The 62,705-nt window shown below is 42.1% G+C and overlaps 1 protein-coding gene across 1 annotated transcript; it reads right to left on the bottom strand.

The window, feature by feature from the left end:
• Nucleotides 1-2,477: 2,477 nt before the first annotated feature.
• Nucleotides 2,478-32,803, bottom strand: GPR139 (G protein-coupled receptor 139). The gene is made up of 2 exons (XM_060786406.2): nt 32,493-32,803; nt 2,478-9,547 (listed from the first exon to the last, which is right to left on the bottom strand). The coding sequence occupies exons 1-2, from the start codon at nt 32,614-32,616 to the stop codon at nt 8,613-8,615; spliced, it is 1,059 nt and encodes a 352-aa protein (XP_060642389.1). The 5' UTR covers nt 32,617-32,803; the 3' UTR covers nt 2,478-8,612.
• Between the last annotated feature and the right edge of the window lie 29,902 nt (nt 32,804-62,705).

The following is a 62,705-nucleotide window of genomic DNA, read 5'->3' as shown; positions in this document are numbered from 1 at the left end:
GTGTCTTTTCTTCTTTGTATCTCATGGTGTTGTATGTTTTCTTTTCTTTCTTTCTGAAAACCAATTTTAAAAAAGGAAGTATTGCTCTTGTTAGCAGCTGTTTTGGGCATCACCTCATTGATGGGATTGGAAAGTACTGGGTTGCGATATTTGAAATTACTATCCATGGTAAGACTATGCAGTTTTGCAAATCAGGCTTCCAAAAAGGTTTCCAGTATAAACACATGCCCCCCCCCCCCCAACTGACTGCATGTAAATCCATTCCCATTGTCTTTGCGTGGCATAGGTCTGGAGTGTCTTGGGCTCTTTGTTGTGTCTGGAAAGTGTTGCATGCGCTTAGATTAATTGCATGCTGCCATAATGGCTGAGCCATCAATTCCAGCCTTGGAGAGGTAATTGCATGATTATTATTTAACAATCTGAGTCTGCCAAGGCGGCTCTTATTTGCTCTGCTCAGTGGGGCTGAGAGTGCTTTTTCTCTCTCTGAAAGAAGACTAAGGAGAAATGAGAAAGCTAAAAAGGAAAAGTCAGCAGGAGTTCAGCAATAAGTGGTTTGGACATAGCTACCCCTCATATCTGCTGTGCTAAACAGCTGCTTTGAAAGGCACGTTGGATGAGCGTTGGATGACAACAGCTAAAGGGTTTATAAGCTTGCTTTGCATCTGACTTTGGACCGGTAAGTAAGGTCCTCTTCACATGGTCAAACAATCACCCACCCTTCCTGCTGAGCAGTGTTCCCCAAACTTTGGTCCTCTAGCTATTTTGGACTTCAGCTCCCAGAAGTCACAATGAACTTGGCCAATGGTCAGGAATTTTGGAAGTCCAAAATGGATGATCAGAGTTTGGGAATACACTGCTGTAGAGGCTCGAAGTCCCAATGAGTCAAAACCCTAACATGGAATGGTCTGTTCATGTCAATGAAACTACAGGACTGTCTTCCATGCCCATACCTCCATCATCCCTCCCAGCATAGAAAACTAGAGTGTGTCCTTGCTGCATAGGTGATGCCAGACAGTTCCAGGAAGACATGGAATGATGGCCTACTCCTGACGGAGCAGTCTCACCATGGATATTGAAGTTCCCTAGGACAACAAGTTGCAGGAACCTCAACACCAAGACCAGCTCAATCATCTCAGGAAGGGAGACTTGAGCAGTAAGGTAGGTGGTAAACTAAAGGAACCCATCACAATTTTACAGTCAAATTCAGCAAGCTGACCAAAGTGGAATGGAAGATGGAATCATCATTGACTTCTGCAACTCCATCTTGTTCCTGGCTGCTATACAGAGAACTTGGGCCCCATCTTTATTGCCATGTAAAATTCAGATTATCTACTTTGAACTGGATTATATGGCAGTGTAGATTCATATAATCCGGTTCAAAGCAGATCATGTGGATTATCTGCTTTGATAATCTGTATTATATGGCAGGATAGAAGGGGCTTCAGTTGGACAAAGCCGGGGCAGAATATGGAGAACTCTGTTCCCAGAGTTAAAGTCTACCATCACGCTGCAGAGTTATAGCAATACGGGCCCATCCAGACAGGCCCAAAAGCCGGACCTGTCTTGGTTTTACCAGGGGCATCCAAATAATGCCTCCGGTAAAACCAAATTATGTTTGGTGTAATCAGGTATGGCCCATGTGTGGATTGGACCTCGAGACCGTGTCATGTGATTCCCAGGCCCAGTCCACACAGCTTTTTTAGGCTTCAAGTGGGCACCCACCCCTCTGCGCAAACCTCAAATTTCCCTCTAACAAGTAAAAACAAAAACCATACATATAACATTCTTCCTCAATCATCCATCCCCTCCCCCAACCAGGTCTCCTGGCATGTCATTTCCTCATGCCAGGAGGACATGAGGAGGAACGTTATGGTGTCCCAGTAAGTTTTTTAGTTTTTAGGGTGAAATTGGGGGGCTTTGGGGTGGCTGCATGCAATCTTGATAGTAATCTGAGTGGCATGTAGCCATCTCCTCCCCTCCTTCCCCCGGAAAGCCAGGGCTTTTGGTTGGCAGTGGGGACAGAAATCCACGCTAAAGCAGATTTTTAACACCCGCTTTGGCATGGATTTCTGGGCTGTCTGGAAGAGTCCTTAGATTCCACTATAATTGTCATAATTCCTTCCTGGCAAATGTTGGCACTGGTAGATCAGGGAGGACATTAGGAATTCAGAGGACTCTTCCACACAGCCTTATAACCCAGAATATCAAGGCAGATAATCCACAATATCTGGGGCCTCTTTTATTGTTATGTCCATGCAGCATTGAATTTTCCAGTTTGTAAGTCACCTTGAGTCCCCTGCGGGGTGGAAAAGGTGGGGATAAAAATGAAGCAAATAAATCAGCCTACTCATTCAGGGTCAATTTTTCCCCAAATTTTTTTTGAAATTATTTGTGTTAGTTTTCTGCAGCACTATTTTTAAAGTGGAAAAGCAAATTAAAACTTAGCCAAAAAGAGATACAGTCACTGTGTTGGAGAATTTTATTCAGATACAAACAGATATTGCCAAACATATTTATGAAAATATCAGTAGTTACAGTTTCAATAGGTAGTAAATTACATTAATAGAATAGTCTGTAGTCAATATTTTGTCTTTGTTCATAATATTTTGTCTTGAAATGAGGAAAAGGCTGAAACTGAAAGTACCTATATACAAACTTCATTGTATGGTCCAAATGTAACAGGTTTCCCCCATCTCCTCTTCCTCACCCTCCTACAACAATAAACACTTGAAATACATGTGAAATACAAGGCCCATTCTACACTGCCATATAATCCAGATGATCAAAGCAGATAATCCACTTTATCTGCTTTGAACTGGATTAAATGAGTTTACACTGCCATATAATCCAGTTCAAAGAGGAATAATCTAGATTTTATGACAGTGTGGAAGGGGCCCAAAGAAATATGCGCCTGCCTTCTAGCAAGGCTTAATTCCCACAATTCCCCAGTCCAAATGATCAAATGCTTCTGGGGAATTGTCTTAATCTTCTTTCCTGTGAAGTTTAGGCTAGCCAAAAGCTTCTGTTGTCCTTTGAACTGAAGGTATAAAATATTGCTGAATGCAGGTACTAAGAATTCCTGGTTTTGGATTGCTTTGAACTGAGATTTCCAGACAATGTCCCAAGCCTCTAGTGACTGTAAAAAAAAAGAGGAGTACAGCAAGAAGCTCTGTACAGGGAAATGGAATAGACCTACTAACATTCGCCTCTGGGGGGTGTTTTTATGATCCACTTAAAAATGAATACAAAGGAAGGTAACTATACTATTGGGAAAGGCTATGAACAGGGGGAACTGAAGCAGAGGAGAGGAGAAGATAGAACCAAGACTTCAAACCACATAAGCTCTAGCTTCTGATACAGAACAAATGTCATCCAGTAGTCGCCATCTGCTCACCCACAAAAAACCATATTTAATAAGCCTTGGCACCATAAGAGGGTTTTGTTAGACCAGTTGCTCTTGTTGCAACGGTGTAGTAACGGTGAGGTCGTGGACCATATTTTAGTTTTTGCAAAACACTGGTGGTCCATGGACCACAGGTTGGGAACCACTGCACTAAAGCAAGTCTACAAAATAGGGCTTTTGAAGAGTGAGATAAAAATGGAGTTTGATAGGCTTCCGAGCATTGGGTGAGTTTTGATTTTAAGTTTTTGCATGGGCAGCCCCCCCCCCTGTGTTTTTAAATATCTGTTCATATATACAAAACTACACATTACACATGACGTACAATTTTAAAATGAAGATTTGCACACCTCTAATATACAGTATGACCCCTGTATCTGAGGGGGACACATTCTTGAAATTTTTTAGATTTGTGACCTAACTTAGCACACAGAACCCCCATGACCAACAAAAAATAATTGAGGGCTTTGGGGGGGGGGGATTCAACTTAATTTGCGGGGAGTTGTAGTTCACCTACATCCAGAGAGCACCATGATCCCAAACTATGATGCACACATGCCTGATATGCCCAAATTTGAGTACTGGAAGGGTTTGGGTTTGGGAGGGATTGAGCTTGGAGTTGTAGTTTACATATAACCAGAGAAAATGTGAACCGCACTGACGATGGACCTGAATCAAACTTGGCACATGGAACCACCATGGCCAACTGAAAATACTGGAGGGTTTTTTTGGGGGATGGGACACGGGACACGGGACAGACCTTCATTTCTGGAAGTTATAGTTCACTTACATCCAGAGACACTGTGACCACCACTGATGAGGGATCTGGACCAAACTTGGCAAACAGAACCCCTATGACCAACTGAACCTACTGGAGGGATTTGAGGGGACTGACCCACCAGCCAGAGACCACACTGAACCCCACTGATGATGCTTCTAGAGCAACCTTCTCCAACATGACAAACTTTAATTACTGCTGAAGTTTCAGGGGATTAACCTGGCCTGATGTGAGTTGTAGTTTACCTAACCTTATGCATTTTGTAAAAAAAATATGACATTTTCAAATAACCCATGCAATGGCGGGCACTCATGCTAGTTCAGATATAAAATACATTTGTCAATCTTATATATATATATATTGTGTATATATATGCACTTTGATGTATACAATCATGTAATTCCTCCATCTAGCCTTCCGGCAAGCACATTTCAGAGGAACAATGATATGTGATCATCCAAACTCAAGAACACAGAACATTTCAAAGGTTAATAAAATAAAGGTACAAAAGGAAAAGGACTAAGAAGTGGAGGATTGGAACATATGGTTTATGTTCCAGAACATTCAAGCTTGTAGTAAAGCACTGGATATTTGTGCATTATTTTGTCATTGTTATGGCCATTAACATTTTTCACTGACTTCTTATTGCAGTAAATGTTCTTAGTATATACAATCATTGCATGTGGTTTAACCAGACCTCAAAAATTGTAACTACAGTAGCTGCAATCCCCCAGTTGGCAGAGGTAATGATGTCTGGGGATTCTGGGGGTTGTAGCCAAAAGGTAACATTCCTTTGATCAGGACCCAACGCAGAATAAAACTCTGCTAAAAATGACTTTAAGTTTTTGGGACCCTTTTCCAGATTCTTAGTACATGAAATGTGCTGCATATTCCTGCATGCAAATACTTTTGAGGGCTACAAAAGGTTGCCTAGTTTTCAATCCCTCCAGCAAGGCAAAGGCTTCATTAAAATTTCCAATTGAACATGGCCATACAGCCCAAAAAACTCATAGCAACCAAGCCATAAAAGCTTCCGACAACACATAATGTGGATGATCTGCTTCGATAATCTGGATTATATGGCAGTGTTCTTCTAACCAAAGTAAAAGAATAAAGTGCAAAAGCTGGGTTGCAGTTAAACATAAAAATACCCCAATATTATGACAAAGACTGATTGATAACTTGCAAACAGAGGGAGAAAACGTGGAGGCAATGACAGACTTTGTATTTCTAGGCGGGAAGTTTACTGCAGACGTGGACTGCAGCTAGGAAATCAGAAGATGTTTGGAGGAGAGCAATGGCCAATCTCGATAAAATAGTGGAGACATCACAATGGCAACGAAGATCCACACAATTAAAGCAATGGTATTCCCCATAGTAACCTATGGATGTGAGAGCTGGACCATAAGGAAGGCTGAGCGAAGGAAGATAGACGCTTTTGAACTGTGGTGTTGGTGGAAAATTCTGAGAGTTCCTTGGACCATGAGAAGATCCAACCAGTTCATACTTCAGGAAATAAAGCCCGGGTGCTCACAGGAGGAAAGTATATTAGAGGCAAAGATGAAATACTTTGGCCACATAGAGAAGACAGGAAAGTTTGGAGAAGACAATGATGCTGGGGAAAATGGAAGAAAAAAGGAAGAGGGGCCGACCAATGGCAAGATGGATGGATGTTATCCTTGAAGTGACTTGCTTGACTTTGAAAGAACTGGGGGTGGTGACGGCTAACAGGGAACTCTAGCATGGCCTGGCCCATGAGGCCACGAAGAGTCGGAAGCGACTAAATGAATAAACAACAAATGGCAGTGTAGAAGGAGACCTAGTTAAGCAAAGTTCCAGAATGTTGGAGTAGATTCAATTTCAAAAAACTATAGTAGGGCCCCTGTATCCACAGGGGATATGTTCCTGGGCTTCACATGGAGATGCGAAACCTCCGATAATAGCAAATCCTATTGAAATAAATGTCTTCTGACTCAAGAATACCAGAGAATCATGGCTAGAGGAAAGATATTTGGATCCTGCATGATTGTACCTATGCTTCCCTACTATTCTATGGGGAGAAGAAACCCAATGAATATAGAGCATGGACATATTATGTTAGACTGTTAGATAGAAAATGCATTGACTGAGACCCCATTGTGCATTACTTATTGGAAAATACAGTTCTAATGAACATCTAGTCACATACCCACTGAAGGGTTAAGTAAATGGTAATGTGGAACTTGAAGGACATACAAAGAAGCTTGAGTCATGACCATGTGACAGGCATGACAAGAATTACACCATTTCCATTTTGTCCCGGTTTGATCATGAGAAGCAATGGGTTTAAAAGTGGGTAGTAAGCATGTACCTTCTCTCTTGCTATGATTCTCACTTCTTGCTGTACATCTCTTGCTGATATCTGTTGTAAGTATATCATTGTATATACTGATACGATATGATGCGATCCTGATGTGTTTATATAATTGTACATAAAAGCAATATGTCAAGATTAAAAGCCTCTGAAAACCAGAGTGAAAGTGTTTCATTAAACAGTGAATGGCACAAGGTCAGGCTGTGCAGTAAAAACTCTACTGTCTACTGATAAAGAACTCTGCAATGTTTGGGTTGATTTTTATAGCTTGCCTCTAAGACAATCAGTTCAGTGCGCAGCATAGGGAGGGCATGATTGAGAAAGGAGAAAACTATAAATCACGCAACCATCCTGCCGTTTTTTTCCTAACATATTAAACTTTCAAGCCTTGTCCCCTATGAAGCTGCTAAGCAAAGCTGACCCAACCTTGCAATTTTCCTGCCAAATGAATGTAATACTCACTTAATTGTCAGCAGTAGTATCTATTCACTACCATAAGTATGAAAAGGAACTATAAACGCATTAATCTAGTTTAACTACAGTCAACATGGTATTTGGCTACATGGTATCTGAGGCCCCATCTACACTGCCATATAAACTTGTTTCTGAATCCAGATTATCTGTTTTGAACTGGATTATATGGCAGTGTAGATCTGGCCTGCCTTTCCAGAATCCTACCTTTAGATCTTTTTAATGGGTTTGAGACCATTTCTACTGAAAAAAAGTGTGGAGCAGAATTTGGCTCACATTTAATAAAGTGACTGGAAAGCATATAGAAACAGTCCACTCATGTGTCAAAATCCCACAAATGAACAAGATTGTATGGGTTATATACCGTTTCGTATTATTTAAGGCGAGCATGCACTGAAACAATTACTCAACAAGAAATAGTAAACAATGTCCATTTCCTTTGCTTCATTTGCTACTTGTGGCTTCATCTGCCGGTGACATCTGTAATATATTTAGTAGATTGTGAAGATGGTTCTTTTGAAGAAACCTTTGCTTCTTTTAAACATGCGGTCCAAACAACATGGTGGAAAATCTCGAGGTTGATGGTATGTGACTTCCACAAGCATCTCTCTCTCATCCCAATAACATTTAAGCATGGATGAGGAAATGCTGGAATTTATAGGTACAAAGGGCCCCTATGTTTCCTACAATCTTACCCTCCTCCATATATGCAAACAAGAGCTTCGCCAGGAAAAGTCTTACAATGTCCTTAGGCTCCGATGGGTATTATAGACTCCATTAAAATGCAAAGGAATATAGATAAACAAAGCACCTTGCAAGGCGTGGGCATGGAACCTTTAAAGGTCATGATTCCAAAAGGGATGCCCAAGTGTTGTGTGTTTTGATTGTTGTTGGTATTATTATTATTATTATTATTATTCTTGAGATAACATTCTTCTCCTTTTCATTAACAATTTTGGATATGGTGTCAGACTCAGCATTCAAGATGATGGCTGCAAGTGCTTCCGCATTGCTTGGCATGCTATGGCTGAAAGGTGACTCCCATTTCTGTCCCAGAGAGTCCTCAAAGTTGAGCATAGGCTTCCTACAAATACTTTGTGGGTGGCTCACTTTGTTTCTGTGCTGTCTGTAGAAAATCTGTGCAGTAGGATTCCATGCCAGATATAAAATGCAACAGAAAAGAAAAGGAAACCAAATAATCGAGGGCAAGTAAGGCAACAACCCTCATCCATAGATAGATAGATAGATAGATAGATAAATAAATAGATAGATAGATATGTATAGATAGATAGATTATTCAGTGTGGATGTATTTTGATCAACCCAGTTCATTCAAAGTAATACGTCTGCACTGGAATAGTTTTTCACCAAGAACATTTCGTGGCACTCTTGTTTCAAGGTTACACCATGTGCTTAAAGGAGGTGAAGCTGATTTGCTTTCTCCTTGTTTTTCTCCTGTTTATTCCAGTTCTACCCTAACGATCTTCTGAATCTCAGGGAGACATGAAATCCAACGGCTGCTCTTTGCAGTTGACGATTTGGGCCATAACATCCCACGAACGTAACAACTTCAACATATCTTGCACCCGGAGGGAACCATCTGCATCACAATCAGGGCGATATTTTTATAGGCTTCCCATTCTTATCGTATTGGTAAACGAGCATTTTAACACAGTGAGAGTTGGCTGGAGATATCCATGGGCTGCTGGTGATTGAAAAGTTATGGTTTGTATAGAACTGAACAGGTTGCTTCTGGCATTTAAAGAAGGCCTTAAGCGTTGCAGCGGCCATTGTGCGGAATCGCTTGCTAATAAAACAGTACAGGAAAAAGTTGATGGCGGTGTTCAACAGGGCTAGCATGTTGGCGACATCTGAGACAATGTGGACCGACCAGCTGTTGTTTATTGGGGAGACATACAGGTGATATAGTATCATGATAATCCTCGGTGCCCAAAGGATGGCAAAAATGGAGGTGATTGTAAACAAGATGGCGGTGGTTTTCCCTGTAGAATACCCTCTCAGTCGGAAATTGCACTTCTGACGAAGCTTGTACACAATGATTGAATTCAGGATGAAGAAAATAGAGCAAGGGACTAAGTAGACAGTAAAGCAGTGGATCCAAATGAGGATGTGATGAATCACCGTACTTGTGTAGTCTTCCTTCCAAATATTGGGCCACCAATAGTATGGAATGCTGGTCAGGAAACAAATGATGTAAACACTTAAAATGACTTTTCGAGTGCGAGCCGGGTAAGAAACCATGTGGTATTTGAGCGGATGGCAGACTGCTATGTACCGGTCAATAGTTAATGGCACAGTAATCCAAATGGACGTGTGAATAGAAGAAAATTCCAAGACCTCAATAATTTTGTCCAGGATCTCGGGCATTTGTTTCTTCAGGATGAAGTCTTCCAACAGAAAGTCAACAAAGACAATGAAGAAGAGTACCAGTAAGTCAGCAGCTGCTAGAGCTAAAAGGTAATTGTAGGAGGACTTTTGTCTGCGCGCCACCAACTGCGACAGGATGATGACTGTCAAAATGTTCGCTGCAGCAAGAGGGAGAGAGAGGGAGAAAGAGAGGAAAGAGTTGCATTAATTTTACAGGAAGTGGAATGACAATCAATATTTGAATACTCAGACAAATTATGTTTCCTGCCCACTGCATTTTAGCTTGCAGAACTATTTTTGTTTATTTATACAAAAATTATTTTCTTTCCTTCCAGAGTTGACACACCACTCAGGCAGCTGATGATAGTAGCACAGTGGGTTAAACTCCTAGCTGCAGGAAATCTGCTGACCGGAAGGTTGACAGTTCGAAGCCACGAGTCGGGGTGAGCTCCCGACTGTCAACACTAGTTCCTGCCAACCTAGCAGTTCGAAAGCATGCAATGTGAGTAGATCAATAGGTACCACCTTGACAGGAAGGTAAAAGAGTACCCCATGCAGATATGTAGATATGCCGGCAAGACAGTTGGAGATGCCTATGGACAACAGGCTACTCGGCATGGAAAAATGGAACAAGAGAACCTCCTCATGGCTGGAGTTGAGCATTGCTTCCACATGCCAGAGATAGAAAAAAGCGGAAGGTCTTTACCTTTCTCTGTGTTGCATATTGTTATTCACTGTGTAGAAAAGGCATAGAATGTTTGCCTCATATGTGTATTGTAATCTGCTCTGAGGGCTGTTCCATACAGCCCTATAACCCAGAATATCAAGGCAGAAAATCCCACAATGTCAGCTTTGAACTGGAGTATGTGACAATGTGGACTCAAATAAACCAGTTCAAAGCAGATATTGTGGGATTTTCTGCCTTGATATTTGGGTTATATGGCTATGTTAAAAAGGGCCCTAAGTCCCTCCGGGGAGATAAAGCGCAATGTCAATTGTGTCATTATTATTAATCATAAAATGCTATGCAATTCTACATAACATTATGATGGCACCAGTTAGGCCCCCTCTATGATGCCATATAATCCAGATTATCAAAGTCGATAATCCACATTATCTGCTTTGAACTGGATTATATGAGTTTACATTTTGTAAAGGTCTTCATTTTGTAGCAAAACTCTTTAAAAGAAGCCACCAAGCTGTCCTCTGAAGGCCAGGAATGTCTATATTTTAAGTGCTATTACTCAGAAGTACTTTTCTTCTTTTTTATGGGTTGTGTCTCTGCTTTGCTGTGACATGGAGAATAAGGCCCCTGCTTTGAACTGGGTTATAAAATCAGGAGGGCAGATATCTGTTTTCGCTCTGGGATGCTGAAAGATCTGTTTTCTATCGGCCCATAATTTTTCGGGGGGGGGGGGGTTCCAGGCATTTCAGTGGTTTACTCTAAAGGAGGTGCTCAGCTGCAGGCAGGCACACGTGCTTTCTAGGCCTAAACACTACACACACACACACACTTCCCAAGGCAGGGAGGCATGGATCACTACATGCTCACGAAAAGCAGTCGAGGAGCTGGGATCAGCTCCCGCTTGCTTTTGTATCAAGCTGATTTTCCTACCGGGAGGGGGCTTCCCGTTACATGCTCCCAAAGGTAATGAAAGTAACAAAAGAACGAATGAAACAAAGGAAAATGGTTCTGCGCACAACTCTAGTACAGTCAACCTTGCAACGCCCATTTGGGTAGAATAGTGAATTAGCACCAGGTTTTTATCTGAACTTTAGTAGTAATATCCAAGGCTTTGAACCTTTTGTCCAAAATGGATGCAACAACTTGGAAAGCTCTCTAAAGCTTAGACTAAACCCCACTAACATTGGAACTACCAGCTGCCCCTGAACCTAAATCAAATGGGGAGACTTCTGAACTGGTCTGAGCCAAACTGGGCTCTTTCCTGAATCACTGAATAAGGTCTACGTGTGGTGGTCAATGCACAACCCTGTTAAAAACTTTTCAGTGCATTTGCCAGACCAGAACAGGGTCTAGGCCAAATGAAGGCCCTTGAAATGTTCCAATGGTGAGGTATGATTTGAAAGCACATGATGTGGCAACTTCGCTGAGCTCAGAAAGCCAGGGCCTAGACGAGAGAGATCAGGCTTTTCATAATATGGTTCAACATTTTCTCTTTTCAAATGGGCTCTGATTTAATCCCACTTTCACCATAAAATATGAGAGATCAATCTCTTCAGAATAATCTCACCACCCACTCTTGCTCCATCAACACATTTAATTAGTTCACGAACAAAGCATAGAGCTTCATTTACTAACGGTGTGTGTTGCCAAGTATTGACATTTTCATATGCGTTTAGTAATTACTCCTCTGGCAGAGCTAATGCTCCACATTTAATGTTTAACTCTGGATCATGCTGATTGTCTTTTCAAGGCCAATCAAGAATAATTATGTGAATTTCTCCAAATAAAAATGGAAAAAAAAGAGTGGAATAAAACAAAATATCCTTATATACTTCCCTCAAGTAAACCATGAATGTGTATTATTTGCGACTTGTAGACCAACGTTTACTGTAACCCTCTTAGATTAATGCAAGCTAATTTTAAGCTTGATTGCCTGCAGTGGGGAGGCACGTGTAAATGTTTAAGTAATGGGATGGACAGGGTGAAGAATAGGTGACCTATAAGCCACAACCTTTCTGATTTGCCATTTTGTTGGAACCCTCAAGTTATTTCATACAAAGGGACAACGAGGAAGACAGAAATGCACTTCTATCAGCATAATTAAGGTTTTAAGATTAGTTGGAATGTCTTTCTAAAATGTTTTCCTTATCACTAGTGCACTATGCAACAGGGTGTTGTACTCCTGGCCCAGAAAGCCCTCAGACTTTAAACACCACACAGGTGAGTAAAAATGAAAGCAATTTATTGAAGATACTTAAAAAGCAGTAGCAGTAAAAAAAAAAAAACACTCCATAAAAATAGGTAAATCAAAGTAGGTAGAAAGATAAGCAGAAACAAATAGTCCAAAAAATAAGTCCATCAGAGTTCATGGAAAACAAATACAGAAACTTCCAAGGTAAAACTCCAAAACTTGACTCATGAAGTCAAACAAAGCACAAAATACATGAATCTATCTAAGGCAAGGCTTCCAAGGACCAGAAAAGATGTCTTAACTCAATTCCAATGTTGCTTCATCTGACTGTAGATTATGTACTTGGCACTTTTATCCCCTAATCTACTCTATGTCCCAAGCGGCCAGGAATGGATTTTGTTTAATCCTTGACTCTGATATCAATCTCTCTCACAGTCTGGCAGAGCACCAGAAAGATTGGTTTGTTTGCCTATGCTGACTGAAAATATGCCTTCTATCTACAGGCTCATTAATTTCTGCAGCTGGCCCAGGTGCTGAGCTTTTCTCAGGCTCAAAATCCTGGGAATTATCTGGTAGCAATTCAGGCCCTCTTCCAGGGGCCATACCATCATCCCCAAACCCTTCAGGAGCATTCTCATCAGAAAAGACACTTTGAACAGGAATCCCATTGTCATTCTCTGCATCTAGGGCAATCTCATCATTAGAAACATCAACAGGTACATGACCCTCAGAAACATCATTGTCATTCCCAACATCCAGAGTAAGTACCCTGATCATTAGCCACAATCACAGGATGAACTCCAACACAGGGCAGGGCTTTCATAGGACAGTAGAACGTTTATATAAGAATGTCCCAACAAAACTTACAAATCCTCACTTGGCCTCGAGTGACATTTTGACACCTCAACGGGGTTTTGACCTATAAACAGTACAAAAGAGGCCTCTTTGCCCCCTAAACCAGTTCTAACAGCAAGACAGAGAGAAACAAAACCTAGACTGGATTCCTAGCTGGAACATCTCTGGCTCTTCCTAAGCTGCTCCAGCTCTGTGTGATTGCTTCCCCTGAATGTTCTGGGAGGAGTCCAATCCAGAGACTCCACTCCAGAGATTTCAGTGCACCCTGGTGTAGTAGAACCTCGGTCTAATGCAAAAGTACAGGGCTTGCAGCAGACTGGAGCAACCATTGTACCTCATAGCTCAGTGCCTCGGCCTGCGTGCCTTTGCCTGCTTGCCACATGCTCCTCTCTGCTTTGAGAGGTTGTTGTCCACAGCAGAAGTTTGGTTTAGTTCACTTGTGTGCTTTTTATTCCTGGTACTGTTATGTTTTGCTTCAAAAAAAAGAGAGAGGGAGGGCGAGAGCAAGAGGGAGGCTGGAATTAGTACTGTACATATCGCACAGCATGATGAAAATGATGCTGTCTTGCCTTGCTGTTATACTGGCCAACACACATTTTGTTACCTCAAATCTGATTTCTTGCCACAACGGCTGGATGCACCAAGCATTGCCTATTTCTGAAAATTTTATACAATATTTGTTATTGGTAAAATACATTTTCCAATTTAAAAATACATAACAAAAATGGGGTGGTTTTCAGACCCCTCGGGAGCAGATTAATAGCATTTCAATGGGAAAATTGTTTTGAGATGAGAATGTTTTGACTTAAGAACAATCACAGAACAAATTAAATTCTGGTCAAGATATCACTGTATTGGCACCTTGATTGTAGGTTCACTTGTTGCTTATGTTGTTTTCTTTTTTTCTGCTGCTAGTTGGAAAAAATGTCCAGTAATTCTGAAATGCTTTGAACCAGAGACCCAGACTGAATACAGTGAGGGTACTGATTTTGACTTGTAAGAAAAAAGACCCATTGAACACAGAAAAACTCACTTCTCAGTAAACATGTATATGGTTAGATTCTTAGCAAGTTATTCATAATGGTGATTTTGTGTTATATAAAGAGGACAGTTCACACAATGCTTTAGAATCAGACCTTTGTGTTTGAAAATACTGGAACACGATTTGTCAATAAAACTCCACAAGGCTTAGTGGTCGAGAACTGCAGGCATGCTAAACCAGCAGCTTGGCAATAGTGGCTTCCTAAGGTGTAATCCATCTTTAGCACTAAATTTTAATGGGGGAGGGGGGGGGGAAATCAGACCGATTATCTCCCTGGCCTAATGACTGCTTGCTATGACTGAGCACCCAATATATTGATGGGGGAAGGAAAATTAGGCTGCATATGGTGAAATACGTATTTCTGAAGACAAGACCCACATGAAAGTATTAGTGTTTGTGCATATGTGTGCATATACTACTAATACTACTAATAAGAATGATGATGATAATGATGATGATGATGATGATGATGATAATAATAATAGGTTCTTGTGGGGTTTTTTCGGGCTATAGGGCCATGTTCTAGAGGCATTTCTCCTGACATTTCGCCTGCATCTATGGCAAGCATCCTCAGAGGTAGTGAAGTCTGTTGGAATTAGGACAATGGGTTTATATATCTGTGGAATGGCTGGGGTGGGGCAAAGAGCTCTTCTCTGCTGGAGCTAGGTGTGAATGTTTCAACTGACCACCTTCATTAGCATTTGAAGGCCTGGCTGAGCCTGGGAAAATCTTTTGTTGAAAGGTGTTAATCTGTGCCTGGTTGTTTCCTCTCTGCTGTTTTGCTGTTGTAATTTTAGAGTTTTTTAATACTGGTAGCCAGATTTTGTTCATTTTCATGGTCTCTTCCTTTCTGTTGAAATTGTCCACATGCTTGTGGATTTCAATAGCTTCTCTGTGTAGTCTGACATGGTGGTTGTTGGTGTGGTCCAGCATTTCTGTGTTCTCAAATAATGTGCTGTGTCCAGGCTGGTTCATCAGGTGCTCTGCTATGGCTGACTTCTCTGGTTGAAGTAGTCTGCAGTGCCTTTCATGTTCCTTGATTCGTGTCTGGGCGCTGCGTTTGGTGGTCCCTATGTAGACTTGTCCACAGCTGCATGGTATACGGTAGACTCCTGCAGAGGTGAGAGGATCCCTCTTGTCCTTTGCTGAACGTAGCATTTGTTGGATTTTCTTGGTGGGTTTGTAGATTGTTTGTATGTTGTGTTTCCTCATCAGCTTCCCTATGCGGTCAGTGGTTCCCTTGATGTATGGCAAAAACACTTTTCCTCTGGGTGGATCTTCATCTTGACTCTCGTGGCTTGTTCTTGGTCTTGCAGCTCTTCTGATGTCTGAGGTAGAGTCTCCATTGGCCTGGAGAGCCCAGTTGAGGTGGTTCAGTTCATCTTGGAGAAGGTGGGGTTCGCAGATTCTTTTTGCACGGTCTGCCAAGGCTTTAATGGTGCTTCTTTTTTGACTTGGGTGATGATTCGAGTTTTTATGTAGATATCTATCTGTGTGTGTGGGTTTTCTGTAGACGGTGTGACCCAATTGTTGATCTGGTTTGCGGATAACTAGGACATCTAGAAAAGGCAGTCTTCCTTCATTTTCTTTTTCCATTATGAATTGGATTTTTGGGTGGATGCTGTTAAGATGGTCCAGAAACCTGTTGAGTTCTTCTCCATGGCTCCAAATGGTGAAGGTGTCATCCACATATCTGAACCATGTCGTGGGCTTTTTTGTTGCTGTTTCCAGGGCTTGTTTTTCAAAGTGTTCCATGTAGAAGTTAGCTATGACCAGGCTGAGAGGGCTCCCCATAGCTACTCCATCTTTCTGTTAGTAGAATTCATTGTCCCACTGAAAGTAACTGGTGGTGAGGCAATGGTGAAATAGAGCCGTGATGTCTTCTGGGAACCTCTGGTTGATGAGTGCCATGGTGTCTGCTACCGGGACCATGGTGAATAGAGATACGACATCGAAGCTGATCAGTTTGTCGTTGGTATTTAGCTTGAGATTGCTGATTTTTTCTATGAAGTGGGCTGAGTCCTTGATGTAGTGTGTAGTGAGCCCAATATGGCTTTGTAACTGTGCAGCAAGAAATTTTGCTAGGTCGTATGTGGGGGATCCAATGGCACTCACGATGGGTCTGAGTGGGGTGGAGTCCTTATGGATTTTTGGGAGTCCATAAAGCCTGGGTGGAAGGGCTTCCGATTTACATAGCTGTTGTCGTATGTCAAAGTTGATTGAGGAGTTCTTAATCAGAGTGTTGGTTTTCCTGGTTATTTTGGAAGTTGGGTCTTGCTTGAGTTTTTTGTATATAGTAGGGTCCAGGAGTTTTCTGATCTTCTCCTTGTATTGTTCTGTATGCATGATTACTGTGGCATTCCCCTTGTCTGCTGGCATAATGAGGCTATCAGGATCTGAATTGAGGTCTCTGATGGCTTGTCTTTCCTTCCTTGTAATGTTACTGGAGGGGAGTTTTGCCTTTTTGGGTGTGGTCTAACCAAGGCAGAACTTGCAAGACCTAGTGATTCCAGCCATGAAAGCCTTCGAGAATACAATAATAATAATAATAATACACCTTATTTATATTCTGCCCTTCTCAAGCTTGGAGACTCAGAGCAGATTACAGCATTTTACATACATAGGCAAACATTCAGCCTTTACAATTATATATGAGACACACAAACAAAGACTAAGGCTTCTCCTTTCATTTCTGGTTTCTGGAGACAGTGCTCATCTCTGGCCCTGGGGAGGTGCTTTCTCCATTTTCAAGCCGAGGAACCTGTGCTGTCACCATCCTGGTTGTGTGGCCAACAAGATTGCTTTGAGCGTCTCTTAGCTTTTCCCCATTAGAATCATAGAATCATAGAGTTGGAAGAGACCTCATGGGCCATCCAGTCCAACCCCCTGCCAAGAAGCAGGAATATTGCATTCAAAGCACCCCTGACAGATGGCCATCCAGCTTCTGTTTAAAAGCTCCCAAAGAAGGATCCTCCACCACACTCCAGGGCAGAGAGTTCCACTGCTGAACTGCTCTCACAGTCAGGAAGTTCTTCCTAATGTTCAGATGGAATCTCCTTTCTTGTAGTTTGAAGCCATTGTTCCGTGTCCTAAATCTCCAGGGCAGCAGAAAAAAAGCTTGCTCCCTCCTCCCTGTGTCTTCCTCTCACATATTTATGCATGGCTATCATGTCTCCTCTCAGCCTTCTCTTCTTCAGGCTAAACATGCCCAGCTCCTTAAGCCGCTCCTCATAGACTTGTTCTCCAGACCCCTGATCATTTTAGTTGCCCTCCTCTGGATACTTTCCAGCTTGTCAATATCTCTCTTCAATTGTGGTGCCCAGAATTGGACACAATATTCCAAGTGTGGTCTAACCAAGGCAGAATAGAGGGGTAGCATGACTTCCCTAGATCTAGACACCATGTTCCTATTGATGCAGGGCAAAATCCCATTGGCTTTTTTTTTTTTTTTTTTGCTGCCACATCACATTGTTGGCTCATGTTTAACTTGTCCACAAGGACCCCAAGATCTTTTTCACATGTACTGGTCTCGAACCAGGCGTCCCCCATTCTGTATCTTTGCATTTCATTTTTTCTGCCTAAGTGGAATATCTTGCATTTGTCACTGTTGAACTTCATTTTGTTAGTTTTGGCCCATCTCTCTAATCTGTCAAGATCGTTTTGAATCCTGCTCCTGTCCTCTGTATTGGCTATCCCTCCCAATTTGGTGTCGTCTGCAAACTTGATGATCATGCCTTCTAACCCTTCATCTAAGTCATTAATAAAGATGTTGAACAGGACCAGGCCCAGGACGGAACCCTGCAGCACTCCGCTCGTCACTTCTTTCCAGGATGAAGAGGAAGCATTGGTGAGCACTCTCTGGGTTCGTCCACTTAACCAATTACAGATCCACCTAACCATAGTTTTGCCTAGCCCACAATTGACTAGTTTGTTTGCCAGAAGGTCATGGGGACCTTATCAAAGGTCTTACTGAAATTCAGGTACGCTACATCCACAGCATTTCCCGCGTCTACCCAGCTTGTAACTCTATCAAAAAAAGAGATCAGATTAGTTTGGTATGACTTGTTTTTGATAAATCCATGTTGGCTATTAGCAATGACCGCATTTGTTTCTAAGTGTTTGCAGACCACTTCCTTAATAATCTTTTCCAGAATCTTGCCTGGTATCGACGTGAGGCTGACCGTACGGTAATTGTTTGCGTCATCCTTTTTTCCCTTCTTGAAGATTGGGACCACATTGGCCCTCCTCCAGTCTGCTGGAACTTCTCCCGTTCTCCAAGAACTCTCAAAGATGATTGCCAGTGGTTCCGAGATGACTTCCACTAGTTCCTTCAATACTCTTGGGTATAGTTGATCTGGCCCTGGGGACTTGAACTCGTTTAGAGTGGCCAGGTATTTCTGGATGTCTTGCTTCCCAATTTGGGGTTGGGTGTCCTCTAATCCCTCATCCACTCCATCTTGGTGAGGTTGAAGATGACTTTCTTTTTGTGAGAAGACAGAGGAAAAGAAGGCATTAAGTAGTTCTACCTTTTCCCTATCCCCTGTCAGCATTCCCCATCTTCTCCTTGAAGAGGCCCTATCACCTCCTTGTTCTTCCTTTTTTCTACTGACATAAAAAATAAGCCCTTTTTATTGTTTTTAATGTCCCTAGTAAACCTGAGCTCATTTTGTGCTTTAGCCTTGCTGACCTTTTCCCTACAGGAGTTGGCTATTTGTTTGAATTCTTCTTTGGTGATTTCTCCCTTTTTCCACTTCTTGTGCATGTCTCTTTTGAGTCTTAGCACAGTTAGAAGTTCTTTGGACATCCATTCTGGCTTCTTTGCACTTGTCCTATTTTTTCTCTTTGTTGGCACTGTTTGCAATTGCACCTTGAGTATTTCACTCTTGAAAAACTCCCATCCATCCATAACTCCCTTGTCTTTTAGTATCTGTGTCCATGGAATGCTGCTCAGTGTTTCCTTCATTTTTCAGAAATCAGCTCTCCTAAAGTCCAAAATGCGGGTTTGACTTGTCTTAGTTTCAGCCTTCCTTTATACCTCAAATTGCAGGAGCACATGGTCACTTGCCCCTAAGGATCTGACCACTTCAACCACATTAAAGCAGTACCTTAGTTGTTGTAGGTTTTTTGGGCTATATGGCCATATTCTAGAAGGATTCCCTCCTGATGTTTCATCTGCATCTATGGCAAGCATCCTCAGAGGTAGTGACCTCACTACCTCTGAGGATGCTTGTCATAGATGCAGGTGAAAAATCAGGAGAGAATGTTTCTGGAACATGGCAATATAGCCCGAAAAATCTACAACAACCCAGTGATTCTGGCCATGAATGCCTTTGACAATACATTAAAGCAGTACCTATTTATCTACTTACATTTTCATGTTTTCAAACTGTTAGGTTGACAGGAACTGGAGCTGACAGACAGGAGCTCACCCTGTATCGTGGATTCGAACTGCCAACCTTCAGGTCAGCAGTTCAGTAGCACAAGGGTTTAACCCATTGCGCCACCATGGCTCGTATGTACCATCACATATGACAACTTACGGCAACTCCTTAAATTTCATATGGTTTTCTTAGGCAAATACTATTTAAGAGGTGCGTTTGCCAGTTCCATCCTCTGATGATTATCTAGTACAAAGTCTTGTAACGTGTGTATCTTACAAACTTCATCTACCAAGTGATATCACATATGTGTTGCACTACACCTCCTATGATTCCCAACCATGGGCTATCCTGATGGGAGTTGTAGTCCAAAATGTCCAAATAGCACTAGCTATAGGGATGTCTTTTTTCACAGATCTTTCCTCTCCCAAAATCTTAAGGGAGAGATATATATTTGTCTGGGATCCAAAGTACTGATAAATATCCACACTGACTCTTTCCCATTAACTCTGCAGCTCCACTTTAGCCCATTCTGGTTCTGCAGATAGGATGAAAACATTTTTATATAGGCAAGCATTGCATCGGATCCAAATGACAGAAAATGTTATATTCTGCTATATTTAGCAGGACCATATTGGTCATTGTTTTCTATTCCATTTTACAGTAAGTCGTTGTGGGTTTCTTTGAAAAATTAGCTGGACAAACAAAAACCAGCCAATGAATAAATAAGTATATGAAACCGCAAAGTAAATGGGCGTTTGTTGTTTTCAATCCTTGTTCCATCACTTCACATCCAAGTGCTTCTGCACGCACTACATTTAGCAGCAGGGCAATTTAGTTTCACTTTACAGTTGTTGAGCTCTGCATCCCATTACATTACACCACTATTCTCTAGCTAGCAATTGCCCAAGTTAGATGGGCACATACCTCTAGTAGACAATCTGAAGCCTTTGCTAAGAGGATAGGCTAGGCATAGTTTGGGGCTACTTTACTGGGGTTGTGAGAGTAGTATATATTGTGATAATAGCTTCATTAGGCCAACTAGAAGAAGCAACATTCATTGTATTAGCTTTCAGTGCTACTAGCTTTGTGAGAGTCATGTGTGTGCATCTCACTTGCTTGTATGTCATGGAAAGAGAGTCATCGAAGGCAGAGTGTCTTGAAGGGTGAGAAGGCATGGCTTGCGCTTTCACTGAGGACAGAAAGCGCAAGCCATGCCTTTCCACTCTCCAAGACGATGGAATGACTGTGAACAAAAGCAGGAAAAGAGGCAAGATGGGCCCACATCCTGTTAGTGACATACACAGGCATACTTCCATCTTACTGTTGAGTATGCACTTTTGGGGGACATTGTGGAGATTGGTCTTCCTGTCCTTCCTCTGCAATGACCAAAGTGCCCCTCTCCCCAATATTTTAATGTGTTGTTCTCATTGTTGCTGTTGTTGTGTTCTCTGTGAATTATTGTCCAGAACAGTGGTTCTCAAAGTGTGCTCGATGGGGCCCTTGGGGCTCCCTAAAGACTACCCAACATTTCTTGGGGCTCCATGAGAAACTTTTGCTTCAAAAAGGGCTCAATGGCTGAAAAGATTTGAGAACCCCTGGTCTGGAGCAAGGGGATGGAGCTTTTTCTGAAGCTTGTCAAACAAAGACTGGATGGGCATCTACTGAAAGTGCTTTGATTGGGTGTTCCCACATGGCAAAATGGGTCTTCTATTCTTTGCCAGCTGTATGATTCCTTTTCCTTCCTCTGAGGCTGAGAAAGACTTGGTCACTGGATTTCCATTACAAAGCGGGAATTGGAACCAGTGTCTTCCAGTATCCTTGTCCAACACTCAAATCATTACACCAGAATGGCCCTCATACTATCCCTCAGTGGCCTTCAGTTGCCTTCAGGCCTTCAGAGGACCCTTGTAGATCATATCTGAGGACATTCTGGACCTTTGCTGGAAGTGCAGAAGCTTCTGAACCTGCGTTTGCTGGATACACTCTTCTCCATTAGGAACAAGATGGCTTAAAAACAGAGGAATAAGGAACATGACCATTGTGTTGTCAAAGGCTTTCATGGCAGGAATCACTGGGTGGCTGTGAGTTTTTCAGGCTACATGTTCCAGTAAGCATTCTCTCTTGATGTTTTACCTGCATCTGTGGCAAACATCCTCAGAGGTTTGTTCAGAGGTCTGTTAGGAATGAGGCACGTAGAGTGTATATAAATTTGTGGAATGTCCAGGATGGAAAAAGAATCCTTGTCTGTTTGAAGCAAGTATGAAATACTATTCTGTGTCCAGGTTGGCTCCACCACCTCAGGAGCCTACTGTGTACCATGCAGCTGTGGACAAGTCTACATAGGGACCACCAAATGCGATGCTCAAACATGTATCAAAGAACATAAAATCGCCATCGCCGTCCTCAAGGCTGGCATGGCACCAACAGGCCCAGGAGAGCCTTGCCATCACCCTTCCCAAGGTGGCATGGCAGCAGCATGCTCAGGAGGGCCTTGCCATTGCCTTCCTCAAGGCCGGTATAACCCCAACAGGACCAGGAGGGCCTCGACATCGCCCTCCTCAAGGCCGGTAGCACATCAACAGGCCCAGGAGGGTCTCGCCATCACCCTCTACCAGGCCGCTGTGGCTCCAGTTGATTTATTGTTGTTTGATGTTTATTCTTTTTGGCAATTAATGTTTGCCACTTTGTTCTTTTGTCTGTAAACCGTCCTGAGTCCCTTCCGGGAGATAGGGAAGTATATAAATAAATAATAATAATAATAATAATAATAATAATTATTATTATTATTATGTGAAACACAACAAGATGAATCCACAGCAGACACTCTGCTGGCTGTTGTATTGGATCACACGTTGGACACTTCCCAAGTGTCTAGGATTGTGTAATGTATTGATGAATAATGTGTGCAGATCCCAGTAAGGTGGCCTTTTGCAGCTGGCAGATGGTAATTTTGTCAGCGCCGATTGTGTTTAAGTGCAGGCCAAGGTCTCTAGGCACTGCACCCAGCATTATTATTGTTATTATTATTATTATTATTATTATTATTATTATTATTAAAGATATTATAGACTAATACAACCAGAGAAGACAGTTATAGCAGAGCACTCAATGAACCAAGCTGGACACAGAATATTATTTGAGAACACAGAAACGCTGGACCACTGTGACAAACATCATGTCAGACTATGTGGAGAAACCACTGAAATCCACAAGTATGTGGACAATTTTAACAGAAAGGAGAAAACCATGAAAATGAATAAAATCTAATTACCAGTATCAAAAAAATAGCCACCAAAATCAAGACAGTAAAGAAAGAACACCACTCAGAAACGGGGGAATTGCATACAGCAAACAACCAAGGCCAGTTAATACCTCCTAAACAAAGGATGTCTCCAGGCACAACAGCCAAGCTATGCAAATACCCTCACTGATTGACTTTGCAGCTGCAAAGCTACTCAATGCTACTCAAGCTTGTTAATTGCAACAAACTTGCTTCAAACAGGGAAGGGTTCTCTTTCTCACCCTGGACATTCCACAGATATACACGTATACGCTCCACTTGCCTCATTCCTAAAAGACATTTGAACAAACCTCTGAAGATGCTTGCCACAGATGCAGGTAAAATGTTGGGAGAAAATTCTACTAGAACATAGCCATACAGCCCAAAAAACACAGCAACCCAACATAACCATTCTATTCCAGCCCACTTTCTTCCTCTGTCTGCTATCTATTCCAGAAAATTATGGTCAGATGACCTAATCTGGTTCATCCTGAATTACTCTTTGTTCCAACAAAGGAACTAGCCCTACTCCTGTCCTTATTGTTTCTGGCCTGTGTCAGGTGTTCTCCCTTTCTCTCTTCGTGAAAGAAGATGTGCTGGAACGTATCTATCACTATCTTTACTCTTCTGGAGGAGTTCAGCAAGGATGAGCCTGTTCTATCTAAAACTTATTGGTTTAAAAAATATTCCTACATTTGAGGTTCATAAAAACCTATTTTCTGCCTCACTTGGTTCTTGCAAACTTATCCTCCTAAAATGGGCACTTTCACTGGAAAACAGCCTTTAACTGTCCTTTCTTTCCAATATGAAGTCCTTTGCATTCAAGCCATTGAGCATTCTCCACCTGCTTTGAAATGTGGATTTGGAGGGGGATTTTGAACTGAATCAGAAGATCAGCAAGACCTATTTGGTCAAGGCTTGGTTAGATGAGCAAATGATGGATGGCATATTCCATCTCCCTCTTTTTCTGACTGTGAATGTAGTGCAACCTATAGGTTATCTTGTCTCTTTTGCTCACCCAAGAAACCTGATTTTGGGATTATCCATTATGAGGCTGCAATTCCCAGCAAAGCGAGCAACCTTTAGTCTGAAGGTTGTCAGAATGGTTGTCTCCTGCCAGAGGCTGATGTCAACGTGACTTTTTTGACATATCATGAGTTTCAGGTGGATAATTTCTCTACAATTAAGTGTATGACGCATGCCCTATAAGCATGGTGGAAAGCTGCCAGATGGAAATTAAGAGAATGAATGGAGAGGTGCTCTCATGAATAGCAAGCAATTTCTTCTAGTCATCAAAAAGAACAGAAAGAGCTCCTTTGATGGTGGAGGAGAGGCATGGGTGAGTAGTTGCATTTATTTGTTCAAAAATGAAAAAGGTACTCTCCCTAATATATAAAAATCTTTTGCAGTCATTTGCACTTTATATGGAAGATGACATAAATCTAACAATAATAAGGACATTCTCTGTTTCCGGCTGTTGATGTGAAAAAAGTGCCCTAGTGTTTCTTCATCACAACTGTGCTCACTAGTTTGCAGGAACATTTTCAGATACTCTTTGTGCCACATTTGCAGTTTGGGGGTGCTCATGGATTCATTGCTGACCCTGGAACCCCAGGTGTCGGTGGTGGCCAGGAACACCTTTGCACAGTTAACACTTGTGTCCCAGTTGCATTCACATACCTTGAGACGCCAGATCTGGCCATGGTGGTCCACACTTTAGTTACATCCCGTTTGGATTATTGCAATGCTCTCTACATGGGGCTGCCTTTGAAAATAGTTTGGAAGCTTCAACTGGTTCAGAGATTGGCAGCCAGGTTACTAACTGGAACTCCGTACAGGGAAATAACTACACCCATGTTGTGGCAGCTCCACTGGCTGCCGGTCTGCTTCTAAGCTAAATACAAAGTGCTGGTCATTACCTATAAAGCCCTAAACAGTTTGGGCCCAGTATATTTGACAAACCGCATCTCCTCTTATGGATGAACTCGGACACTGCTGTCAGCAGAGAAGGCCCTGCTGTCAGTCCCACCCTCATCTCAAGTACGGCTGGTGGGAACAAGAGAGAAGGCCTTCTCCGTGATCACCCCCACCTCTGGAACTCCCTCCTTAAAGAAATAAAGACAGCCCCTTCCCTTCTCTCCTTCAAAAAACAACTGAAAACCTATTTTTGCTCATTAGCACATAGAGAGGAGGATTAAATGTTGATACACCTCAGAGGTATAATAGATTGAGAACTGTTTTTGTACTTGGGCTTTGTAGACCTGGCCAGCCTGGATAACATCACTGGCCTCAGAAATAATTCTGAAAGCAATATTGAAAGTAATTTTCAGTGAACCTTTGCCGGCATTCATACATTGATGTGGATACATGATGCTTATGTTTTAGGTTAGATATATTTCAACTGCTAGTCTATATATTGTATTTAATTTTAGGTGTCATGTTATAATGTGTTTTTATATGTTGATTATTTTGCATTATTATATCTGTATTTGTTGTTGTATTGAGGCATTAAATATTTATCTTTTTGTTGTTGGAATACGCCCTGAGTACCCCCGGGGAAATAGGGTGGTATATAAATAATGTTTTGTTGTTGTTGTTGTTGTTTAATAAGATAGGACTGGCTGCTAGGCAGCTGAGTCTTATCCTTCCCTCACTTTAGCTCAGTAGAAAAGGAATTTAAGGAGTTTGGTATTTGAAAAAAAAAAGAGATGGTTAAGAGGTAATCTGATGCGAATTCAAGTTTACAAATTGCAACATTCACAATTTCTTTAAACAGACAAGAGTTTTTTCTCCCACCCTGGACATTCCACAGGTATATATACACTCCATTTGTGTCACTGCCAACAGAACCTCTGAAGATGCCAACCACAGATACAGGAGAGAATGATGCTGGAACATGGTCATGCAAACTGAAAAAATCACAGCAACCACTAAGTATCTGTGAGCATGGCATGGCAGTGACATAGTCAGAAAGAAGGTCCAAAGCCTTCCCGATTTGCCTCCTTTCTTCCCCATCACAGCTGCACAAAGCCTCCCCAGCAATAACTCCGTGCTTGAGCGGTTGGTCCTCCTCTTATCACAATGGCAAAATGAGATCTTTCCCACTCAGCATACTGTACACGTACAGTCCTTCCCGTTGACAGTAATGGAAATCTTGTCCTCAGACGACACCTTCAAATTAAGGCAACAAAACCAATTGCAAGCAGGGGAGCCCTTCCTTAGGGCTTCCTCTGTCACCTCCTCCTGGTGCCCTTCCTCCTAATAGTATTAACTCAGTCACTCAGGAGGGAAATACACATTCTGTACAACACAACGGCCTTCAGCCCCCAAGGACAGGACACTGTTTTACATACAATGCTGTAGTGCATAGATATCAGGCACATACATATTTGACTTTCACCTACAGAAATCCCAGCCAGGCTGCTTGTCCTTAAAATTCTCAGAACTGGTGTCTAATATATATCTAATACATTTCTAATCTGATATATATGGCTGCAACGGAAGAGTGTTTTTCAGCTATTCCCTTGCTCCTTTCAAGACATCTCTCTCTTTTCAAGAGGATACAGGCAGCACACCTGACTGCTTTCTATTAACTTTCCAGGCTCAGTATCTTAAGGTGGACTCAGCGGAGTCTGTTTGGCACCATTGTGGCTTCTGTTTCACTAAGAGATAGGCAGATTCAAGTGTTGTCTTGTGGGTGCTTTGCCTCTCCTTGACCCCAGCATAGACACAGAATTCATACAATCATAGAATATTAGAGTTGGACCAAGTTTCAAATTGAAATTCCAAATTGAAACATTGCTAGGAAGCTAAAGGGGCGTGTTCATAAATCGTTAGGAATCTTTAGCAAATGCCTTACATTTTGGCAGACAACATTTATGTGTTGCTCTAGTTCAGACACGGGCAAACTTCGGCTAAAGTGGCTTGGGGGGGGGGGGGGGGGAGGAAAGGGCCTGAGGTTGTTAGGAATTGTGGGAGTTGAAGTTCAAAACACTTGGAGGGCCAAAGTTTGCCCATGCCTGGTCTAGTTCCAAAGCCAAGTTTTAAGCCGGGATCTGTAATGAGACATGCATTAGAAGGAAAATGGGGAGGGAGAAATAATCCAAGACTTAACAGGAGAGGTCTCTTTGAGGAATTACAAACAAAGCTTCTTGAGGTAAAGAAGGGAAAAGGTGAAAAACTAAGAGAGGATACTGGTTCCTGTTCAAGATGCAATGCCAGAATATTTTTGGATTGTTGCCCAAGTTGAGTCAGAATTCAAAATGAAGTAGAAACAAGAAAGAAAGATAAAAACTTCCATAACTCAGTGTGAAATCGTTTTTTTTTAAGTTAGAAAACAGGAGAAGGCTTTCAAAGACCTTCTCACTGAGATTCCCAAAACAAGGAAAAAAACAACGTCAGAGAGGAGTAAGACATTCCTGCTAAAATCTGGATTGCAGGGGATTTTGGAAATGTCACAATATTTTGTTGACAAGGAAAGCAGGTTGTTGTTGTTATTATTATTATTATTATTATTATTATTATTATTATTCCCTGCTTTATCTCCCCCAAAGGAGACTTGAAGTAGCTTAACAGAAAAACATTAGCACACATTTTGAAATGTGCAAATATGCAAACATTAAAACAGAACAGTATTTAAAATTTCACAATTAGCAGCATGGTGCAGAAAACATACGAGAAGCTTGGCCACTCATTGAACATTGAGAAAACCAAAGTGCTCTTCCAGCCATCACCAGCCAATCCCTCTACAATGCTGGAAATATAGCTTAATGGCGTAACATTAGAAAATGTTGAGTATTTCTGCTACCTTGGCAGCCACCTCTCCACAAAAGTCAACATTGACACTGAAATACAACACCACCTGAGCTCTGCGAGTGTGGCATTTTTCCAAATGAAGCAGAGAGTGTTTGAGGATTGGGACATCTGTAGGGATACCAAGGTGCTTGTTTATAAAGCTATTGTCCTCCCAACCCTGTTATATGCCTGCAAAACGTGGACTGTCTACAGACATCACACTCAACTCCTGGAATGATTCCATCAGCTTTGCCTCCAAAAAATCCTACAACTCTCTTGGGAAGACAGGCAGACAAATGTCAGTGTACTGAAAGAAGCAAGGGCCACTAGCACTGAAGTGATGCTCCTACCCTATCAACTCTAGTGGACTGGCCATGTTGTCCGAATGCCTGAATACTGTCTCCCAAAGCAGTACTCCCAACTCAAGAACGGAAAACAGAATGTTATTATTTCAGTATTGGCAATTTTTATGACAGAACCAATTAGGAACTGCCATTTATAACAAAATTTTGAAAGTTTTGTTAGAGTTCTGAAATTTTCTCCACCAGAACTTTAGCAACACTTTAGAAGCAAAGCATCAGCACCCCCTAGTTTTGTAAGTACTTTAGAGCCATTTAGAACAATGGATTGCCCATGCCTATTAGATAGGATACTAATGGGAATATTAAGAAACAAGAGAATTAATGGAAAGGAACAAGAACTGTTGATTCATGCTGGACAAGCAGTAATCGCAGGGGGGTGAAAGGATGAAAGAAAGTGTACGTTGGAGAACTGGAGCAATTACATATATAAACAGGATCAATTTCAAATTATGACAAGTGTAATGAAGGAGGACACACAAGAGAAGAAAATAAAGGAAATAAAAAACAGATGGACAACATATATAGAATGGATAAAATAGATAAAGCCAATAGAAATATTATAAAGAAATTAAGAGAATTGTGAACATGGTTAAAGATAACAATATAGTGGAAAATGTGGTTGGGGAGTCAGTGATGGGGGAAATAACATGGGACTTTTATTGTATTTTTATTATTGTTTGCTTAAAGATCTAGCAGTAAACTTTAATAAGATAAAGGATATGTCAAAGATTAAGATGGAAACATAAGAAATGAAGAATACCTAGGAATGTTGGGTACAAAATGCCCTAGATGTACTTGCACCAGAAGAAAATAAGTGTAAATATTAATAATAAATTTCACAAAGGTTTGTACAAAAGGTTTATGAATATCTGACCCTAACTAAAAGAAATGTAACTAATGCAATGAAAATGTGTTAAGAAGCAACGATAAGAAAGAAAAAATGTTGAAAAAACCCCCCCGGCATTAATAAAACAATGCAACTGCTCTTTTCCACCTTCTTTGAGGGCGCGCACTGAGGCTGCCTTGCTGGCCATAGTGCTCGTTTTCAGCTCTGAGCCAGGGAGCATTGTGTGGAGCGCGCCTGCTGTGTCAGCACCACGGATAGTTCACATGTTGCCAAAGGCATCACAGGCGTTTCTAGGGCTAGTCTGGGTTTAATACAGGCGTGGGCAAACTTTCTAACCTGGGGGCTGCATGGCAGGCCAGAGAGAGTGGGGTGGGTGGACAGGGAGAGAGGGGGTTCTCCCCAAGTCCCCTCTCTGTCCTTTCCTCCCCTTCATCTTCTCTTTTGGAGGCAGAAAGTGAAGGAAAGACAGGAAACATTTGGATCCCAAAGGGGTTAGCTTTCGTCAGGATGAGATGGTGGATGGGAAAGAACAAGTGTATCCATTAGACCCTGTATTGCCTATTCCTGGTGTAGAATCCTAGAGCTGGAAGAGACCCCCAAAAGCCATCCAGTCCAACTCCCTGCCATTCAAGAAGGCACAATCAAAGCACTCCTGACAGACAGCCTCTGTGGAAAAGCCTCCTGAGAAGGAGACTTCACCACACACCCAGTCAGCCTATGCCACTCTCCATCAGCTCTTACTCTCAGGAAGTTCTTCCTAATCTTTTCAGTCAAATCTCTTTCCCTGCCATTTGAAACCATTGCTCCCTTGTGCCCTGGTCTCTAGAGCAGCAGAAAGGCAGTTTTCTCCCTCCTCCTCAATGGGACATCTTTTTAAATCTTGGAACATGGTTCCCATGTTCCCTCTCTACCTTCTCTTCTCCCAGCTAAACATCCCTCAGGAGGAAAGGAGGAAGGAAAAAGAGAAGGAAGGAAGGGAAGAAGGATGGAAGGAAGGGTGGAAGGGAATGGAAAGAGTTAAGGGAGGGAGGAAAGGGAGAAGGAAGGAAAGACAAAAGGAAGGAAGGAAGGAAGGAAGGGAGAGAGAAAAGAAGGGGAAAGAAAGAAAGAAACCACAATCATGATGAAATATGAAATAAACTAAACTAAATATAACGTACAAGCAACTGAAATTAATCAAGGATAAAGTCAATAAACATAATATAACACAAGGAGTCAAACCAATTAAAACACAATACATTAAAAGCAAGATATAATATATCACAACAACGGACTGAGGTAGATATGCAATGTCAAGGTGAGAATGTGTGTAAAGTATGCTGATCCTTCTAATGTTAAGTTGCTTTGAGTCTCCTGCGAGAGAGATAAAGCATGGTATTATTATTATTATTAATAATAATAACAACAACAATAATAGAGACTATAAGGACCCTCTGGTTTCAGAGGCAGTCTAGTATAAACTACATTTTCTGGAAAACTAACAATAAAGGTGATTCTGTTCCCTTCAAGCCCTTTTCTAAGATCTGTGCACTGCTAGTAAATGGCAATTGGACTGTCTGAGTTTTCGCTCTGAAAGGCTCTGGGTGGAGGACTTCCTCACAAGACTCCATCAACTCCAACTTCTGGGAGTTCCTGGCTTCCCCTGCCTTTGTTTGTAATGTTTTCTCTCCATTCTCCACTCTCAAGTTCCTGTTTCATGTTGGCTACATACAATGAATGATACTATCACAGAGCTGGAGGAGATCCCTGGGGCCATCTAGTCCAACCCCATTCCACCATGCAGATACACACAGTCAAAGCACTTCCAAGAGGATCTGGATTGAGCCCAGGAAACTATTTGGAAGGTCAGGCCCCTTATCTTGGAATAAGGGGAGCCGGGTTGTGTGCCAGCCTGGCTCTGGGCATCATCCGCTTGTCCATCATGCTACATTCAGTCAACTGTCAGTGAACCGGCACCCACAGGTGCCAGATCAATACCATTTCTAGTTGCTTGAGAGTTACGATTAAAAACAGGCATAATGAGTTTTATATCCCACCATTTCCCATCCCATACATTCTGTACTGATTGAAATGCAGTGACTAGAGGCTCATTCCAATAAACTTAATGTGACATATCCCTGCTATTTTGCCAATTACAAGAACAGATTGTTTCAAAAGTATTTTTTTGTCTTTGCAGTTGCTTGGGAGTCCCAGTTAACTGAGTAGTCGTAGTAGTAATAATTATTATTACAGTGATAATAGTAGTAATAATAATAGTAATATAGTAGCAGTAGTAATCATTATGGTATAATAGTGATAATATTAGTAATAATAGTAATTATAATAATAGTCATAATAGTGATAATCATAGTAATAACCATGAGAGAGGGGGTGGGATGTAAATAAAACTGATTATTGTTATTATTATTAATAGTAATAATGATAATAGTAATGATAATAATAGCACTAGCAATAATGGTAATAATGATAATAGCAATAAGAATAGTGATGATGATGACAATAGTAGCAATAAAAGTGATAATAGTAATAATAGTAATGATGATAAGAGTAATAGTAGTAGTAATAATAGTAGCAATAATAGTGATGATGATAGTAGTAGTAACAAAAATAGCATAATTCTAATAATAGTAATGATGATGATAGCAGCAATAATAGTAATCATAATAATAGTAATAGCAGCAGCAGTAAGAATAGTAATGATTATAATAATAATAGCAATAATAGTGATATGATAATAATGGTAATGATAATAGTAATGATGATAATAGTAATAGTAGTAATAGTAATAATAGTAATGATAAGAGTAATAGTAGTAGTAATAATATTAAAATGATGATAGTAGTAGCAATAATAGTAATTATGATAATAGTAGTAGTAATGATAATAGTAGCAATAATAGTGATGACGATAATAGTAATAATAGTAATGAGGACAATATTAATAGTAGTAATAGTAATAATAGTGATGACGACGATGATAGCAATAATGGTAATGATGGTAAGAGTAATAGCCGTAGTAATAGTAATAATGATGATTATGATAATAGTAGCAATAATAGTAATGATGGTAAGAGTAACAGCAGTAGCAATAGTAATAATGATGTTGATAATAATAGCAATAATAGTAATGGCAGTAAGAGTAATAGCAGTAGTAATAATAGCAATAATGATGATGATAATAATACAAAGAATAGTAATGACGGTAACTTTAATAGCAGTAGTAATAATAATAGTAATGATGATGATAGCAATAATAGTAATGATCGTAAGAGTAATAGCAGTAGTAGTAATAATAGTAATAATAATAATGATGATGATGATGATAGTAGCAACAATAGTAATGACGATAACAGTAATAGTGGTAGTAGTAATAATAATGATAATAGTAATGATGATAATAGTAGCAATAATAGTGATGGTAATAGTAATAATGATAATAGTAATGCTGATCATAGTAATAGTTGTAATAATGATAGTAATGATGGTAAGTGTAATAATGATAGTAATGATAGTAATAGCAATAACAATAGCAATTATAGTAGTAGTAGTAATAATAATAATGGTTGGACCCAACGTGAATGGCTAGGGCTCCAAAGGCTGGCCAAGGGAATGAAAGGGCAATGGAGTGAAATGGGTGGTGGGTCTGGGGTGTGGGTCTGGGACCCACCTGGCAGCCCCAGGCAGAGGAGCAGGCTGTAGTAGACCAGGGGCCCGTAGCCCAAGCCGCAGCCCTGGGGCGAGGAGGAAGAGGAGGCGTTGTTGTGGCGCGCGTGGACCGAGTCCTGCTCCATGGACCCGCTCCGGGGGGCGTCCCGACCCGAGGATGGACCCAGCAGCAGGAGGACGAGGAGGAGGACCAGGAGGACCAGGAGGAAGAAGAAGAAGAGCAAGGCAGCGCCCGCAGCATCCCAGCCCCGGAGGAAGGGCTCAGAGGCAGCCCCGCCGAGGCAGCCAGGAGCAGGAGCAGCACACGAGGGTCCGCCCGTCCTCCTTCTCGCTCTGAAGCCGGCCAGGGAAGGAAAGGGTTAACCGCCACCCCACCTATCCCCCCTCCTCCTTCCGCGGGGTTCTAATGCCCGCCGGTTTCAGTCAGACCTGGACCTTGGGAAGAGAGCTTGAACGACGCTCAATCATAGGACATTCGAGGACAGGCATGGGCCAACTTCGGCCCTCCCTCCCTCCTACCGGCTGTTAGGAATTGTGGGAGTTGGAGTTTGGGTTGTGTTCACTGGACTCTCTGGATATAGGTAAACTACAGCTTTCAACATCCAAGGTCAATTTCCTCCAAACCCCACTAAATATTCAAAGTTGGCTCATGCCCGTTATACGAAATACTCCCGTAGGTCACCGGAGATGCACAGGTTAGCTCCCTTTCCTTTCTTTGTATGAATGTTCCCAATCGAAGGAGTTAGGTGAACTATAACTCCCAACACCCAAGGTCAATTCCCCACCAAGTATTCAAGGTTTGCCATGTTGTGTCTGCGTGCCAAGTTTGGTCCAGATTCATGGTTGATTATCTTCTAGACGTGGGCGAACTACAACTCCCAACATCCAAGGTCAATTCACACCATGCCAGTATTGAAGGTTGGTCATGTTGGGTCTGCATCAGGCATGTAGCCGGGGGGGGGGGGGGGGGGGGGGGCTTGAGGGGCTTGAGCCCCCCCCCCGAAATTCTCATGGTGGTTCGCGAAAAGGCCTTACTGGTGCATTATTTAAACTGTTATGTTTATTCATATCATGATCTGATCACCATACTCAATATATCCCATATGCATGGGGGTATTGGGGTAATGATACAAAAGGTTTGCTAGGCTAGATCCTCTTTCACTCAGACTCAGCCCCCCCCCGAAACTCAGCCCCCCCGAACCCCCCTGACATTTTTTACCCCCCCCCCCCCAAAAAAAAACAAAAACGAAATCCTGGCCACGGAACTGGTCTGCATGCCAGGTTTGGTCCAGATACATGGTTGGTTGTCTTTATGGTGCCCACTAGATGTGGGTGAACTACAACTCCCAACATCCAAGGTCATGTCAAACCACACCAGTATTCAAAGTTGCCCATGTTGGGTCTGCATGCCAGGTTTTATTTAGATTCACGATTGGTTGTCTTCTCGGTGCTCTCTGGCTGCAGATGAACTACAACTCCTAAAATCCAAGGTCAATCCTCTCTAAAGTTGGGCATGTTGGGTCTTTGTGCCAGGTCTGGTCAAGGTTCATGGTTGGTTGTCTTCATGGTGCTCTTGGCTGCAGGTGAACTACAACTCCCAGAATCCAAGGTCAATTCTCTCCAAACCCTGCGAAGTATTCAAAGTTGGTTGTCTTGGGTCTGTGTGCCATGTTTGGTCCAGATTCATGGTTGTGTTCTCTAGTAAACTACAACTTTCAACATCCAAGGTCAATTTCCTCCAAACCCTGCCAATATTCAAAGTTGGCCATGTTGGGTCTGTGTGCCAAATTTGGACCAGATTCATGGTTGGTTGTGTTCACTGTGCTCTTGGAATGCAGGTGAACTACAACTCCCAACATCAAAGGTCAGTTATCCCCAAACTACGCCAATATTCAATTGGCCATGTTGGGTTTGTGTGCCAAGTTTGGTCCAGATTCATGGTTGCTTGTTTTCAGAGTGTTCTCTAGATGCGGGTGAATTACAACTCCCAACATCCACAGTCAGTACTCTCCAATCCAAAGTTGGCCATGTTGGGTCTGTGTGCCAAGTTTGGTCCAGATTCAGGGTTGGTTGTCTTCAGAGTTCTCTCTAGATGTGGACAAACCATAACTCCCAACATCCAAGGTCATCCTTGGAGGCTCTTCTCTGTGAGATGTCATCTCTTGGGAGATCCACCTGACTTCCTCGTTGTATGTATTTGTACGCCGGACTAAGATACAAAGGCGTATGGAGGCGTTTGATATTTATTTCACCATGATTATGATTAGTTTTATCACTGACTTCTTCAACATCACCATATTTTAACATTTCATGCCTGTTTTATTGTTGTTTTCCATCTCTGGGGACTTTAAAAAAATTGAGCCAACTCTGAGTGAGTTCTTTTTAAGCATGAAGAAGCAAATAACTGCTGCGAATCCTCCTGCTATCTCTTGGTACATTTTAAAAATGATAGTTCTTGTTCTTACATCTCTCAAATCAGCTTTAACTTATGGAAACCCTCGTCAGAAGAAGCTTGCCGTTCCCTTCCTCTGAGGCTGAGAGGGTGTGACTTGTCAAAGGCCACCCAGTTGATTTCCATGGCTGAATGGGGATTTGAAACCTGATCTTCCGCAGTCTTAGTTCAACACCCAAAGCTCTGCACTACACTGGCTCCCATAAATTATAATGCGTGCCTTCAAGTCTCCTATCAGCTTAGGGTGACTCCACTAATATCATAGAGTTTTTTCTAAGCAATGAATGATCAAACTTGGTTTGTCTTCCTCTGAAGATAGCCTACAAGGGACTGTGGTGGAGCAATGGGTTGCTGAGCTTACTAACTTGAAGGTTGGCAGTTTGAATCCACGAGATGGGGTGAACTCCTGCTGTCTGCCACAGCTCCTGCCAACCTAGCAGTTCAAAAACATGCAAATGTGAGTACACCGATAAGTATTGTCTCAGTGGGAAGCTAACAGTGTGCCCCACGAAGTCATGCTGGCTATGTGACCAGGAGATGTCTAATGACAGTGCGGGCTCCTCAGCTTGGAAATGGCGATGAACACCTCCCTCAGAGACAGAGTTGAGTACCCACCTCCCAGAGCTGGAGATGAAAGGGGAAGCCTTTGCCTTTGTCTGTGTATTTGTGTTTCATTGTGTGTTTCAAAAGCATTGAATGTCCGCCTGTGACCGTATATATGCTGGAATTCGCTCTGAGTTCCCTTGGGGAGATAGGGCGGAATACAAATAAGTTGTTGTCGTCGTCATCATCATCATCATCATCATCATCATCATCATCATCATGTAGAATTTCCCAATGGTCATTCTTCGACTCTAACAAGACCTGAACCTCCTTTGCTTCTGAGATCAGACAGGATCTGGTGCCTGTAGGGTCTTTGGAAACAAATGCTGATCTCCCAGTCCCAATTTTCTAAACAATTCAGTGGTAATGGCTTTAAAATCTACAATATACAAGCATACATTTCCGTTTAAGAATTTAGTGCCTCTCTGTCTACTTGTCAAAGCCTACGTGTAAGTTACGATTCGGAAATGGTTTATTGTCGGCAATAAATCCGACAAAAGCAAGAACTCAATCTCAGCAGGTTTCTCCTGTGAAATAATACTGGGGACTGATCCCGAATTCTAGCAGCAAATATGCTGGGAAAGAAATCAGTCCTTTACTCCCTATGACTCTTGTGTATGCGGGGTGTCCATAACTCAGATGTAGCAGCATGAAAGAAATTTATGACTTCCCCATTGAAACAATTGAACTGTCCTGATAGTCTGATGTCATGGGCTCAAATTCTAACCACATTTGACTCCCTCCTTTCCCTACATTAGAACAGGAACTTGAATCAGAAGAAATGCACAAGTCACAGGTGCAGTTCACAGTATCTCCAGTTAAACTAAGCTGGACAGCTTCTCTGCACCTGAGGTCAATTCCATGTCCAAGATCCCACCATCAAGGCACTATAGGGAAAACAAATCTGTACTTCAAAAGAACTGTGGTGACCCCAGTTCAAAACAGACAATCTGGATTATATGGCAGTGTATATCCAGCCAGAGACTTATACACACACACACACACACACACACACACACACACCTTCTCTCTCTCCTGAGGAATCTGTACAAGGACCAAGTAGCAACAGTAAGAACTGACCATAGAACAACAGACTGGTTCAAGATTGGGAAAGGCATACGGCAGGGTTGTATCCTCTCACCCAACCTATTCAACTTGTATGCAGAACACATCATGTGATGTGCGGGGTTTGATGAATGCAAAGCTGGGGTGAAAATTGCTGGAAGAAACATTAACAATCTTAGATATGCAGATGATACCACTTTGATGGCCGAAAGCGAGGAGGAACTGAGGAGCTTTCTAATCAAGGTGAAAGAAGAAAGCGCAAAAGCTAAAGTTAAAGTTAAATATAAAAAAAACCAATATTATGGTAACAAGAATGATTGACAACTGGAAAATAGAGGGAGAAAACGTGGAGGCAGTGACAGACTTTCTATTTCTAGGTGCAAAGATTACTGTAGACGCAGACTGCAGCCAGGATGTCAGGAGATGCTTACTTCTTGAGAGGAGAGCAATGTCCAATCTCGATAAAATAGTGAAGAATAGAGACATCACAGTGACAATGAAGATCCGCATAGTTAAAGCAATGGTATTCCCCATAGTCACCTATGGATGTAAGAGCTGGACCATAGGGAAGGCTGAGCGAAGGAAGATAGATGCTTTTGAACTGTGGTGCTGGAGGAAAGTTCTGAGAGTGCCTTGGATTGCCAGAAGATCCAACCAGTCCATGCTTCAGGAAATAAAGCCCGACTGCTCATTGGAGGAAAGGATAGTAGAGGCAAAGATGAAGTACTTTGGCCACATCATGAGAAGACAGGAAAGCTTAGAGAAGACAATTATGCTGGGGGGAAAGGAAGGAAAAGGGAAGAGGGGCCAACCAAGGGCAAGATGGATGGATGGCATCCTTGAAGTGACTGGCTTGACCTTGAAGGAACTGGGGGTGGTGACGGCCAACAGGGAGCTCTGGTGTGGACTGGTCCATGAGGTCATGAAGAGTCAGAAATGACTGAACGAATGAACAACAACATATAGATAGATAGATAGATAGATAGATAGATAGATAGAGACTTACTCTGCAAAATTCAGTTTCACACAGTTCTCTGAAGGTCATCTTGAGTTCTTATTCTGTCCTTGGAGATATTAGCTACTCCTCCCAAAATGTTGGTTGTCACCCCAAGATTTGTTAAAGATTCCTTTTATTTCTTCAACCAAGTCATGTATGAGGATATTGAACAATTTGAAGCCCAGGACCCTATGACACCCCATTCATCATCCCTTTCCAGAAAAATGAGAAGCCATTAGTGAACACTTCTTTTGGATTTGGTCCATCAATCACTTGCAAGCTTATGTAATGGAACTCACTTAGCCCCCATTTTATCAGCTTGTCAGGAACAATATCATGTGGAGCCTTGTCAAAAGCCTCATCGAAATCAAGATACACTATGTTTATATACATGTGCTGATCTATTAAGTTGTAAATTTACCATTTTTTAAAATTAGACTGATTATTATTATTCCACTTTAACTGCCGTGGCAACATGGTGTGGAAACTTGGGATTTGCAGTTTTGAATTCTCAGCCAAAGAGCCCTTGGACTACACTAAACTACAAACCGCAAAACTCCACCAGATATTATCAGGGCAGTTAAAGTGGAATGATAATGCTATCACTATCCACATTAGCACAGTGGTTTAAACCACTAGTTGCAGGAAATCTGCTGACCGGAAGGTTGGCAGTTCAAAGCTGTGAGGCAGGGTGAGCTCCTGACTGTCAGCCCTAGCTTCTGTCAACCTAGCAGTTCAAAAGTATGCAATGCAAGTAGATCATTAGATACCACCTTGGTGGGAATATAAAATGGCCGCCCCATGAAGACATGCAGGCAACACAATTGGAGATGTCTATGGACAACAGGCTCCTCAGCATGGGAAAATAGAACAAGAGCACCTCTCCATGGGCAGAGCTGAACATCACTTCCAGACGCCAGAGATGGAAAAAAGGAGAAGGCCTTTACCTTTGTCTGTGTTGTATGTCATTGTTCACTGTGTGTAAAAGGCATTGAATGTTTGCCTCATTTGTGTATAGTGTAATCTGCTCTGAATCCGGAGAGATAAAGCGGAATATAAATAATGTGCATTATCATCATCATCATCATCATCATCATCATCATCACAGTGTTGTGTGACAGGGCCATTAATTCAATGTTAATAATCTGATCGAAAGTCATTCCCAGAATTTCTGAGGTATAAGCTTCCTTGGCAATTTGCCCAATCTTCCATCACAGGCATCCCAATGTTTCTTACTCTCTCCATTAGTCTGGAATGTGCATGACCCCGCCCACTGCCTCTTCCTTAACCCTTTCATATTATTTTCTATGGCACACAGCAAACAGAGGAATTGATCATCAACTGAACATACTAGAGAGGTTTGGGAAGAATTCACCATGATTTTTGGGATTTGTAGGTACTGGGATATTTAGTTCACCGGCAATCTAAGAGCACTCTGAACTCCCATAATGATGGACCTGGAACTAACTTGGCACACAGAATCCACATGACCAACAAAAAAATACTGGAGGTATTTGGAGTGATTGATAGGAGTTGTAGTTCACCAACATCCAGAGCACACTATGAACCCAAACAATGATGGATGTGGACCAAACTTGGCATCCATGACCAATATGCCCAAATTTGAATACAGGTGGGTTTTGAGGGCCTGGACATTTGGCCTGGACATTTGGGAGTTGTAGGTACTAGGACTTACAGTTCACCTGCAATCATTTAGCACTCTGAACTCCACCAAAGATGGGTTTGGGGGGAAGCTGACCTTCTTTTCTTATTATAGGAGTTGTAATTCACCAACAACCAGAGAAACTGTGACCTCCACCGATGATGGACTTAGATGAAACTTGGCACATAGTACCCCCATGACCAACTGAACCTACTGGAGGGATTTGAGAGGACTGACTCACCAGAGTGGGAGTTGTAGTTTACCCTAAAGCTAGAGAGCACACTGAACTCACTGATGATGCATCTAGAGCAAACTTGCCCAACATAACAAACTTTAAGTACTGATTGTGTTTCTCAGGGTTAACCTGGCAATATATAAGTTATAATTCACCCACAACCTGATGCATTTACACAAGTAAAAACTGACTTTTTCAAATAACCTGAGCAATGCCGGGTACCCAAGCTAGTTGCAAAATGAATGACTAAAAGAGGGAGTCCTTACAAGAAAAACAAGAGAGAAATTAAAATGCTTATCCCACATGCTGGCACTGTGGGATAAGCAAAGGATGGCATGCTGCGATGTGGTGGGAATGTCCAAAAGCAAAAGCCTCTTGGGAAGAAATAATGAAGAAAATGCAGACATGATTTAAAATACCACGTAAATATGTTGATGTTGATGGGAATATTAGAGAACAATAAGATCGATGTAAAAAAAAACCCCAAGATTTATTCAAAGGGATGATTCTTGCAGGAAAGGCAGTAATAGCATGGGGTTGGAAAGATAAAAAAAGTGGAAAATGGTAAATTGGAGCAATTTGATCAGGTCCAATCAGATAATATAGCAAGTTTAACCAGTGAAGATAAGAAGGAAGATAAAATAAGAAAAATTAAAGAGAAAAGGTTGATATATATTGTGGTTCAGCCAGAGACTAAAGACAAGGGGATGGTTCAGTCAGAGGTGGTGAGGAATGATGGGCCTTCCAGTGTGGGAAATGAGGGGATCTTGTATCAGGATTCTGTATGGGGAAAATGACTCTGTGTCTGGTCAGATAGAAACAGCTTCAGATCAGGGAGGAGATGGAGATGCTTTGGCATCAGTAGATAAGAAGGACCTTTCCCCTGGTTGTTCCTTGGCAACAGGAGATAAGGAGCTAGAAGAGAAAGATCTTTCTCCTAGGAAAACACCTGTGGTCAGTAGGAGCCTGAGACTCGATCTATGGGAGGAGGGAGGCAGATTACGGAGGTCGCAGAGAATTTGTGAGAAACCAGGGAAAGAGACCAGTGAGAAATCCTTGAAACAGAGCAGATGTCAGAGGCATGACTTCATGGCTTGTGGGCCTTAAATTACCATGTTGTTTATTGAAAGGGTTAGAGCAGGCAACACTACATTACCATGTACACCTTGGATCTTGTCTCAACTCCACATTCAAGTTTATGGTTAAGTTTTTGGGAAAGTCCTGTGCTCATGTTCACAGATTCATGATTTGAAAGAAGTTCCTTTATTCCTGTTGTTTTTTGTAAGTACCTTGTCACTTTTGAACAGAACTTTGCTGTTTGGACAATTGCCCAGTGAAATGTAGAAAATGTACTCATATTACAAATAAAATAATAATAATAATAACAACAACAACAACAACAACAACAACAACAAATCGACAAAGAAAAACATGGCTGTGGCTCACAAGTGGAACTTTGAAAAAGGAGACGGAGGGCCTGATTCTGGCAGCCCAAGCACAAGCCATTAGAACCAATGCCATCAAAGCCAGAATTGAAAAGTCAGCTACAGATCCCGAGTGTAGACTCTGTAGATGAAACAATAGATCATATCCTCAGCTGCTGCAAGAAGATCACGCAGACAGACTACAAGCAGAGGCATAACACCGTTGCTCAGATGATTCATTGGAACTTGTGCCACAAATAACATCTGCCTGTGAAAAGAACTGGTGGGATCACAAGTCTGAAAAGGTTACAGAAAATGAACACACCAAACTACTCTGGGACTTCCAAATTCAGACGGACAGAGTTTTGGAGCACAATACTCCTGACCTCACAATCGTGTTAAAAAACAAGATATGGATCGTTGATTCCAGGTGACAGAAGGTGACACAATATGAGGATTTAAAAATTTACTGGCTTGTGCCAAAGACTCTGGCACAAGCCAGTACAGGTGGTCCCAGTGGTGATTGGCACACTGGGCGCAGTGCCTAAAGACCTTGGCCTGCACTTAAACACAATCGGCGCTGACAAAATTGCCATCTGCCATCTGCAAAAGTCCACCTTACTGGGATCTTCCCGCATTATTCGCCGATACGTCACACAGTCTTAGACACTTGGGAAGTGTTCGACTTGTGATCCAATACAACAACCAGCAGAGTGATCTTGTTTGCTTTGGACTCATCTTGTTGTGTTCTAATCATCATCATCATCATCATCATCATCATCATCATCATCTTAAATTTAAAAAGAAATTCCTATGCATCATAAACCTGCTTCCCTCTGACTATTTCTAACTATGAGCAGTTCTACCCTGCCATTTAATGCAGTATAGAGTCTTGTTGGAGTGCATGCACCCACACAACACACACAGGTCGATGTGTGTTAACCTGAAGTAATCCACTGAACTTTGTGTTGAAAAAACATGGCAGTCTACCCGGTCAAAATACGATATCATTTTATTTTGCAGGTACAGGAAGGAAGGCAGTGGTGTATGATGGCTTAAGGGATTGGCCACTGAAGGGTGACGGTTCTTCATTTAGTCACTGAAAGAGAAGAGGAGTTCCTGGAATGATATCTATTTGAATAATACATCCACAAGCAATTCAAAGTATGACTCATCATTCTGTTACAAACCCAGCTTTATTAATCAAAGAAATGCATATAAGGAGCTGCAGATAACAATAGGAGCAGGTGTTCTAATCAACAGGTTTCAGGGCACTAAAACATTGAAACATATCAGGTGTCCTGAGAGCATTTTTACTTGTTTGGGGTGCCAGGGGTGGGATGGGAGAAATATCAAGACTGGAACCATCTGGATGATGTACACACGTAATTCAAGATCACACATGATGTTGCAGCTGGTGATTTATACACCTCCTTTGTTGCTGTTTTGGAGAATAACTTCCAAATTCCTCATGCTGGTTGGGGGGGGGGGGGCTCTTGTGCGGCTTGGTGATTTCATTATTGTGGCAATCATGGTTCATAAACATAACTTCTCCCAATGTCTGCAGAACTAACTAAAGCTAGGCTGGGTAGGCTAAGAGTACATCTACAATGTAGAATGCATTCAGTGGTTGATCCCACTTTAACTACTCTGGAACCATGGAATTTGTACAGCCGTTTCAAAGCTCCCTGCTTCAGCAATGATAGCACAATCGTCAGCATAGATGAAACTCTCTGTCCCTTCTGGCAGTGGCTGGTCATTTGTGTAAATGTTGAACATTGATGGGACAAGCATGCTTCCCTGAGGAGTCCGTGACATGCGAGTGCAGAGGAGAGCAAACCATAGACCACTTACTACAATGTAGTCTGAGACCTGCCACATGCACAATGGAGGACCTTCTTACAGACACACCAGAGGCACTCGAAGTGGCCAGCTAGTGGTCAAAGGACATTTAGTACAATGCTATGTTTTGTGGTTTTTGTATGCATTATAATTGCATTCTCAATTTGTTTCTGCCATGATAAATAAAAATGGGATTTGTAGTTTGGTACTGCATTATTTGGCAAAGAAGGCTGAAGACCTTGAAAACTACAATGCCCATGATTTTATAGCACTGAGCAATGGCAGTTAAAGTAGTGCTGAAGTGTATTACTTCTACAGTGTAGATGTACGCAAGGTCTGGGATGGAACACAAAATTGGCTCTTGGATTCAGTCATATTCTCTGCCCCTGATAATCCTGAACTGAGATAGATAACCTCATACGTTCCTTCCAATTCTAGGATTACAGTTCTGCTATAGATTGAAACTGCATTATATTGCAGAGTAAATCCCACCTTAGAGTGCATGGGGGGCCATGTGTCATGCTTGTACTGTGATGATGCAGGAACTCGAATGAGCAAAGGAACTGTTGGGTGCTGTGCTGAGTAAGAAGGAGTCACTGGAAGTTCTGTTTGGCACTGTGTTTTCCTGGTCCATATTGATCCAGCAGTAACACACCTCACAAATCATCTGCGGTTGACACAATGAGTTAAACCCTTGTGCTGCTGAACTGCTGACCTGAAGGTTGGCAGTTTGAAGCCATGGGCCAGGGTGAGCTCCTGCTGTTAGCCCCAGCTCCTGCCAACCTAGCAGTTTGAAAACATGCAAAATGTGAGTAGATCAATAGGTACCACTTCTGTGGGAAGGTAACGGCACTTCATGCAGTCATGCCGGCCACATAATAAATAATAATAATAATAATAATCCTTTATTTGTACCTTGCTACCATCTCCTGAAGGACTTGGTGCGGCTTATAAGAGGCCGAGCCGAGCCCAAATACAATAGTAAAACAATAACAACAACAACAGCAATAACTCAAAAAGACAAAGCAATAACATTAACAACACACAATGACGCAATTAAAAACAATGGCAGGGCCAAATGTAATGAAAAGTTAAAAAGTGCTGGGCGTGACCAGGTGGGCTGTTTGTATGGGGTGGGCATATTGGTATCCTAGATCTCTGATAAAGTGCATTGGGACATAATGCTAGGAGTTTCCTTATTCTGAAAAGGCACACTGGAACAACCATGTCTTCAAGCTCCTCCTAAAGATTGCTAGCGACGGGGCCTGCATGATGTCTTTAAGGAGAGAGTTCCAGAGTCGAGGGGCCATCACTGAGAAAGCCGTATCCCTCGTCTCCACCAATTGCAGGTGGGACCGTGAGCAGGGCCTCTCCAGATGAACGAAGAGATCATGTAGGTTCATACTCAGAGATGCGGTCACATAGGTAGGAGGGTTCCAAACCGTTTAGGGCTTTGTAGGTAAGCACCTGCACCTTGAATTAGGACCGGAAAAAGAATGGCAGCCAGTGGAGCTCCTTAAACAGGAGGGTTGACCTCTCTCTGTAAGGAGCACCAGTTAACAACCTGGCCGCTGCCCGTTGGACCAGTTGGAATTTCCGGGCCATTTTCAAGGACAGCCCCACGTAGAGCGCATTACATAGTCCAATCTGGAAGTGACTAAGGCATGGACCACCCTGGCCAAATTTGCCTTCACGAGGTACGGTCGCAGTTGGCGCACGAGTCTTAATTGTGCAAAGGCCCTCCTGGCCACCGCCGACGCCTGAGCTTCAAACGACAGTGATGAATCCAGGAGGACACCCAAACTGCGAACCTGTGATTTCAGGGGGAGTGTAACCCCATCCAGCTCCGGTTGCCACCCTATACCCTGATCCAGTTTACGATTGACCAGTTTACGATCTTGTCAGGATTGATCTTCAGCTTGTTCTTCCTCATTCAGACAGCCACAGTGGTCAGACACTCGTCCAGCACCCGAGGGGCTTCCTTGGAGTTTGGTGGAAAAGAGTAATTGAGTTGTGTGTCATCTGCATAGAGATGGCAACCAACTCCAAAACTCCAGATGATCTCACCCAGCGGTTTCACCCAGATGTTAAAAAGCATGGGAGACAGATTGGAACCTTGCGGGACCCCACAGGTCAAAGGCCAGGGGTCCAAGCAGGTGTCTCCCAGCTTCACCAACTGGGACCGACCCTCCAGGAAGGAATGGAGCCACGATAGAACCGTGCCCCCAAGGCCTGGTGACTTACACATGAATTACACTGTCTAGCCGCTATTGCCAGGAAGTAGCAACTAATAGTGAAATGACCAAGGCAGTGACATCTCCGGTCCATCCCCTGTTCAGCTATCAGCCAGCACGCCAGTGCATTAAATCAAGAAATAGTTTTCTAAGATCTACAGACATACTCACAGGAACACCCCAGCGAGCGAGAGTCCAAAAATGGCAGGCTAAAACCCAAATCCTAAATCCATGGCTGATACCAAATGAGAGACTCCTTCCTGGGCACACAGAAGACTGGGCAACTTGGAAGGCGCTGAACAAGATACAGAGCCCACCTTAAGAAATGGGGCTACAAAGTGGAGTCCACAACATATGAGTGTGGAGAAAAGGTAACCATAGACTACCTATTACAATGCAGCCTGACCCCTGCCACATGCACAGTGGAGAACCTTCTTACAGTATAGCAAACCAGAGGCACTCCAAGTGGCCAGCTAGTGGTCAAAGGACATTTAATAGAATGCCAAGTTTTTAAACTTTGTGTTTTCTCAAATACATTGGTTTGCTCCTGATATATTGATAAATAAATAAATGCTCTTTTTGATACTTCCCTATGTATGTGCGAGGTTGTGCTGTATTGTCTGCTCTGGTGGGCAGCGGCCCTGTTGGGGTTCAGGCAAAGCTTTTCCACATCACTTGCTCCCTGAGTCTTTGGACTTGAGGCACCTGGAATGAACTTGGGACCTTCTGCATGCAAAATACGTGCTCTGCAGCTGAACTCTGCATCCTGCCAGGTTGCAAAAAGGCATTTTGGCAAGAAGAGGAAAAAATAAAAAGGCAAAAGAACAAGAGAGGGAAAAGCCTCAAGGTCACAATGATCTCTTTGCGTTACTCGAGTATTTTTTAATGCAGTGTGAGGTCTGAGGCGGTAATAGCCAGGTGATGAGTGTCTAAATGCAAACCATCAGTACCACCGTGAGAACATCTGTCAGGCCTGGCAGGAGACAGCTCATCATCGGCAGATGCCTGCTTGCTTTCGAAGCACTGAAAAAGTTGGCACGGATCAGATGCTGCACTATGGGAAAGAGCCGGCACTTCATTTCAATTTTTTTTAAAAAAAAATGGAAACATGTCTGAAATAGTTCCTCTGTGAGAAATACATCAGAGAAGTGCAAACTGTGACTTCCGGCAAATGTTGGTATATCTTCCAACTTTTCCCCCCAAAGCAAATTAAAGTCAGTTTAAAGCACACACACCCAAAGACTGAGACAGTCACTGTGCATTACATGGAGAGCCAGCATTCCACATCTTTGGTGTGAGTCTGGGTTTTTGTTGTTGTTAATGTTTCTGTTGTTGTTATTGTTTTGCAAGTGTAGACAAATCCTAAAATAACATCGAATCTGTGCAGGGTTTATGCTGGTAAACATACCTGCTGGACTCAATTGTGGAAAATCAAAACAAAACTGATGAAAAACTAGTATATATGAGAACTGTTTTAGCTAAATCCATCTTATTAAAATTGGAGAACTATATTGTATAGCCAGGGTGTCTCTTGCTAGTGTCAGGTGATTGGGAGTTGGAAATGTTTGCTGAGTTTATGCAAGTCATCCAAAGTTCTACCAGGTTGTTTTTCTGCACTCTGATCTAGATGGGAAGTATTATGAATGCTGCTTGCAGGACCAGCATATGGAGAAGTGGTCATTGGACTTCAACACATGCAAGATCCTTCCCCATTTCTACACACCTCTAAAACATTGACACTGAAATACAACACCGCCTGAGCTCTGCGAGTGCAGCATTTTTCCAAATGAAGCAGAGAGCGTTTGAAGATCAGGACATCCGTAGGGATACCAAGATATTTGTTTATAAAGCTATTGTCCTCCCAACCCAGTTATAGACCTGGGAAACATGGACTTGTCTACAGACGTCACATTCAACTCCTGGAGCAATTCCAACAGTGTTGCCTTCAAAAAATCTGACAAATCTCTTGGGAAGAAAGCCGGACAAATGTCAGCATTGTGAAAGAAAGAATGACCACTAGCATTGAAGTGATGCTCCTATGGCCACCAACTCCGCTGGAGTGGCTACATTGTCCAAATGCTCGATCGCCATCTCCCAAAGCATTGACACTACTCCCAACTCAAGAATAGAAAACAGAATGTTGGTGGGCAGGAAAAAAGATTTAAAGATGAGCTTAAAGCCAATCTTAAAAACTGTGATACCAAGAACTAGGAAGCCCTCGCCCTTGAGTGCTCTAACTGGAGGTCAGCTGTGACTAGCAGTGCTGCAGAATTCAAATAGGCATGCATGGAGGGCAAATGTGAGAAATGTGCTAAGAGGAAGGAGGTGCGTCAAGTCAACCTTGATTAAGAAGCCATCCACTTGGAAACGAATTCCCTCACTTTGCAAAAACATGTGGATCAAGGATAGGGCTCCACAGTACCTATGTATCCACTGCCAAGACACTACACTTGGAAGGCCATCATACTCGGACAATGAGGGATCGTCTAAGTGGACCTCTAGACTTTAAACAGTTTAATAGATGAAGAAGTATGGATCCCTTCATACGACACAAGCAGATTTCTGTCTGTCATCTACTTCATCTGTGAAGTTTTTCAGAAGTGTGGGGAAATGGGGGCATTGATCTGAAATTGTCTTCCAAGCTCCTGATGCATATGGAACCAGGAGAAAGCAGTGATTGACATGTGGGATGGGATCTTAAAGAACGATAGATAGAAGTGGTATCTGCCCTCAGAACAATGCCTTGTGTCTCTCATGCAAAGATGACAGTTTTCCCCACTTTCCCCCATTTCCATCAATTTCCCCCAGCTTCATCTGATGGAGTCCAATATTGTTAGTCACCTATCGAAGTTTACATCCATGTAGATGGCAGATTGGTGACTTACCCTAAGGGTAATGAATATTTGGCCTGACACATGTTGTTGGACTTCAGCTCCCATCAGCTCTGGCCATCATAGCCACTGATCTGGGGCCATTAAGTCTGTGGTTCAACCAGGGTTCCTTTCTAACTGGGAAACTGGAGACAAGAGCCTTCACTTCCCACAGGGTGATGCAGACCAGATACAAAGAAGACAGGGGTCCCTGGGTGGGAATAGGACCACACTGGTGGGAATGTCCAAGGGTGGGAGAGACACCAAAGTCATCTTGGCCACGGATTCATCCAAGATGTATACCAAGATTGTGTATCAACAAGGAATGGGGAATTAGGTGAGCCATATTAAAAATAAAAAATAAAATAAAAAGCAACTTTCTCAAACTCTAGGCTAGCCTGAAAGTTCCACATAAGTCAGCTCCGCAGTCAAGCAGCCACTGGGAGAGCTATTGGTTTCATTTTCAGGAAGTTACGTTGTAAATTGTCTTTAATTAACATTGTCAAGTGTTTTGCTGGAAGAACATCTTTGGGATCATTATTTTAATCATCTCCCCTTGGCTTTTAAATGTGCCTCTTAATTGACATTTGCAATTACTGCCTCTGATCAAAACATTTCGAGGGCAAGAAAATGAACTGGGCTGTCCATGTTACTGGTCCGAGCAATCAAGATGATAAATAAGATGTGATGTGCGTGTATTTTCAAAAGCATTTGAAATGTGTGTTTTTATCTCACTCCTGCTTTTGTCGAACAGGTTCTGTAGAAGGATGCATTAAGTGGAATTGTGCTTGCATATGTCACACTTGTTGCAGGATACTAGTACGTGAAATGATTTATAGTTTCCAAATCATTGTCTCCTTGAATTGCTGCAAGCTGGATAGCAAGTGTCCCAGAAGCAAGCAAAACACAGCAGAGACCTTTCACAGCAAAAACAAGCTTCTCCCTGTGTGCCGTCACGCCTGGGGGCTATAGCTCTTAGTGAAAGAGGCATGGACATGACATCTTTCCCCAGGCAATTGCTTCTTGCCCTCCTTTAAGGAAACTGGAACTCTCAAAGACCCAAACACTATAGATAACTCAAAATAGGTTTTATTGTTCACAAAGAGTTATCTCTTTAAGGCAATAAGCTGAAAGTTTCAAAGGGGTGAAGGAAATCATACATCACAGTCTCTGGTTGTCTTGGGTCCAAGGAGTTTTGTAGCTGAGAAGCTTTTCCAGGCCCCTCTTTCTCAATGGCTGTGAATGCCGGAGCAATCCACAACCCCAGTCCAAATGGCCTATGTTTGAAGACATAAAGTCTTCCTCTGGTGCCAAAAGAACTGGTTTGAAGGCGCTTGAGACTTCCCAACGTCGTTCAGGTTGATCTGAGCATGAAGCATAAGTTTCAAGGGTAAGAACCTCAGAATTGGTGCTGAGAGGTAACTTAATCAGGGGCTTTTAGAGCCAAGTCTCTTACATCCATCTGGTAGAAAATCTGATGGTGGAATGAAAAAGGGAAGCACTCCCCTCCTTCGGGAAGAAGTGGAGCCAAACAACTGAGCTGAGAAAGCAATTCAACTGGTGCAAATAACATTGATTGACAGCTATAAATAACCAATCAATCCAACTATACATAGGCAGGGTAAAAAGGCAGGATTAAGCATGATACAACAGTTTAAATCTTGCAACTAACATACATATAGGTGGCGCCACTCACGCTGTCACACCCTGTCTATCAGCAGAGTCCAACTGCCAACATCTGACCTCATCTACACACTGTTTGGTAAACACACAGATTCAAGTTTCAATACAAAAGGAAGACAATCCTACTCGGACAACGAGGGATCACCTAAGTAAGTGCAAAATATCTGGAGGCTTGCATGCTGGTTGAATGGCCTACCTCAGGGGAGCATGCTTGATCCATCCATGTTCAACATCTACACAAATGACCAGCCACTGCCAGAAGGGACAGAGAGTTTCATCTATGCTGATGATCGTGCCATTACTGCTCAAGCAGGGAGCTTTGAGATGGTAGAACAGAAGCTTTCTGAAGCTCTAGGTGCTCTTACTGCCTATTACAGGGAAAACCAGCTGATCCCCAACCCATCTAAAACACAGACATGTGCCTTTCATCTCAAGAACAGAGAAGCATCCTGAGCTCTGAAGATCACCTGGGAAGGAATCCCACTGGAGCATTGCAGCACACCCAAATACCTGGGAGTCACTCTGGACCGTGCTCTTACCTACAAGAAGGATTGCCTGAACATCAAGCAAAAAGTGGGTGCTAGAAACAATATCATACGAAAGCTGACTGGCACAACCTGGGGATCACAACCAGATACTGTGAAGACATCTGCCCTTGTGCTGTGCTACTCTGCTGCTGAGTATGCATACCCAGTGTGGAACACATCTCACCACACTAAAACAGTTGATGTGGCTCTTAATGAGACATGCCGCATTATCACGGGGTGTCTGCGCCCTACACCACTGGAGAAATTACACTGTCTAGCCAGTATCGCACCACCTGACATTCGCCGGGAAGTGGCAGCCAATAGTGAAAGGACCAAGGCAGAGACATCTCCAGCTCATCCCCTGTTTGGGTATCAGCCAGCACGTCAACGACTTAAATCCAGACATAGTTTCCTAAGATCTACAGAGACACTCGCTGGAACACCTCAGCAAGCGAGAGTCCAAAAGTGGCAGGCTCAAACCCAGCACCTCAACCAATGGCTGATACCAAATGAGAAACTCCCCCATGGGCACACAGAGGACTGGGAGACTTGGAAGGCACTGAACAGACTGCGCTCTGGCACCACAAGATGCAGAGCCAACCTTCAGAAATGGGGTTACAAAGTGGAACACTCGACATGCGAGTGCAGAGAGGAGCAAACCACTGACCACCTGCTGCAGTGCAACCTGAGCCCTGCTACATGCACAATGGAGGACCTTCTTTCAGCAACACCAGAAGCACTCCAAGTGGCCAGATACTGGTCAAAGGACATTTAATCAACGACTAAACTCACACATTTTGTATTTTCTCTGTTTGTTTCATTTGTTCTGTTAGAAATGTAATATAATTGACTGGCTGCCCTGACACGAGAAATAAATCTGGAGGCTTTAATCTTCATTGTTGAAATGTACACAGGATTTGTAGATCTTCTTTCTGTCTTGTACTTGAAAACAATCAGAGTCATGAAATAGTCACATACAACAAAGGCAGATACTCACACTGAGTCACTCAGGAGAGAGAAAGGAGGATTCTTTTCATCCTCCTTATATAGCCATCTGCTGATAGGTCATCAGTAAGGGATACTGGCTGATGTAACTCCTTTGCAATAAACCTCACATAGTTATGAGTCAGCCATTATCACACCCCCTTAGGCATTGCATCATGACATTCACAGTCATGACCCAGGTGCTATCAATATTCTACATGTTCATCAATATTCTATGGGTTATTCTATCAATGAACCCTGCTATACAACTGTTAAACGTGGACTGTCTACAGACATCATACTAAACTCCTGGAATTATTCCATCAGTGTTGCCTCCAAAAAATGTGCAAATCTCTTGGGAAGACAGGCGAATAAATGTCAGCATGCTGGAATAATAATAATAATAATAATAATAATAATAATAATCTTTATTTGTACCCTCCACCATCTCGCCGAAGGGGACTCAGGGCGGCTAACATGAGGCCAAGCCCAAAATTACAGTTCAGCAAAATAAAATACAAAGAAACAAAAATAACATCAAAATAAAATACATGAAATAACAAAATCAAATAAACAGTTACAAAATAATATGATAGAAAAATAGAACACAGTGGGAGGGCCAAATGCTCTAGGATAAAATTGATAAAACCCTGGATGAGTTGAATAGTGGGAGAATGTGTTTCTGAGGGAGGAGCTCAAAAGGAACGAACAATGGGGTTAGACCTTTATTAAGGGTGGGGGGAGGGAGTGCATCATGAGGATGGAAACTGTAGTTGGAACAGACAAAATATGGAATATATGTTCACTCACTAAAGAAGCAAAGACCACCAGCATGCTCCTATGCAATTAAATCCGCTGGACTGAATGCCCGATCACCATCTCCCAAAACAGTTACTATACTCCCAACTCAACAATGGAAAATGTAATGTTGCTGGACAGGAAAATAAATTTAAACATGGGCTTAAAGCCAACCTTAAAAACTGTGGCATAGACACCAAGAACTGGGAAGCCTTGGCCCTTGAGCCACTGTAACTGTAGGTCAGCTGTGACCAGCAGTGCTGCACAATTAGAAGAGGCAACGAAGGGAGGCTAAAGGGAGAAACATGCCAAGAGGAAGGGGCATCAAGCCAATCCTGACTGGGACCACCTTTTGGAAAACGATGTCCTCACTGCAGGAGAACATGCATATTTTTTTAAGTAATTTTAATTTAACCAATTTGTTTTGAATTCTAGTCCAGATGTTTACACGCATCTCTACATTGTTTTCAGTTATTCACACACACAAAAAGATTCAAACTTAACAAAAAAAATTCTAAGTCCAGTGTTTGCATGATTCAATCAATCACAAATTCCCTTTGTGTGGTAATCAATAAAGAACATGTTTTCATTGTAAAAGAAAAAAAGAAAAAAGAAGAAGAATAGAGCTCTACAGCCACCTATGGGCCCATTGCCAAGACACTGCACTTGGACGACCATCATCCTTGGGCTTACCTAAGTAAGTAAGTAAGTAAGTAGCTATCAATATTCTACATGTTCATCGAACAGTATGTTTATGTGGCTAGAAATGCTGTGCCATTTCTATCTAACAACAATAACAGGATGTTGGACACACTTTGTTCTTTGGCATCTGCCTAGCAGTGAGTTGACTCTTTGATTGATGGCTGCAATGGAGACACTCACTAGGATTTTGGTAAAACCCTGGCCGTAGAATTCCTACGGCGTGGTCTTCATGTACTGTCAAACTGACATTCTGGTAATTGTTGTCACTGCCAGATCTAAATGTCATGGGCTAAAGATGCCTTTCATAGGATGCAAAAAGCTAGAATCTAAATCCCTGGTTCCCAATGAGAGGCACACACCCTTTAGGGGGGCAATTTGATTTTTAAAGGAAGCAAATTGAGATGAGTTATTAACAGTGATTTTTATTGCATTTCTTTTTTATTCTATGAATGTAGCAAGATATATGTGAAAAAACTCAAAGCACAATTACTTATTTCATAGGTGAGTCAATATTTTTATTTGGAAAGAATATTTTTTTTAAAAAGACAATCAGCTACAAGAAAATGAACATCAGGCGACAGGATATTATTCTCGCAGATTCTCCCCAAAGACACTTTGCAATGAAGTGGGATGCTGAACTGACCCTAAATTTGATGCAGATGACTCAAATCAATGTGTTATTTTCTTTTCCATGTTCATTGGAAACTTGTTTAGACCACTTGAATGGCCTTTAAGGCTTCCTCCAAATGAATCAATAGGAGTTCACTTTGGGAACAATAAGAATTACATGTCATGGGGATCCTAAAGTGGGCAAGGCCAACAAAAGGTTGGGAATCACTGGTTTAAATCCAATTGCTAACCCATCAAATCAGTATGGCTTGCTAAATTGACTAAATTCTCATTGATTTAGTGATTCTGATCTAGTTGAGACTAAAAATTGGCTTTGAACCTGAATGGACAATGCTGGTTATTGACCGTAATAATAAATATGTATGTATGTAGTATGAGTGAACAGTCTGGGTAAGGACAGAAGATTATGTTTGCCTCTTTTTCTTATAATATAATATTCCATTTCAACACCACTCTGTGATCCTCCATGTGAAAGCGGTGTAAATATTTACACACATTTTTATAGACATGTAAATTTATGTTAGCTCTGCTTAATTATTTTGTGAATTATTTCCCCTAGTACTTCTTTGTTATTTCCCACCATTTTGCCCTCCACAGTTATTTCCTCTTCTTGCACATTTTTCCCTAACTGGAGCAATTTTACACTCTGTTTTCCCTATATGTGTTATCACTGAACCCAACCATACTACAAAACTGTCCAGATCTAGTCCATGAAAGATTCATATGTCATCATTATGAATCCATTCCATTTAATTTCTGTTAGATGCTATGATTTGTAAAGCATCGCATTCACATTTATTTCATACTAGCTTGGGTACCCAGCACTACTTGGGTTATTGGAAAAGTTATTTTTTTTAAAGTTGTACAAAATGCATAAGGTTGGAGAACCAAAACTGTAGGTAAACGACAACTTCACCAAATCAAGGTGAATTTTCCCCAAAGACCTCCAGTATTTTTTGCTGGTCATGAGGGCTTTGTGTACTAAGTTTGGTCCAATTCCATCTTTGGTGGAGATCGGAGTGCTCATTGATTGCAGGTAAACTATAAATCCCAGTACCCACAACTCCAAAATGTCCAGGCCAATTCCCCTCGAAACCCATGCATGCCAAGTTTGGTCCAGATCCATCATTTTTTGGGTTCATAGTGCGCTCTGGATGTAGGTGAACCACAACTCCTAGAAATCTCTAGCTTCCCAAGGATGTTCTCCCAGGGCTAAGACGATTGAGAAGTTTCCTGGCCATTTGTAAGTTCCTTTTTACGGAAGGAACTAAAACTCTTAAGTCCCCCAGACTGCACCAGTTGTTCTGTTGGCTGAGAGATTCCAGCACCTCAGGTCTTGCATCTTGTTGATATTAGCTAGATGAGCTCATTGAACCAAAGTCAGCCAATAGTTACATAAATCCAGTCAAATCATTGGGTTTACCTTACTTGGGAGAACTAATAGAGTATAGTCCATATTCTGAAAGCTACCTTACTCAATTTCAGGAGTGTTCCAGAAGTCAGTTCTGTTCCAGCTTCTTTACAAGCTGCCAAATGACTTATGTCCATGCTGAGAGCAAATAAACTCTTCCTAGAGACTGAACCTATGATACCATTTCTGTGGAATCATAGAATCATAGAGTGGGAAGGACCTCAAGGGCCATCCACTTCAACCTTCTGCCATGCAGGAACAACCCCAGCAGATGGTCATCCAGCCTCTACTTGAAAGCCTCCAAAGGAGGAACCTCCAATGGCTGCAAGACAGAGAGTTCCATTGTTGAACAGCTCTTTTAGTCAGGAAGTTCTTCCTAAAGTTCAAGTGAAATATTTCCCTGTCATTTGAACCCATGATTACACTGAGTCTTAGTCTTCAGGGCTGCAGAAAGCAAGCCTGCTCCCCCTTCCTTAGAACATGTAATATATAATGCTATTCCACCCCCTTTCCTCATTGGTTTATTTCTCTGAAATAATCAGTTATGACCTTCCATAACTACATTCCAATTAGAAAACTCATCCCAACAGGTTTCAGTGATGCCTATTACATTGTAACCATTTTGTTGCATTAGGAGTTCCAGTTCTTCTTGTTTATTTCCCATGCCCTGTGCATTAGAGACATTTGAGGTCATGGGATATCCCTTCCCCCCCCCCCCCCCACAAGCTGGTTATTTGAGATTATTGTCCTCTTACAACTTGATACTTGTTTTGATTGTTCAACTCTCTCTTTAGCCAGGGGCCGTTGCCTCCAAGCCTGTCCCCAAGAATATTGTCACCTTTCCCCAGCATAATCACCCAACATGATTGAGATGGAGCTGCTCCATGAAGACAGGATGACAAGCTTCATGTTTATCCCTTTGCTGCTACTGCTTCTGTGAAGTCTTTGCCTGTCGCATAACACATATTGCCAGCCCTTGCCCTTTGGCCAGGGCTCCTTTCATTGGCTTTTTGAAGGGGTTTAATGTGTGGTTGCTAAGCAGTGGCACGGCTGCAGGAGTCTGCCTGTACTTTGGGTCAGTGATACCTTTTAAAACGATGCTTCTGAGTATACATGGAGGTTGTTTTCCCACTGTCACTTCTACCCAGTGAATAGTGATGCTTGTTTAAAACAAAAGTATTCTTCCATTCTGTATGATATTTATGAAGGTACAACAGAGGCAATTTGTTTTGTACAAAGCTAGTGATTCAAGCAGCACTAAGGGTGAAGGAGAAGGAGAAACAAGGACCCAGAGCTTTCAAGATACTTTCTTTTGTTGCTTTCAGGATATTTTCTTTTGTTGTTTTCAGTGCTTTGAGTGTAATGAATTTCTCTGAGCAATATATATATATATCGTGTCGAAACAAATTGAGAATATAGTAATAATATATAAAAAAACCCACAAACAAAGTTAAAACTTGGTATTATATTTTCCTTTGACCAGAAACTGGCCACTAGGAGTGCCTCTGGTGTCACTGTAAGGTCCTTCATTGTGCAGGGCTCTGGTTGCATTGTAGTAAGTGGTTTGCTCTTCTCCACATTTGCATGTCGTGGACTCCACTTTGTAGCCCCATTTCTTAAGGCTGGCTCCGCATCTCGTGGTACCAGTGCGCAGTCTGTTCAGTGTCTTCCAAGTCATCCAGTCTTCTGTGTGCCCAAGGGAGAGTCTCTTATTTGGTATCAGTGGATTGAGGTTCCAGGTTTTAGCCTGCCACTTTTGGACTCTTGCTTGCCAAGGTGTTCCTGTGATTATGTCTGTAGATCTTAGCAAGCTATTTCTTGTTTTAAGGCATTGGCTTGTTGGCTGATATCCGAACAGAGGATGGGACAGAGTGCGTTTGGTGTCACTGTAAGAAGGTCCTCCATTGTGCATGTGGCAGGGCTCAGGTTGCATTTTAGTAAGTGGTCTGTGGTTTGCTCTTCTCCACACTCACATCTCATGGACTCCACTTTGTAGCCCCTTGAGGCCAATAATCATCATTCCCTTTCTCAACTTCTAGTAGGGGTGTGTGAAATGCCATTGGTTGATTCAGATTTTGGATAATTTTGGTGATTCAGTGTTCTTGATATTGAGCACGAATTTGGGGGTCTTGCCTTGAAGACAGAGACCAATCAGACCTACCAAAGAGGATCCGTTTTAACCCTGGCAAGAAGGAACCACCAAATGTAATTTCCCCTAATTTTCCCAAATAAATCTCATCAAAGTTGAAGAAAATGCCACCGAGTTGTTTATTGTTATCCATCTGGAGCGGATGTCAAACTGCAATCATTTGCTAAAGCCGACATAACATGCAAGGCGAAACAGTACCTTTTTATAGAAAAACAGAGCTGTCAAATTCAAACTTCCTGCTCCTGCCCCCCTCGCAGGCTTCGCGCTGATTGGTTGGAGTCATCAGCTGGAGGGGAGGCGCGGCCGGCTCAGCCGTGCCTCAAACAGTCAGAGAGCCAGCGCCACTTTGGCCTCCTAACCAATGGGGAGCAAGGAGGCGGTCCGGGAGGGAAACAATGAAACGGGAAGAAAAGATGAATGGATTAGGTGACTTAATGTTTGTACAATTGCCGGCGATAGTTTCTTTGCCTTCAAGCTGGCTTCATTATTGTCCTAAGTGTCTGAAATATACATCTTCGTCTGACTCAAAAGTTAGACCCTTTGTAATCCTTAAGTCTTGGATATGGATTTAGTGATGGTATCTGACTTTGGTATCAGCCAGAGGAACGGAAACAATGAAAGAGGTTGTGGTGACATCTAAATCCTCTGCAGGCAAGATGTCACCTTTTGTGAGGAGTGATTAAATCGTCCATGGGGCATATCCTTCAGATGGGTTAACTTTTGTTACTCCGGGGTCTGAAGGATTATGCCCATTGTCCTATTGTCCATGCAAGAGTTTCTGTTGAGTCCTTTTGTCAGGGGATTTAGTTGGCTTCAGGAAATGTGAGTTTTTTCATGTAGCCCTGAGGTGCTGGGTTCACGAAGAGGTGGCATTTCATATTTTATATTTCATATAAAGATATGGGGAAAGGGGAAACATACAAGTTCATAAGGGTAAAATCATGCAAACTGCAAAGGGAATCTTGCCAGCCCTCCCTCCCTCCAGAGTCCATCAAAGGTTCATAAAGATAAGTGAAATATCATAAACGTTCATAAGGGTTTGGTATAGCTCCATAAGAATTCCAAAGTCCATGAAGTGTGGGTTACAGAGGCATTGCCATGTGGGGCCATGGGGCCATGGAAAGAGCCGTAGGTTCCCACATGGGGGAGAGATAGGGGATTATGGGATCATTCCAGCCTGGTGTCCTTGGTAAAACTATGAATTCCTTGGTTTTGAACTATCTTTTACAGAGTCCTGGTGGGGTTGGGGTCATCTCCGATATCATTCTCAGCTATCACATGAGCGGTACTAGTCCCTGCCCACTTTGCATTCCTTTTTCTTTTTTTTTAATGGTTACTATAAGTTGTTCCAAAACTTACCCCTTTCTATAATTGGTTTAAAAAACAAGACAAGAAAGCAATTGTGCAATTTCGACAGTCAAGGTTTCAACAAAGAAGAAAATACAGCCACAGCAAAGCAGTGATATTTTAAAATTGAACCGTTTCTAATTTATTACATTTATTTTTTTCAAAAAAAATTGTGATGAAATGATCATGCAGCAGGATTTTTGCAGAGAACTGGAGTATGAATGCTTACTACGAGACCACCCCTAAGAACACCCATTTCTCTACATCACTGAAATGAAGCAACACGGGGGAAATCTAACAGATCTCATCCCACATGTAAATAAGACCTTTTCCAATTTCTGTGAATCAGGAGTTCAGAATGTGATTTCTCCCTGACTCCTGTCCTCCCACCACCCCATTTCTCCATAGTTGTGAAATGGTTCACAAAATATCATGGACAACCTGTGGATTCAGTTCTGCGTCGAATGATGGGCTCTGTGGAACTGTTTCACAAGTGCGAAGAAACAGAGGGAGGAGGTATGCATCTGATGAGGTCCTAAGTCAGTATTTCATTCCATTCTTGGTAGTTTGCTAATGCTCATATGCTTGGGTCACTGTGAGTTTTTTTGGGCTGTATGGCCATGTTCCAGCAACATTATCTCCTAATGTTTTGCCTGCATCCGTGGCCAATGGCATCTTCAGAGGTTCTGTTGGCAGTGCAAACAGGATCTGTGAATCCCACCTTCTCCAAGGTGAACTGAACCACCTAAACCAGGCTCTATAGGTTAATAAGAATTCTACAACAGACATCAGAAGAGCTACATGAACAAGAACAAGCCACGAGAGTAAAGACAAAGATCCAGCCAGAGGAAAAGTGTTCTTACCATACATCAAGGAAACCACTGACTGCATAGGGAAGCTGATGAAGAAGCACAACCTACACTTTACAGACCGCTATGAAAATTCAACAAATGCTATGTTCAGCAAAGGACAAGAGGGATCCTTTAACTACTACATGAGATGACTGTATACCATGCAGCTGTGGTTAAGAAGTCTACATAGGGACCCCCAAATACCAGGCCCAAATATGAATCAAAGCACATAAAAGGCACTGTAGACTAATTCAACCAGATAAGTTAGCTGTAGCAGAGCACTTGATGAACGAACCTGGATATTATTTGAGTACACATAAATTCTAGACCATTCTGACAACCATTATGTCAGACTACACAGAGAAGCCATTGAAATCCACAATCACATGGGCAATTTCAACAGAAAGAAGGAAACCATAAAAATGAACAAAATCTGGTTATGCGTACTAAAAAAAACACCAGAGTCAAGACAGTAAATAATGAACACCACAGGAGAACTCCAAACAATAAGTAAATGTTCTAATAAAGAAATAATCAAGGACCAGTTAACCCCTCCCAAACAGAGGATGCCGCCAGACAACAAAGGCAAAGCTACCTCTGTGCAGATACTCTCACTGATTTACTTTGCAAATTACATGGCTACGCAAATGGTATTTCAAACTTGCTAACTGCAACACTCACACTTGCTTTAAACAGACAGTGGTTCTTTAGTTCACCCATGACATTCTACAAGTAGATATATATACACACCACTTGCTTCACTGCCAACAGAACCTTTGAAGATGCCAGCCACAGATGCAAGCAAAACATTAGGAGAGAATGCTAATAAAACATGACCGTACAGCCTGAAAAACTCACAGCAAACCTGTGATTCCAGCCGTGAAAGCTTCTGACAATACACTCACATACTTGTTATAGAAAGTGTCATTCCTTGTCCTATTGGTCCCTTACTTTCCATGTGGCCTATTGACAGGCAAAAGCTAGTTGGGGGATCCCAGATTTCACACTAGGATCTCTCTTGGCCCTTCCTGGAGATGCCAAGGAGTTAATGCCTTCTGCATTCAAATCATGTGCTCCATCACTGAACTTCAGCTGTTCCTTTCAAGGTAATGTCAAAATGAGGGAAGACACAAATTAACTGAAAGCTGCAGTAATAGAATCACAGTGTTGGAGGTCAGCTTATCTAATTCATTGCATGGTGCAGGAATGCCAGCCTTTGAAGACCTCTAGTATACGGTGGCCTGTTCTTCCTCTAAGTAACTGGGTCCATTTTTGAACCATTCTCACCACTAGGTCATTTGTCTCAAAGTCCGGAAAGTTATTTTTTAAATCAATTATTATTAATCCAAGGGCAAAAAAATAGATGTATTTTTTAAAAATAGCAATTGTTTACTTTCCCACTTTTCAATCATACCCAACGTGCTTACTTTTCATTTTAGAAACAAAAACCTGAATAGTACAAGCTACTGACCTGTTTACACATGATACATTACAAATTACAGTACAAGCCAGCACTTGGATGGTGTGGTATTGCTCTTGCATCATTTATGACTCTATCTTTTTATAACTACAAAAGTAATTCTCATGTTTCTGTGACACCAAAGAAATGGGATGTTATGTTACAGTTATGATGTGACATGGCCTAGAACTCTTCTGGTAATGAATGCCTGGTTGTTTTGTCATTTTTGCCAAATGCAAAATAGCTGCAATCATTTAAAATGGCAAATAAGGAGTTGGACTTCTAGTGCCATTGATCATTGATACTAATAGTTGAGTGTTTGGTTGCACATCTGGTGCCCAGCTAAGTGGTTCAGTGTCACTGCTCAACACAAGAGGTATGCACTGAAATAAATATATGTGACACAACCCCAGTATACAATATTAGCCATTAGGATTATGCTTTCAGTCCCGTTTTGTGTCCTGGCTTTCATTGAGAACCCTGATCTGTTTTTGTGAGCCTCCAGAAATTGGGAGGGTAGATATTTGTTTGTGGTTTCAGGCCCCAAGAGTCAGACCATTATGTGTGTGTGTGTGTGTGGGGGGGGGGGGGTTCCCACCCACTGGCTCCCCTTCCAAGAGTGTGCTTCTCTTCTTCTTACCTGGCACCTGCCGTTTCTACACTAGAGTAAGAGGCGCTCGACTGTAGGCCCTGGCAGGCGCGTGCACTTTCTGGGCCTACCTGCATGCCATGCTACACACACTCTCTCCTTGGAAAGAGACCTACAGCGCTCTAGGCCTGCCTGCACACCCTGCCACACACTCACTCTCTTTCCAAGGCAAGTTCAGCTGCAGATGACAGCAGGCTTTTGTGTCGAGCAGATTTTTGTGCGGGAATAGGGTTTCCTATTTTGTGCTCCCGAATTAATGGAAGACATGAAATAAATGATAGAAACAGTAGGAACAAATTCCCCCCACAACTCTATTACCCATGGTTATATTTTTGTAGCTGAAAAAATGATATTTCTTCCAAATGATTTCTAACTGCCAAGGTTTGCTGTCTCCTAAATGCCGAAATACAAGTTCCAGCAGAGATTAAATTCTATCTCCTTGAAAAGCAGAGGAGAGATCTGGGCTGACTTCAGTATGACAAGGGATGCATCTCCACTGTAGATTCAATATAGTTTGACAAAACTTGAATTGCCCTGACCCAATGCTCTGTAACCATGAGTGCTGTGGTTTTACATGTTTTTTAGCCATCTCTGTCAAAGGGTTCTGGTGTCTCACCAAATGACAACTCCCAGGATTCCATAGAACTGAGCCATGTCACTTCAAAGTGGTGTCAAACTGCGTTAATGCTACACAGTATAGATGCACTATAGGTCTTTTAAAAAGTTCCAGCGTGGCCTTCATAGTCTTTTCCAAAGTAGAAATAGCCAAGTTCTTCATATTGTAGCTGTTAGGTAGATAATGCATCGTCAGACAGGAATGCATTGGCTGTAATCTTATTGTGCAGAACTGGTGAAAAATACCATTCTAATGGACATGTGGTCACACACCCGCTGCCTGATTAAGTGGGCAGTGATGTGTAACTTAAGGCAAAGGCTGAAAAACCTGAGTTATGACCATGTGACATTTATGATGAAGTTTGCATCATTAATTTTTATCCCTGGCTGATGACAAGCAAGCAATGGGTATAAAAGAGGACAGGAAGCCTGTGTTCTTTCTCTTGCCGAACTCTCTTGCCATGAGAAAACTCTTGCCGTACATCTATTGCCGATATTTGTTTTGCTATATAGTGTGTTGTAGGCAAAATGGCTTTACATGCCATTAACTGCATGGGGGATCAGGGGATCCTGATCTGTGTATATATTTGTACATAGAGCAACAGGTCAAGATTAAAACCCTCCTGTGAGTTTGGATGAGAGTTTTTTTCTAAACTTTATGCAGCACACAGTCAGATGAAGCAGTTACACTCTGCTGACAACTGATAAGCACTCTGCTGTGTATGAGTTTATTTCATACACATTATTTCATAAACCCATACACAGAACCTTTTCATCGGCCACCCCAAGACTCTGGAATGACCTGCCGGTAGAGCTCTGAAAGCTAATTCAGCTGTTGGAATTTTAAAGCCATCTAAAGACACATCTCTTCCGGTAGGTCTACCCAGACAGTTTTTCACTATGAATCTTAAACTCGTGCTCTTTGATGTCTGTTTTGTGTACTTTAATATGTATTTTTTAGAAAGGCAGTTTTAATGTAGATCTTTTGTAAATAAATAAATAAGTATATTTGTTGAATTCTTGC

This window comes from Anolis sagrei, chromosome X (genome assembly GCF_037176765.1).
Source record: "Anolis sagrei isolate rAnoSag1 chromosome X, rAnoSag1.mat, whole genome shotgun sequence".
NCBI lineage: Eukaryota > Metazoa > Chordata > Lepidosauria > Squamata > Dactyloidae > Anolis > Anolis sagrei.
This window is presented reverse-complemented; position numbering and strand designations above follow the sequence as displayed.

Coding starts and splice junctions, on each gene's coding strand:
- GPR139 (XM_060786406.2), bottom strand. CDS start 32,616: ATGGAGCAGGACTCGGTCCACGCGCGCCACAACAACGCCTCCTCTTCC. Junction 9,548..32,492: donor CCTCTGCCTGGGGCTGCCAG/GTGGGTCCCAGA, acceptor CTCTTGCTGCAG/CGAACATTTTGACAGTCATC.